Source organism: Pavona decussata, unplaced genomic scaffold (genome assembly GCF_977016875.1).
Source record: "Pavona decussata unplaced genomic scaffold, jaPavDecu1.1 SCAFFOLD_155, whole genome shotgun sequence".
Taxonomy (NCBI): domain Eukaryota; kingdom Metazoa; phylum Cnidaria; class Anthozoa; order Scleractinia; family Agariciidae; genus Pavona; species Pavona decussata.
The window spans coordinates 826704-887651 of record NW_028145567.1 but is presented as its reverse complement, the minus strand read 5'-3'; the positions used below and the strand labels follow the sequence as shown (position 1 = coordinate 887651).

The 60948-nt window shown below is 38.4% G+C and overlaps 2 protein-coding genes across 5 annotated transcripts in view; both read right to left on the bottom strand.

The window, feature by feature from the left end:
• Positions 1 to 793: 793 nt before the first annotated feature.
• LOC146465748 (matrix metalloproteinase-21-like) lies at positions 794 to 34089 on the bottom strand. 4 transcript variants are annotated; one of them, XM_085128209.1, is made up of 5 exons: positions 33810 to 33979; positions 8093 to 8291; positions 7425 to 7944; positions 1780 to 2079; positions 794 to 1395 (listed from the first exon to the last, which is right to left on the bottom strand). In XM_085128209.1, the coding sequence occupies exons 2-5, from the start codon at positions 8204 to 8206 to the stop codon at positions 794 to 796; spliced, it is 1536 nt and encodes a 511-aa protein (XP_084984335.1). In that variant the 5' UTR covers positions 8207 to 8291; positions 33810 to 33979. The 4 variants fall into 4 exon arrangements, with proteins under 4 accessions (XP_084984335.1, XP_084984337.1, XP_084984333.1 ...); XM_085128211.1 differs by lacking the exons at positions 7425 to 7944; positions 8093 to 8291 and adding exons at positions 25696 to 26200; positions 26968 to 27166 and having other exon boundaries at positions 33810 to 33974; XM_085128207.1 differs by lacking the exons at positions 7425 to 7944; positions 8093 to 8291 and adding exons at positions 25696 to 26221; positions 26968 to 27166 and having other exon boundaries at positions 33810 to 33959.
• A 20604-nt stretch (positions 34090 to 54693) lies between these two features.
• Positions 54694 to 60948, bottom strand: part of LOC146465747 (uncharacterized) — a 15308-nt gene continuing 9053 nt past the window's right edge. Inside the window, exons 8-12 of the mRNA XM_085128166.1 lie at positions 60633 to 60707; positions 59288 to 59377; positions 58703 to 58765; positions 57481 to 57549; positions 54694 to 57112 (exon numbers count right to left, since the gene is read on the bottom strand). Of these exons, the coding sequence (XP_084984292.1) occupies positions 55133 to 57112; positions 57481 to 57549; positions 58703 to 58765; positions 59288 to 59377; positions 60633 to 60707 (2277 nt within the window). The 3' untranslated portion in view covers positions 54694 to 55132. The remainder of the gene's footprint in view (positions 57113 to 57480; positions 57550 to 58702; positions 58766 to 59287; positions 59378 to 60632; positions 60708 to 60948) is intronic.

The window sequence follows — 60948 nt, the reverse complement described above, 5'->3', positions numbered from 1 at the left end:
CTACACGTTTTTTCGCATAGAAAATAGAGTCCAGCCTGTATTAAGGTAGGAATCTACCTCAAAGTGGTCACCCTCGGGGAATGCCCATACAGGTTGCACAGAATACACTTCAAATACACAAAAACGCGATTTTTTAACATTTGATTACTTAGTGTATAGTTTACTGTGTACACTAAGTTGTGTGTACAGTTGCTTACTTGCTTAAGAAACTGCAGCGATCAGTAAAATGGAATGACAAAGGAGAACATGGCATAGAAACGGAGTAATAAAGTACAGGTGGTCGTTACAAATGCAATTACCTGTACCTATGTTGAGTGGTTTTCTTTTACAAAGTGAGTCTTAAAAACAGGTCAAGACAGCATAAACAGCTCGTATGCACTAAGCAAAAGTCAAAATTAAAAGAATTAAGGAAAGTGATTCTCAGAACTTTGACAACTCACTGTATAATAGAGGGTGACCGCTTGAAATGGTGCCGCTTAATACAGCTTCGACTGTACAACCAAAATTGAACTACACTGACTAAGCTTGAATTAGTACTGAGACGCATTTGCGCCGCAGCCTCAAACAGGTGAGCCTGAGTGTTAAGTGGCTAGTTTAGAAGTTAACTAGAAGGAATCCGTAAGCAATAGTAAGTGATAAATATAAGCAGACTTAGCCAGTGCCAAGCAAAGGTATTATGAGTAACAAAGTCCAGACTAAAACGAGTAACGGATAGATCAAGTAGTAATGAGGTGAGTCATCTTAATTAATACTTACAATTATCATCTTTTTATGTATCCAGATAATTTCACCTCTAAACATTACAAATATTCTTCCAGTGATCGCGGATAAGATAAGGGCCCATTGCTTGATTAGTGGTGTCGTTCCACGCCCAGTAATATTCATTTTTAAAGAAGTACGTATTACCGTCATAATACCACCGGAATGCACTGTCGATGTTGTTAGGTATACCAGGCCAAACGTCTTTGATTTGTTTAGGGTATCCAGAGGCAACTTGGTCATTAATGTTATCGTACTTGTACACCTCGCTCCCTTTAAAGAAGTAACTGTTGTAATCACTCCAGGAAAACCCAGCATCAATTCCATCGGCTGGTAATCCGAACCATCCTTGCGAAATGTTTTTAGGGTAACCGGAATCAACTTTGCCGTCAAAATCGTTGTATCTGTAGTACTGATGTCCTTTGAAAAAATAGACTTTCCAGTTGTGAGCCCAGAGAAATATTTCGTCGATGTCGTCTGGAACACCTTGCCAATTTGAGGATATCTGCTTTGGGTAGCCACGGTCGCTTTCACCACCATAATCGTTGAGGCGCCAGAAATTGGATGCGTCAAAAATGTAAGTTCTACCATCCTTCATCCATGATTCGATGGCAGTCACTGTTGGAGTACACTTACCTTCAAAGAGAATAAAAGAACCCATTGAGCAAACATGATAAACGGACAGTAGCAAAGAGGAATGAAACGGAAAGTTCAAGAAAGGAAACGAAACGTAAAACAGAGAAGAGCATGAGAGAAGGGTAGAGAAAAGAAAAAAACAATATTTAAGAAAGGAAACGGAAACGATAGAAAAGAAAGGAAAGGAAAAGGACAGGAAAAAAGAGCATCGAACAAAAGCAAGTGAGGAAGAAGAAAAGAAAAACAAGGAATTAAAAGAGAAAAGCGCCCAACAGCCAGCAATACAGCCAGCTCTGTAATAATAATAATTGCATTTACATTTTCTGATCGTCAAGGTGAAGTAGTAAAATGGAAAAAAATAAGTAAGGATGAAAAATAGCATACCATAAATATCTTGGATTCCCTTGACATCATCATCACTCAGAATGACTTTGTTGTTTTGGCTGCTGTAAAATGCATCCATGATGGAGCCTGATACTTTAGAGTGCATGAGTCCCAGACTATGCCCTATCTCGTGTACTGCTACCGGCAACAACTGCTTGTCACTGTTACTGCTAACAGAAGAGGTAGTCCACGGTTCGTCGTCATCAAAGTGAATATCCCCTGTTAGGGCTGCGTTTGGGTAGAAAGCGTGGGCAAGAACCCTACCTGCGCCATCAAAGTCCTCGGAATCGCCATGATCCCCTAGTGGAGGAAATTGACAGTTTGGTTGGCTGTTGGCCAGTAATACTAAAAACAGTAATGAATGCACTATGGCACGTACACTAACTGCTGGCTACCGGGGGGACTGGTCCTCGCGTCATGGCGTCAGGACGCCATTGAATACGCTCCGGTAGAAATATGGATTTCTACACCTAATACTCAACACAACCGCTAACCGCTGTTCTTGCTCAGACTACTCGTGGCTTGGTCATTTGTTCACGAGTGCTGGAGTACTACGTTAAACGGTAAGAATGCAAAAAAGTTTATTGTGGCGAGAACATTTGACAAGCAGCAGGTGATTTTCTCGTCATGAGTGCCTGCTTCGTTTGCAGGTTGTGACAATCAGAATGATACCGTGGGTATTTTATCCTGCTGAAAATTTCAGCAACAGAATTTATACCAAAGAAAGTTAAAGTTACTCCGACTGCATCCATTACTTAAGCTTTACTTGTACCAAGTTGTGGGTAACGTTGAATTTTTTGTACACTACGTTTGCCTCATTTGTCCGTTCGTATTTTCCTTTGCTCAAAACCAGTTTAAAGTTTGTCTTGATGGAAAAAGAAAAACTGCGTCAGAGATCAGTGTCAGAGAGCCAGATGGTCATTAAAGGTAAATAATCGGATATTGGGAAACAAAACGAAACACTATATTCTATAATAGGATGCTTTCTTTAGCACTTTGCTCGGGCAACATGAGGATTTGAGTTGAGCCGTACTTATACAGGATAATACCGTCGGCAAAAGGCCAGATTGTCACCTTAGCTTAGACGTCCCTAGAAAACACGATGATTATGACGTTACGGTTAGATAGACCACGTGCAACTTACCATCATTAAAAGGAATAAAAAAGAGGAAAAAGGATTATACAACCTAAGTCGCGAAGCTTGAAATAAAATTCTAAACATTCCCAAACATTGTTGCTTTTTCATATGAAGAAAACCAAATCGAATTGTCGGTGGCAGAATGCCATTATTCTCTACAATTTCTTTCAGATTACTTTACTGAGATGTCCGGTAAGGCGTGGATTTTGGTGGCGTCATAGACAGCGTCCAACCGCATGCACTTATGAATTCATCACTATTGAAATAGCAAATGGTTTTGTATGAATTGATCTTGGCCAAGGCTTTCAAAATCCAACTGTTTGTGGCTCACAAAGAACAATCCTGAATTTTAGCCAGCATTAATTAAAACGTAAGCAATTACGTATCATTAAGATTAGCTGATTTTATTTCCCGTGAAACGTGAATGTAATAAATTATTCTTCGTAATCCGTGACCTGAAGGTTTTGCGTGACCTGTGAAGAGCTTGAAAACGAAATTTTCATTTCTGTGATCCGTGATTTGCTATTTTTTCTGTTCGTAAATCGTGCAAGAGACCCCCCCTGTACGACCCTCTATAAGCTTGTTTTGTTCACAACAGCTTTGACCCAGGACCCCCCCTGTACGACCCTCTATTAAGCTTGTTTTGTTCACAACAGCTTTGACCCAGGAACACAAACTAAGTGGGAAGGAATAACTGACTTAAAAGAAAAAAGATCAAACTCCATGGGCCGGAGCTGTGAGATTGCAAACAACATCTTCGCCTTCAATGATCATTTTTTGGATACGGAATGAACTTAGTTAGACAGAATGAGACAAAAGCCAAGAAGCAAACAAATGAGACATTAGCTAACCCACAAAATCCTCCTCAGCGGTTTCCACAATAATATTGGCTCCATCTCAGTAATCAAAGTTGTCGCCAAACTGTACCCACATCCTTCCCACAAAAGAAGAAATCGTAACTGATACACCAAATGCGTCTGGCTTATTGATAGCCTTTATAATTAATTAATTGATTGATTAATCAATTAATCAATTAATTATTATTTATTTTTTTTTAAATCTTCTCTCACAAAAACTGGTCAACTTTTTAGCCGTAAGAGATGTTCGATTGGCCTGGCCAGCTTAGCTATTTAGTATAATTAGGCGCTCTGGTTGCTTTAAAAAATGTGTTTCTATGATTGCAGGAACATGGTACATTTTCTTAGTCAAATAGAGAATATTGTCATGTACTTTAGTCCGAACTTCAAAAAAAAAACGTGTACAAGTTTGGAAGAACTCAATTTTTTAATACACCAATAGTTTGATACAGACGGGTGGGTACAAAAACAAATAACATAGGAAATACGATGATCACGTTCTATCGAAGTTATTGAAGATCAAATCAACCCGCTTCTCTGTCGCAACTCCACAAAATTCAAAATTCTGGAACCAAGCTGGGGAGGCCAGAGTGGCGGGGCCTGGGCTGGGAAAATGTGAGAGAAAAAAAGTGGAGGAGAGCGAACCTCTCTCCAGTTCCCCTTTTTTCTCTCACTTGTTCTCCCCCTTCCCGGTTACGCCTGCTACGCAGACTAACCTAATGAAGGGATTGTGACCCCCCTTCGAGAAAGAGCTACAGTACTTTAGATATCATAGGTCGCTCCTTCAGGAGTACAGTCAACTCCCTTTAATGCGGAGACTTTCGAGACAGCGAGTTTGTGTCCTTAATAGCGAGAGTCTGTCATAGAGGGAACTTATTTCAGTTAAACGTCTGAATCTATTTTTGCCGGGGATTTAGCTGCTGCCCGTATTATCGGGGTGTCTGTAATAGCGAGGTGTCCGCAAGGCGAGAGTTTACTGTATTATGTTAGCTTTCTCGACGGTTCGCTTACATCCGTCTTTGCAACTGGTTGGGGTGAAAAAAAAAAGATATCTCACTTTCAAGAATAAATTGCATTGTCAAAATCGCTAGATTTTCTTCGGATTCCTTTTCTTTTGGCAAGCTTTTGGTCATCGTTATCTAAAGTGAACAGTCTCGTAAGTGGACACCTCTCTAAGGCGGACACCGTCAGGTAAGATGGCCCGGGCCGAAAAATTCAATCGCTGGTCTGTAACTCAAGTGTCTTAGGGTGTTGTTTTGAGAAAACCATGACAACGTTTGCTGCCCCCTTTTTCTTAAATATCGGAAAACTACCGAAGTAATTTTCATGACGGTAAGTTTCCATTGAACTAAAAAGTTAACAGGAAATACTTCTATTTTAGGCAGGCTCTTCTTGGGATAGACTGATCGTGAGAGAATGCAAGCGATGACGCCATTGCAACACTCAATCCGTAGAACTTACACCTTCTTATTCTCGCTTATAGAATTGCTGCCAACTGTCTGGTGTTCCGTCCGGTGACCTGCGAATACTGCTCATTAACTTTTCCGGTTTGTCAAACGTAGGTGCCAAGCAATTGTCCGCAACCCGACTAATAACGTTGATAATTCTCAGAAAAAAAGGAAGGCAGGGCTATTCCGGAATTTATACACGAACACCGTCCGGCTCAGTAGAATTGCAAAATGAACAGTATTTGTTTTCTGGGTTCTACTCGTTTACGACATGAACGAATTATAATTAAGTGTTAGTGGTACAGAGAAAACAAAACAAAACAACACAAAAGAGAGAATAGAATAAGGTCCGGAATGAGGACAGTTACCCAAAAGAGCCAGATTTTCGCTTTTCGAGTTTGAGGGTTTTTTTTTTTTTTTTTTTTGGGGGGGGGGGGAAGGGGGGGGGGGGGAATAAGTCGATTGCGTTCTTTTGGTAAGTGATTTTTCGTGCATTCTCTCTCTCATATATCCTTTCTTTTAAAATAAATCCGAAAGAATGCCCTCGTTACTAGTACCTTACTTTGGTAACGATATCGTTTCTTGTCGAACACTCTAGCCGGAAAAAGGTTTTCATGTGATCGAATGAGTCTATCCGGTGTGGTGTGAGCCGGGCGTGAACACAATGACCACCAAGAATAAAGTATTGTCAAACTTTCTCAGCCAAACTTTGTTCCAAAAAAAAAAACTTGGGCTGAAAGTTTGATCTGCATTCACTTTCCGCGGAAAAAAGAGACGAATTGAATACAACCGGTTAGAGCACACAGGCGAATTTGGTCGTTCTGTGGGTGTGGAAGAACACTTGGGTACATACCCTACGGCCATAGACACAAAATGACTGCCCAGGGTTCTTAATTAAGAGACCACGTAAGGGATGCGTGCCACTGATTTGCCACATGAGATTTGTTTTCTAGAATCAACTGGAAATTCTTTATGATAGACTGTCAAAGTAACAGAAAACCGACGAAAGAACGGAATGTGGAATACGTAGTTCGAATTTCAAATCTGCAGAATAGAAATGAAAACCCGGAGGGGGGGCGGGTACTCCCGAAAATTTTCGATAGGGGTGTACCGCGAAGGTTCTCGAACCCTAACGTCCCCTATTTAAGGGTAAAGGAAGGGAAAACGGATACCCTTTTTAAGGACCGAACCCGAAAAATGACAACCTATTCAAGGGACCAAAACAACGGCTGATGTGCACGGATAAACACAAATCTCTATGAAAATCGCTTCTCTAATACTTCAGCGGACACTTTAGTTTTAAAAAGCCATTTCTTTTTCGTAAAACGTGGCGCTTACAAGCTTCAATTTAACTGATACAATTTAGGTACCCTATCTAAGGACTAATCCAGGAACGCGTTGCTCAATGAAGAAAAAATGATACCCTATTTAAGGACTGACTGAGAACCTCAAAAACCATACACTTATCTCGCGGCACGTACCTATATAGCCCATATATGGGAGTACCCCCCCCCCCCCCCCGGAATAAAAAGCGGCTAAACGAGGGATTGTGCAAAGTGCAGATTTCATAAAATTTAATAGAAATATTACAGAGGAAATTGGGATCAGTGACCTGGTCTGCGATGCTCGTAAATCGCTTTTTTATGTAACTGGTTTCTAATAGGCTCGTCAGCAGTGGCGTGAGCAGAAAATACAATCTGTGGAAACGATTTACATTTGTGAATAACCTCTTCCGGAACTTCTTACATTTCAAAACAAAACTGGTAATCTGGTTGATGTGAAATATTGTAAATAGTAGTCTGATACAAACGGAAACAGTAAAAGAGCAAACTGCAAAACTTGCAACAAGTAAAATAGAGATCAAAATAAAAATGAACCATTTTTCTGTTCATTAAAGGTGTTGATAGCAAGTGCTAATGCATTTCATGTGTGATCATTGAATGCCGAAAAAACCTCTGATCTGCGCGTCATCATAGAATTCGCGTTTTTTTCCTGAATGAGTTTTTTTCGTGAATTTCTAAGCCTTGCATAAAATTGATTCATATAGTTAACAGTGGCGGCAAACGGCACGTAATTTCAAATTAAAATGATTTTCTCTACATGTGGTCTAATCAACTATAAACAAGAATGTAGATAAATAAGAGAGTTTGACAAAGAACAGAAACTACAACCAAGTATCTATAAATTCTCACTCTTTCATACCTTTAGCAAACTTCACGGTAATGTCAACGCTGGCTGGTGGATCGACCCAACTGAACTGCAGTGGACTCACTTCAGCCCAAAGCCTGAATGCTTTTGTTAAAGTAGTTTTAGCTACATTCTGCGATAACTTAGTGCTCCAGCAATCAATATTCCATGTGATGTTGTTATGGTGCCACTGAGACCCTTGTTTTACATAGCGACGTCGACGCACTTTTGCACGTTCAAGTTTGTTGAATTTCGCGGCAGCTTTTCGCCGGATAAGGCCGCCAAGGCGACCCACCGTCCTTTGCGTGATTTCGACAGCCGGCAGTTTGCTCGTATGTGAAACGTGGTCAACCTTGGAGGGAAAGAAAAACTCTCTGCGGAACTGGCCAGTTCGTTTATGTCTCTTAATAACTCCTATTCTGTCGATCTTGGATTGAAGTTCCTTTTCCACCACTGGCAGAAGCTTACTAAGCATTCCTTGTCTTGAAGATATGTCCTCTTGTGGTTTTTGAAGCTGAGAAATACGTGGATATTTCTGAAAACAAATTCGAATTGAAACGCAGTGGATTAGACAGTATTTTGACACAACGTCAGTTGATCATGACCCATATGTTATTCTCTTTTACGATCACTACTATGACCCAGCTTAAGTTATTACTACCGAAGCTCAACACGATACTTACGGCAGATTGCTTCAGTCCAATGATTGCCGTTTGTCTGGAGGCGGCGGGCCTCGCATCAGATCCGCTAAACAGCGTCGTCAGTATAAATATCGTTTGATAAAGTTCTAACTCCATGTTCCAGTGTTTTTGCCTGGTTCACTATACTTCGTGCTTTCCAGGGTCGTTGGTTTGTACTATTGGCATCGTAGTTTCTGCAAGTCTGATGAATGAATGGACTATCGTAAATACTAATAGTGTTTTATTTTGATCGGTTCCAGTTACAGAATTATGCAATGTGATCATCTGATTGGTGTTTCAGACGCGGAACAGGAAATAGAAGTTGTGTTGGCGGGAAATTCTATACTCGTGGGCCGAAGTACGCAAGGAGACCCAGCGTGCAATAAAAAAACAAAAATAGTAAATATATCACGTGCGGCCGTTGCGTAGAGAGACTTCGTTGGAGATTGAACTTGCGCTCACTTAGATCTGAACGAAATGTGTTTTATTTGGGACCATTTTGTTTGGACCACCCACGGTCACTGGGAATGCGCTGACCACTAGGCTCTTCTCCTTTTTCTCTCTCTCTTTCTCTATTTCGCCGGTTTTCTCGGAGATCCACCTTACAGTGCGCGGTAGAGCTTTCAGTTGATAAGAATTAAGGTAATGTAGCACTGACGGGAAATAACATTAATCGAAACTTTAAAACACGTTCTTCAAACCTGGTACTCGTTTATTGGTATAAGGGTTGATGTTTCAACATCTGATCAAGTATTACGATTATTATAGAAGACCGTGACCGGCCATCTCTTTTCCTTGTCGTAACAACATGAAGGAAACTTTAACCAAAAGACCTGGTCCTAAAATTTTTCACCCTTTTGTGGCTTAAACGAGTTATTATGCTCATTTTCTAAACCAGTGGCGAGATTCGCCCTCTCCCTCCTTCTCAAACTGCGGGACAGCTCATGTTTCGTTTTTTACCCGCCAAAATTATTTACAAGTCAGGTTGTCTGTTGGTACGGTTTACGATGTCCCCAAATTAGAGGCCACCAAGGTGTTCATCCTGATTAGGTGCTCAATTTACAGATCAATGGCTCTTTAACACGCGATCACACTGCGGTTATAAAAACAGCTTCACGTTTTCAACAATTCAACTTATTGCTTTAGCAAACGATCACCTTTCCATCCATTTTCCTTTCTGCCCTGTACAAGTTTCGTACTATCAGGTGCGGCCTGACACAAGAACAAAGTTGTAAGTGAAATATATACTAGAAGATTCCGTCGTATGAAAAGTAGTTGACCAAAGACTGGATACCTTTCTAGTTCAAAGCAAATGGTTAAAAGATTTTACAAATTTTCGACATGATTGCGGCATCCTTCTTTGTCATTTGAAATAAGATAAGTGAGCTTTTGATCAGTTAAAGGAAACGGTATAATTTCAACCGGAAATGTTTGATACATGATCGTAATTGAAAACGTCGCATTGAATATTTCAAGGTGAAATCACAACGAAGTAGCGGAAAACATCTATCAACAGAAATTAGCTCATTAGCTTAAGTGCCCACCACGTTCTTCGTTTGTCTCAGGTCTAATTAAAAAATTCCACCTCCGCCGGCTAAAACTTCTTACGAAATACCATCTGTTAAAGACTCCGTCATCTTCATTCCAACAGAAAACGATAGGGTCCGTTAGGAACTTTGAGTTTGCACTGCGTTTAAATTTTGTGCTCGTGTTCAAAGTTTCACAGTTCTTGAGTCAAGTTCATAATTAACGGCATCCCTTTCAGTAAGAATGTGTAACTACGATTCATTGGAATATCCATGAAATAGTTGTTTGACTGATTTACCCAAAGTTCAACAATCTTTTGTTTCTTAAATATACAAACCATTTTCAACAAAGTCTTATTTATATAGGTGGCACATCAAGTACATCCGGCCCGTTATCTTAGCAGGAAACCGGGCTCCCTTTAGTACGATCAGCAAGCTCTTTCCCAAAATATTGTTTATCGGATATTATTCAAAACTGGGTGGGAAGAAGTTAAATCTTGGTGAAATTAAGTTTCTCGTACAAAAGAAACAGAAGACATGCATCATATAGCAGGGAATGCGGAGCCCGAACGCCTCAAGTCCAGTCATTTCCTGACTGATTGACCTTACTGATAAGTCTCTAACTAGCTGTCGTTTCGGTTCAATTAATAACTTGAAATTACGAAAGGAATGATTAAAATGGGACATAAAAATTTTGCCTCCCCCTTGAATTCGTTAAGTGTATCCCAAAATATATATATAATGCCCATCGAATGTTACTTTTTAATGAAATTACCATTGTAACATGATTCCCGTTATGACAAACTCTTTGGACTATGAAAAGTAACAGTTTAATGTGTGTCATAATCAAATCCGGATCTTCACATTGGTCTTACGTCTTGTAGCAAGGAAATGACGAGGTCAAAGTGAGCAATCAATAACAACAATTTTCTACTCGTGCAAATTACGTAGAAGCAGTTTAAGGCCCCGCTCACACTAACCAAATAAATTGAAAAACGTACAAATATTTTCTTTTCCCACTTATGCTTTTCTTACCATTTTGCTGTCCACACTAAAACGCTTCATCGCCTACAGAAGCGCCAATTACACGAGAGCATGCGCATATTACTGATGTTACGTCGGCGTTTTTCGAAAACCTCGGTTTTCTCTGTCCAAAGGTCGCATTCTAAGCTTTTCTTTACTCTACTTGTAAATGGGCTAAATGGCATTCCTGAGGGATCTCCGGGATAGTGTTTCTGAATTCTTGACGTAATATTTCACGACTTGTCACTGTCCTTAACGAAATTAACCTGAGATGAAACTATGTGGGCCTGATTTATCTCTGTCTATGCCCTGATACATGCACCTGTTCATTTGAAAGAGTGCGACTTTGGTTTGTAAAAGAAAGGACGTGATGCAAAGTTTGTTGTGAAAAATGATAAGGTATGAAGGAAATTATGCCTATCATGTTAAAATAGACAAAACATTACTGGTGGTTTCGTTAACGGAAATTGAAACAAGTATGTTTTAACAACATTTTGAAATCTTTTTTCCAAATTCCCACACGCGTCGCTGCTTTGACCTAATAGTTTCCTGTGACAGTTTCTCTGTAATGATGAATAAATCAACAGTAGCAAATTGCTGCGAGAGTACAGCAGTTCTGTAGTAAGTTTACGTGATCGCCTATGATATGCACGTGTTGTTCATAAAAGAGCTCAGCTGAACAACGACTTACGATTCCACTAGATTCAAGGGCAGTGCGCCTCGCGGCAAAAGTCAGTTTACTGTGCGGTGGCATGATATCACATAAAGTAAATAGTGTGTGTATTCACCCTCGATTTTAACGAGGGTTATATCTTATCCATACGAGATTCAGTACTTAACGGAGCAACAATGTTAAACTTGTGTTTTGCACTGATTTTTAAGGATAACACAATGCGCAACAGGGCATTAAGCATTAGGTACCAGTTAAAAAGACGTTCAATCTTTGTATCCGTAACCTGTGACTCGATGAAGATTTTTTCTGTAATAAAACAATTACGTTTGCCAGTTCTTCCCTTTGCAAAAGCACGCCAACATGACAAAGCACGTATCACTCGATATATACAGATATATCACCTTTTTTTTTTTTTCATACTTGAACTTTTAGCTTCGCACTTATAATTACTGCATTTCCGTGTTATATATCTTCTGACATGTCGCTTGGTTAGTGGAATGTCAGAGTAAGAAACGTGAACGTCAGGTCATTATACCATTGCAATCTTTAGATGTACCTACAGTTTTCTGGAAGGGCCATTGCAACTCATTGTAACTTGTAGAAAGCCTTTGCTATGACGTAACTTTGCGGTTAAAGAAAGGCCATAACTGGCATAATTCTCTAGGAATCGACCGAACTATTTGGCCACACACACAGGTAGAAATTGTATAGCCTTGGTAAATAATCGGACTAAAGTGATTTTGTTTTGACATCGCTGGTCACAAGGATAAAAATTCCAAGCGGGGTTGCAGTTGTTATGCTTACCACAAGTTAACAAGTAAGACTTCCGAGTAGCGAATAGCGTGCACGCGACAGTATTCTCGGACACTGTGTTTACAAACACACTGAAATTCTACAACTTGCGTCACTCCTCAGAAACCAATGCTCAGAGTCGCAAGTATTTCTCTTTGAGTTTTATTAGGAGCCTAAAGTGATGAAAGATCATCGGATAGCATGCGAGTCGCATGGTAAATCATGAAAAAGGGCGGCGACGGGGTGATGATACGGTTCCGCTAGGCCTAGGTTTACGGAGTCTTGATATGGTTAGCGAACCTACTAAGTGAACATTATCTTTATCTTTCGTGCTTCACCAAGCTCTTTAGCGGGTTGCTGGTTTCTCAGTCTTGCAGTTGTAGAATACTAGCCTACCAATTTTTTTTTTCAACATCAACTGAAAATAAAACAAGTGCGCCGGGTCAAATGGATTCACTTGTTGTAGATACAGGTGGTTTTGAATGTTTTACATATCAGTCATCAACTGGAAACGACTGGCGGGAAGTTTCCGTGATGCTATTCGCACTATTTCGCAAGTACCTACGACTAATTCGCTTACGGAAAAAGTAATTTCCCCAAGCATGCAGATAATAGATACCGATCGCGAGTGACATTCCCATTATCACCTCCAAAGCTTAATACTGCACGTTTACCCGAAGGCGTTTATTCCAAACTTCAAACATACGAAGCATATATAAAGGTACAATATTGTTACAATCCGCAGTCGATGTTGGTTTTTGTTTTGTTAACGCTATTTCAGGAGTTTTTCATTTGCAACTTTGAAATTAAAGCCATACCGACGTCTCACGTGTCAGTCCGAACCAGCATAAGTCAGTTCATTTAAGAGTCTCTCATATGCTACAATTGCATGCTTACTGGCCACAAAATTTAAAAATTGAAAGTACCTAAACCGAAGTAAACACGCGACATCTATTTTTCTCTGATTGCACTGACCTTTTTGAGGTACTTGGATAAATATTTGAAATACATATGAGGACCCGTCTATGAACGGCTGGCTTGAATTTTAAGTTACTTGCAGTTTAACCTTTTTCGTTTATCTACCGTACGCAAAGCCATTCTAGTCGTACTTAATTGAAAAGTTAGCAAAACGAGAGGATTTTTCAAGTAAGTTGATCCCGCATCCCGCCAGTGAAATCTATGTTGCACCGTCCGGCTACTTACATAATAAAAACAATGAAAGGTCAAACTGGCGACTGTATTCACACCAGACAGAAACACAGTTTTGGTTAAAGAAAGGAACGCGTCAAATTTACAAACCATCTTCAACGAAAAGCCCCCGTTACTAAATGTTTTCATGGGCCCAATAGATTTGAGGACTTTTATTTAAAGGAAGAATGCCACTGTCAAATAAAAGTGTCAACTTGCTGTTGTCTTACTGTTTTGTTTTTAATAACAGCCCCATCACCAGTCTTGACAAACCTACGATCGTCTATGTTCTAAAATGAGAACTGAAACAAATTATTCACCCATAAAAAATTTGATCGAGGGACAAAAATTGCCAAAAAAATTATTCCACCAAAATAAAGTTTAGTGTTAAATCTTAAATTTCGGGAAAATAAAACTTAAGCTTACAGAGCTCTTTCTCCAGGAAAATGGAAAATAAAATGCAAAGGAAGAAATTACAAAGGCGTCGTAATCTCCTAAATGACCGACCACCCCGAGAAATTTTCCAGTCAATTCGGCTTTATCAGCTCAGCTGAACTTGAGGAGAAATCAGCCACGATCAAACCTAACTATACACTGGTAAGGGTCTGGGTTTTACAGTGCGACGCGACTTACCGTGGCCACCCAACAAACATTTTTTCAAGCTAGCCATAAAATACAAAACGACATATTTCAATAATTCGTTGTTGCGTCACTTGCCTGGTGGACTTTGCAAGGAGGCGTGACCGTTGATCAAATTCACGTATCCTGATTAGCTAATATGTAAAAAAGGTTTGTTGGGTGGCCACGGTAAGGCGCGTCGCACTGTAAAATTATCTTGTGACGAATGTTGGATATTTCCAGTGTATTTTCTCCGCCAGCACTTTATCGACTTTGAGAACGTGAACGGTCAAGATGGCTGAATATTGGCCTCATTCGGGTTTTTTTTTTTTTTTTTTTTTTTTTTTTGGCGTTTTCTGGATTGATATTTATTATATAGCTTTACCTTCAAGTCAAACGGGTACAAAAACAAAACATGAAACTGTTCTGCTCTGACAAAAATTCTCCACAGCCGTCTGTATGGGGCAAGCCTTTATTTTCAGTACATTTCTGGCTTAGCATGTCATAGACGTGAAAACTGCAAAGAACCGCGAACGATAATGCTGCCAGTTGACGTAGCATGTAATCATGGAAAACTGAAAACCCAAAATTATATATCTTAAGGATCTACTTTTACAACGGTTTAAAGGAAGTAAACAATTACTAAGTACGCAAAATTTAGATTTTCGCAAGCGTGGGAAGATATTAGGGACGGGGACGGCACAAAATTAGGACCCTTAAAAGCGGACCGGCCCTTCTGGACCCCCAAACAGGACCCCCTTCTGGACTCCTTTCTGGAATTTCAGTGATTTTCGGCAGACCCTTGCGTGAAAACAATTTCTCTCAACAAAACATCGCAACACAAATTGAATACTCCTATGTTAAAGCTGCAATTTAAAGCAAACATAATTTTCCTAGCGTGACATGAAGCGAAGATATGAGAGAATCAGTATGAGAAAAACGTTATTTTTGAATGAAAACTTGCATAAACTAGCAGTACTTAAGTCTCAATTTTGTTCAGATCTCAAGCACACAGCTGCCTTCTAACAATATTAACAGACCTATAATCTTAGGACTTCAAGTATGAGAAATATGCCCTCAAGATCATGCGAGTTTCGAGTTCAGTAATACTTCATTCACAAATTAGTCACTATTAGAAGAACCTGACTTGCAGTTATTGCAAACTGGGAGAACTAATCAATTTTAGCATTCGACTTGCGACAACAGCGTTTTACTAAATTAATCTCTATAAGATCTAACACTACGGCCGAGCAACTCACCGATTCAACATCACATTAACAATAGCTAAAACCAGGAGCTTATGACCCTGCTAAAACAAAATTTCACTACACCAAGATGTTTTCAGATTCCTTTCCTTTTCTTTATGCAAATGTTGTGAGTTTTTCTAACATTTTAGTGAGCGTTTTCCCCGGAGCAACAAGAAAATCGAAGAAAAGATCGCATTGTCAGTTCGTGGATTAAACGTTTCGCCCGGCGAGCGAACCGGCAACGGGTAATCCCGAGCGGCAAGATAAAAGCTCTATCTTGTCCACTCGGGTAGCCAATCACAGCGTAGAATTTGATTCATCTTACCCGCTCGAGGCGCCAGCCATGCAATAAGGGGTAATATAATCCCCTGTGGAGGCATGTGTTGAAATGGGAAATGGAATTTCGTGATCAGAACCTAATAAGAAAATTTCTTACAGAATATAAAAGAAAACAACATACAAACAGACAAGAAGCTACTAAGAAGTTTGGACAGCTGAAGAAAGTGAGAAAATCTAAATTAACAAATTTTAAACCAATAAAACGCTAAAAAGGAAACTGGGAATGAAAAGGCTAATAAAAATTATTCTTTCGGGAAATTTCTGTAAATTAAAACAGTGGCGCGTTCGAATTTTTTTAAATGAACTTCTGGCCCGAGACCATTTGAGTTTTCGTTGCTTTTCTGAAATCCAAGCGGCTAGACTTACCTCAGTTAACTAAAAAAGCTTAAAATGGTCGTTGATCGTTACATCTTTCGAAACTTTAAAAAAACTGAAAAAATATTTCGCATACTGTGAACTGAAAATATTATGCTTGTAGAACCTACCTTTCACGGATAAAAGCCGAGGGTCACGTCGTGACTTTTGACAAACCGACGGTGCACGATTATTCCGGCAAATACTTTGTTACAAATCGAAACTATCTGAAAGCTTTACCGAGTATAAGACTACTTTTAATTCGCAAGCTTTCATTAAGGTTTCCAACTTTTCGCTTCTTCTGAATAGGGGTCTGAATAGTTACTGAAAGTTTTGCGAGGGCGGTATTCACCGCCGGGGGATCAAAGTCGGTCTGTATCAATGCTATATCAAAACACTTAAAGCAAATCAAGTGAAACCCTGACATCCGGCAAATAACGCATTTTTTAAGCTAAAACGTTTGTCAAGCGAAGAATCGATTGTAACACAGAGTAGATGTTAATTTTGAGTACTTTCATTCTTGTGATACAAAGAAGATTTAATTTTAGTTTCTATCGCCGGGTTGAGGGGATTTGATTCACTAATTGAAGTAAAAAGAAATACTGTATTCTCTTATTCTAACTTCACCGTGAAATTTCCATTTGCCTAAAACAAACGTTAGCAAAAAATTCAAATCCCGCTCCATCCCTCCGCTTACAATAAACATTTAAATTCAGTTGAGTATCACTCTTTTGAAAAAACATATAACGGAGTTTTCACGGGAGAATGTATAGTGGGCGGGGTAAGGAGTGAAAGAATGGGGGCGATGTTTTTAAAATGAAACCTACCCATCCGATAGATAGAAAATGAAAACATCTCGATCAAATAGTGTTAAATGAGTAGGAAATAGAAAACACTCCTTTTCCAAACTGGATTGCCTCTTGTTGTCAGCATGTCAGCTGTCGTGACGTTCAGCTATTAAACTCAATACGTTGTCTACGCACTCTTGAAACAATCCAACCAAAGCCGAGATATCTAATAAATCGCTAGTCGACCTGGGTGCTGTGCTTTCAAATCCAGCTCACAAACATGGTTCAGAATCAGTGCTAAGGTAAAAGTTTACGTGTTCTTATATGCAAGTTATTCTTTAGAAGTACATTACTCAGTCTGGTATTACACTTTACTGATCAGTAAGATTAAGGATTAATTAGATCCCTGATGAGCCATCGGAGGTGTAAAGTTGAAACAAAACTAAGTATCACGCCAATTTTCACTCACCTGCAAATGGGACTCCTGAAAGCGTTTTCGTGCAGAGAGAAAACAATGCAACGCTTTTTGCAACAATTACCTCCGGTTTGTTCACCCACTTGGAGAATGCGTGAAATTGAATTGAATGCGGTTAGAATGTTCACAAGAAGTGCTAACAGATTAAAAAATGTTAGGTGAATGCGAAAATTATATTAGCTGTCCCAAAGCAGAGCTAATATTTGTGAAACTTGTTACACTCAACCAATCACAGTTCACCCTGCACGATAAGGCATATTGAGCCTGTTCCAAAACGCTTTGGTAGTATTACCAGTCTGGGCTTAAGTAAACTCTGTACGATGAATTATAACGGAAGCGGCATTAATCCCCATTTTGTCGATTCGTTCAGAAATCGGGCACGTTTGCAATGCTGATGTTGGACCGTTTCCATGCTTGTCGATTTTTCGGGAGTATATTGAACAACATTCCATTCGCACTTTAACTCTTGACTCGTAAAAGCTCCTAACTTTGAAAGGGAATAAAAAATGACACCTTCAATTTGCAAAATATTTTGATAAACAAACAGCACTACAACCAAGTAATGCTGAGGTACACGGGTTTAAATGATCCAGTAACTTTTACAGGGTGTCATACCAAACCTTTAATTGAAATCACATGAAACAAGATTTAACTTGAATGAAAGTTAATTTTCTTGTAACTTATTTTGCCATTGACCTGAATCCCGGCGGTCGTGACCGCAAATTTAGAAATGACGCACAACTTGCAATTTATCTTCAACCAATTTATGAAGTCAATACGGTTTTTATTATCTCGAATCGAAATTTTGACCACAATCCCGGCCGATATTTATTGAGGCAGGAAACACCTCCATTCATCCTACGCATCTCGATGTTGCCGCCAAAAAGTGGTGCGGTTAGTTTGCTCAATCCCCAGCAAAGATGAAAGAAAGATCACTTTAATGACAATCACTTGTATTGTCGTGCCGAATTGTTGCCTCGGTCGGGAGGGTGGGGTTTAATGCATATCACGGTATGTTAAGGGTTTTCAAATTCAGCTGTAACAGAGTGTGCGATTTTACTTTTTTATTTATTTATTTGTTTTTTTGGTCTCGAACAGGGAATAACAATAAATAAATAAATAAATAAATAAATAAATAAGATTTTTAAGTGTCGAAGTATTTAAAGCTCTAGCGCTAATTGAGGACACTATAAATGAGTGAAATAAAGATACAAACTGAAGATAACCTTTGTTAAAATTCCCAACTAGTGGGAGGCAAACCAGTTAGCTATTTACAAAGCGTGGCCTTGGATTTGAAAACGGGGCTACCGTGAAACAAATCCAAGTGGTTAGAGCGGGACTTGAACCCAGGTCCTCCGGATTACAAGTCCGGCGCGCTAACCACAAGGCCATGCGGCCTCTCTATTCTTTTTATTTTTTTGGTCAAAGTTAATCTTTAACTCACAGGTAGATCTTTATATTAGAAGTATTTTAAACGTCTCATCGAGCGTTGGCAGAACAAAACACTGGTTGCCACTTCACTCGGACAGTTGCATGCAATGTCAAAAAGACGCATTCTGATGATGGAGACTGATGAAAAGTAACAATTTTTGTCTATAACAGGACCCCACTTTCCTACCCCGGCAACCATTCCCGCATGGCTACCACGTGTATCGGTAAAAAATACTGTACGATACTGATACATTGAACTCTGCTTCAAATCCGCATGTGTCTAAAGTGAGCAAAACTGCCGCCGCAAATCGAGAAAATATGGCATGCGTCAAGATTAAAAGAACATATTCAGTAATCATAGCCAACCCGTTGACACTCACATATTCAAAATTATTATTATTATTCAACGCATTGTAACACTGCCCAAATGTGATCATGGCACATTGAATATTCCTCGTCCGTAGTCAACAGATATCGTGCGTATATCGTGTATCAGGAAGAAAAATGAAAAAATAAAGATCATCTCCAAATCGGCCTACGGCCTCGTCGACTAAGAATCAGGCGATATTCCGTGCGATTTCACAGAATAAATGTTGAATATAAGTTTATGATGCTTGTAAATACCTTATAATATACCTTGTAATATACCTTAATTCTACTTAATAAAGACAAAACGTAGCAATAACAAAATATGCTCGTTAAAAACTCTCCTTGAAAAAAGTAACGCCCCAAAAAAATCCTTCCTCCGAAACGGAAACTTTTTTGATATTCAACGTTTCGTAACTAAGTATCTAACGAGTTTTTTTTTAACCAGGAAGCGAGGAAAAGAAATAACTTTGAGAAGACTGGAATGTTGACGAGACACCAAAAATTGTGCGCGTATGTGTTTCATTTCCCGATACTGCAGCGATGCGCAGGAACGTGTACTAATACCAGGGGTCAATATATGGCGTGCAACTGGTGCCAAATTAATGGGGTTTTTTTAGCGAGAGGATTGGGTTGGGGGCAAATCCTCTCGCGCAGACCTAATAGACAGCTTGCTCGCAGGCTATTCTTTAAAGACCCATTTAAGGCCCATTTACAAAACAGAAAAATTTTGGCACGGTTCGGGTAAAAAAGTACACATACCAAAAAAGTAGGTTCGGCTTGGGTAGATGCTGCAGTGTAAACCACTCTACCGTACCAAAATTCATCCATGTCGAACCAAACTTTCACCTGTGCTCGGACCTTCTCGAAAGGTAGTCTGAGCACGGGTAAAAATGGTACGCGTACGACGGAGAAAATGGGCAGGGTAAACGATCATGGCTCGGGCAGAACCACCTCTTTTATCACGAGCCTTCGCCTCTTTTGGTCAGCAACAATTGGTCGAGTATGCGCTGAATCTAGAACCAATATGGCGACCGCTTGCAAGAGTTCTTGCAAGACGAATCGGGCAGGAACTCTCCGAGAAAATCGCGTGGGATGGCGTAGAAACACGACCGTGTCAAGCAAATGTTTTTGATTATGCAGGAGGAAACGATATTCTACGCAATGGATAACGATAAGACGCCAAAAAGAAAAACGGGCAGCTTGCACAAACGTCCAAGTGAAGCTGCATAACAAAGGTAAGATCCGACTTGAAGAAAAAAAGTTCTCTGCTCTTTTACGTAATTTTGACACCTCTCCGGTGAAAATGTGCGGCCTTGACAACACTCAAAAAAACATTCTGAACAGCGAAACTGTTCATTTAGTTATGTACATTCTTTTATTTTTTTTTTTTCACATCTCATTTTATTCTAATGTATTTTCACAGTTTCATTTCTATATATATAACATTACAAATCTTGTAATAATTTGCATTTGATAATGGTGACATGTCGTCGCCGAAACGTCATGTTTTTATATCGCTACTGTTTGTTCTAAAATGTTTTACAAAATCTTTCGTTATCAAAAATACATCTCCCTTTTTGTCAAAGCGAGATGAAACTTTGGTTAATTTTCAATGGTCGTCGGGCATTAGCGCTAATCGGATTTCGAACAACCGGGCCCCGGCGATTGACATAATCACCCCCATCCTCATTATCAGTGTGTTTCAGTCATGAGTCATTGAAAAGAGAGCTTGGTTATATATCGTGTGACTGTCAAAAACCACACACTGAGTAAAGGGGAGCGAAAACTTAAGCCGTGGCAGGCAACGTTTTCTGTAAGGGAGATAGTGATCTACGCAAGCAATTCGCGTTTTCGTTAACTAGGTTTGTTCAAGATTGTATTCTAAAATACCCTGTAAGAAGTGATACTAAAAGAGACGAGACAGTTTTGAGTTGACGGCGGCGTTTTCCTGCGTCTTGAAACGGCTACATGTTTTTATTTCGAGCTCTAATTGTTTTCATTTTAAGTTTTATTTTATTTTTTGAAGAGGGGGCGGCCGGTTCAGTAGAATTGTGCGTATGATTATTTTGGCGCACTTTTAGCAGTCAGAGTCATGCAATAAAAACCGCTCAAATTCTCCCTATACACCGTACCTCATTTTAGAACTATTGCTTCAATATCAGCAGCGTGCAAGTATCGAGTTATGGTTGCATACGGGAGGTTCATATATAAGCACGAAAGAGGTGTAAGAGTTGCTCAAGGCGCAGCCGAGAGCACTGACTCTAGCTTCTTGAGTGCTTAACAATCCCAAGTGCATCCATAACTCAATAGTTGCACAGCTGTGGCGTTTACCATTTCTTTTATAACATATATATAATATGGAAATTTTCTTAATTAAGATACTGGTGTTATCCACGCGTCTAAATCAGCCTGCAAGTAGAGTTATGAACTAACCTCTATCTACTTAAAATTCCTCCAAAATGGTCAACGCACTAAAGAATCACTGATAAACGTATTCAAATCTCGTTTATTTTCCTTGCGACGATTAATTTCAATAATATTGACAGATTTTTCGGGAATAAGCTCTCAAATGAGCAGATGATTTAATGTCCAAGTCAGTGAACTATTTGAGACAGAGTACGAGCTAAAAGACTCTAATAAATCTTGATAGAATCAAAGGAGCTAGAAGCCAAGCTGTAAGCACGCTCACGTCAGCATGCAACCCACGGGCAAATGGATGACGCGTATCAGCGAACCAGAGCGCGTGCTTTACTGATGCTGTGTTATAATTTACAATTATTCCACGAGCGTGCTTTGGATATGAGATAGCGCCTCGTTGGCTATAATCATCTCATATCCAACAAACGCGAGCTCGAGTGTAATAATTTTTTTATAAAAGAAAAAACAATCAAGAAATATTGCTAGATCTTGCTAATTTCGCTTTGCAAGAACAACCAGACGACAATTTTAATGGCCGTTATTTCTCCGGAATGGTATAATGACTCATATACCATGGCCGCTAAGCCAATTAAGTCCCGGGAATTACATCATGCAATGATCCAGTCTTTTAAATAATAAATAAACATCCTCTCCAATTCCAAACATATGATTTTTTTAGTAATGTTTTATACTCAAAGTTTACGTTTTGTGATTTTCGCGCGGATTCTACGTTCGTCGGCTATAAATAAAGTTTACGATACAACTTTTTAATTAACAAATGAATGGCTGAGAGGCATTTACTGTACAGTATATGTAGTAAATAAATTATATTGAAATTATACATGTTAGCATTTTTCCACTGAAAGTCTCGGTTAGTTTGTGTAACTTCACGAACTTAAAGGTTAAGCAACAAGTGCACAATAGATGCAATAGTGTTAAATACTTCGACACTTAAATAGATTCATTATTCAGTATTATTATCATTATTATTATTATTATTATTATTGTTATTATTATTATTATTATTATTATTATTATTATTATTATTATTATTATTATTATTGATTTTGGGCATGGTTTGTAGAGCACAGTAGAGTGTGAACATGAGCTGCTTGAAGCCGATATCCAGCCAAGTGTTATTCAGTAACTACTTCGGCTTTTTTTATACGTAACCAAAAAACACCAAACTAAACTCAAAGAATACTGCACCTCACTGAGTGAGTGAGACGAACATAGTTAGGTCCGTTGATGTGTCTGCGCCGTAGCGTGACATAGGTAGGCCTGGGGGCTCAGTGAAGCACACTTCTTTTTTACGTTGAATTTATTTTAAAGGGAGAGATAAGGTGCCAAGCGAAGTACGGACTGAAAAGAGCAAGTGGTGGATGGTTAAGCGACTAGACATTTTATATATTTTAGAATTGTCATAATTTTATATATAAAGGTACGTTCACATCTAAATATTACAAATATTCTTCCAGGTATCGCGGATAAGAAAAGGGCCCTCTGCCTGTCTGGTTGTGTTGTTCCACGTCCAGTAATACAAATCTTTAAAGAAGTACGTCTTACCATCATGCAACCACCGGAATACACTGTCGATGTTGTAAGGTATACCAGGCCAATCGTCTGTGATTTGTTTAGGGTATCCAGAGGCAACTTGGTCATTAATGTTATCGTACTTGTACACCTTGCTCCCTTTAAAGAAGTAACTGGTATAAACACTCAAGGTAAATCCAGCATCAATTCCATCAGCTGGTAATCCACGCCATCCTTGCGAAACGTTTTGAGGATAATTGGGGTCAGTTTGGTTATTAAAATTGTTGTATCTGTAGTACTGATGTCCTTTGAAAAAATAGACATTCCAGTTACGACCCCAGAGAAACATTTCGTCGATGTTGTCTGGAACACCTTGCCATTTTGAGGATATCTGCTTTGGGTAGCCACGATGGCTACTCTTCCCGTCGTCGAGACGCCAGAAATTGGCTGCATTAAAAATGTAAGTGTTTTGATCACCCGTCCATAATTCGATGGCAGTCACTTTTGGGGTACACTTACCTTCAAAGAGAATAAAACATTCATTGAGCAAACATGTGAAACTATCGGTACCAAACAGAAAACGGGAAAAAGAAACGAAAAGAAAAGAAAGGGAAAGCTAGTAAGAGATGAAATGGACAGGAAAAGAAACAAAGGGATATGAAAGGAAAGGAAAGGAAAGAATAAGAGCATAAAAGAAAAAAAACAAACGAAACAGGAAGGAGAGGAAACGAAGGAGAAGTAAAGGAAAGGAGAGAAGAGAAGAGAAGGTGTTCATCTTGAAACAATATCACCAGTAGCAAGCAGTACCGTATGCTAAAAAATGGCAACATCTAGCAAAACGACAACCTCAGAAACTAATTGGAGTTTAATACTTGTACTTACGTCTTTTTTTTTTTCTTTTTGGTGAGAAGTCCTATAAGGCAAAGTAGGTAAGAATAAAAATAGCATACCATAAATATCTTGGATTCCTTTGACATCATCATCACTCAGAATGACTCTGTCGTTTTGGTTGCTGTAAAATGCATTCATGATGGAGCCTGCTACTTGAGAGTGCCTGAGTCCTAGACTATGCCCTATCTCGTGTACTGCTACCGGCAACAACTGCTTGTAACTGTTACCGCTAACAGAAGAGGTAGTCCACGGTTCGTCGTCATCAAAGTGAATATCCCCTGATAGGCTTGCGTTTGGGAAGAAAGCGTGGGCAAGAACCCTTCCTACGCCGTCAAAGTCCTCGGTATCGCCATGATCTCCTAGTGGTAGATTAATGTTTGGTTGGCTTTTGGCTCCTTACTCAGATATAGTGCTAAATTTATTAGGTTTTAAAGTGTTGTAAACATTTCATACCCAAACCCCATATAGAAGAAAGTTCTAACCCAACAAATAAATAGAGTGTACTCTGTTATTAATACAGTGCATTAAATTAGCGGTTGCCGAGTTCTTTTTGCACTGAATTCTTAGTCTGAGTTACCTGTCGATAAATTTCGACTTTACTATGCTAAACACTAGGAGTGCGTCTAGGAGTCTTAAGGTGCGTTCGATTGACCCTATTCCGGAATAGGAATACATACAGCGATGACAAGAAATCTCTCATAAATGGTTTTATGAGTTACTGGAGTACGAGACGGCTCTTAAATTCTCATGTGTCAGCGATAATTTGCAGAATTGGCCTCCCAAATTTCTTAAAAAGAGAATTTTAACAGTTATTCCGCATATTCTTATTCCGGAATGACGTCAATCGAACGTAACCTTAGAATCAATGCTTTTGTATTTCTTCTTTTTCTTTTTTCTTCCTTTCCTTGAGCGCGCCTTGAACTGAGCTCGATAGCTACCTGCGGGTTCTCAAGTCGTTGAATGTAATTTTATTATTTATTCAATAAAGTTGTTGTTGTCGTAAACTTTCTTTCTTGTGTTGAATCAATTCTTCATTGTGTCCTAGACTTCTAACAGTTTTTTCGTTTTCTTTTCAGTTCTCGGGTATCTGAGTAATACGTTAAACACCATATCGTACACCTTACTGCGGTGAGAACATTTCACTTTGCTACACACCATGCCGGTAATTTTCTCGTCCTTAAATTTCCTCAGAGAAAAGATTGCCTGCTTGTTTTCGACGTTGTCACAATCAATATTATGCCAGGCATTTTGTCCTGTTGGAAACTGTGAACTTAATAAGATCTTCGAAACCGAGCATTATATCAAGAAGCTTTGTCCAACTACGTGGATTGATTAAGTACTATATAAGTGTTGCAGGTGTGGGCTCACATTAAATCTTTCGAACACTACTTGTGCTTTCGTTTGTGTGTTTGTCTTTCCATTTTATCGTGAATTCAGTAAACATAAACAGATTTTTCCAAAGAAGCATTTAGTCCTCGTATTGATGACCACTGACCAGTGCATAGGATCTTGTCGACGGAAATCTGGCCAGAAACCAACAAAGTACGTGTCATTTTTGACGTCATCTGTGCACGGGAAATTCCTTAGCAAACACATGTTTAAACTAGCACTTCCTACGGTGGAAGCCTGAGCAAAAATGTCACGGATTTTTTCGCTTTTCGGTTCAGTAAAGGTGTTGATAGCAAAGTGCTTATAAGCGGTATTTGTGTAGTCATTGGATAAAGACAAGACATAAAGGTCTCGATGCCATCTCACTGTATAAAAATAACATTGACTTTTCGCCTGTTTTCCCTGAATGAGACAAAGGTTTGCATAAAATTAATTCAAAAAGCTGAAAGACGAAAGTGACTTTCTCTACACCAAGTGTAATCAGCTATAAACAAGGATGTTACAGATGAGAGATTTTTGCAAAAAAAAAGGCAGCTATTCCTTCTTTCATACCTGTAGCAAACTTCACGGTAATGTCAACGCTGGCTGGTGGATCTAACCAACGGAACTGCAGTGGACTCACTTCTGCCCAGAGCCGAAATGCTTCTGTTAAAGTATTTTTAGCTTCATCGTGTGTTAACTGGGTGCTCCAGCCACTGGATGGAATATTCCATGTGATGTTGTCATGAAACCACCGAGACCCTTGTTTTACATAGCGACGTCGACGTACTTTTGCACGCAAAAGTTTGTTGAATTTCGCGGCAGCTTTTCGCCGGGTGAGGCCACCAAGGCGACCTACCGTCTTTTGCGTGATTTCGACAGTCGGCAGTTTCCTCCTTTGCGAAACGTGGTCAACCTTGGAAGGAAAGAAAAACTCTCTGCGGAACTGTCCAGTTCGTTGATGTCTCTTAATAACTCCTAATCTGTTGATCTTAGACTGAAATTCCTTTTCCACTGCTAGCAGAAGCTGAGTAAGCATTCCTTGTCTTGAAGATGTGTACTGTTGGGGTTTCTGAATCTGGGTACTACGTGTGTATTCCTGAAAAAATCCAATAGAACGCAGTGGATTAGGTAGTATTTGGACATAACGTCTGTTGATCATGATCCATATGTCATTCTCTTTTCCGAAATGCTCAAAGTAGATAAGCTTTGTGCCCTCAGATTTATTACAGTAATGAAATCTTGTGATTGCAATTCATTGTATTATTAACATGAAGGATCATCGTCTATAACTAGTGAATAAGGAGGTTTTGAATATGGTCTGTATTCTCCAGAACTAAGTCTTGCAAAATTCACGATCTCGTCATTGGGTTTCGAGCACAGCCCAGGGTGTGAAAAGTTCGACTCAGAAAATTTTAAGAAAGATAAATTTCTCCGATCTTATTTCATATTTGTTACCTAATGCTAATAAAATTAAATTTAGAAATACAGCTGACTATAAAAATAAGCGAAAAAACGGAACGACGTTTCGGTGTCATCATGGCACCATTATCAAGTAAAGAATGTAACAGAAAAGATCATTTATACAGAAAGTAAAGAAATAAATGTATAAATAAACCGTCTATTTGCCACATTGCAGAATCAAGGTGTGAAATTAAATAAATTAAATTAAGGCTAAAAGTAATTGTCCGCTTAGTTTCATAGACAACTGTTACCTAATGGCCAAAAGAAATTGATGGAAGAATAATCAGCGAAATCTAATTCTAGATGAAAATTGAATATCAGGATCTTAAAGAGAGTTGCTCTTAAGTTCAATATTTACTGCAAGCTCAACACGATACTTACAACAGATTGGTCCAGTCCAATGATTGCCGTTTGTCTAGAGGCGGCGGGCCTCGCATCAGATCCGCTAAACAGCATCGTCAACATAATTACCGTTTGCCAAATTTCAAACTCCATGTTCCAGTGTGTTTGCCTGGTTCACTATACTTTGCGCTTTCTAGGGTCGTTGGTTTGTAACATTGGCATCGTAGCTTCTGCAAGTCTAATGAATGCACGAACTATGGTAAATACTAATAGTGTTTTATTTTGATCGGTTCCAGTTACAACATTATGCAATGTGATCATCTGATTGGTGTTTCAGACGCTGGGCTATGGGGAACAGGAAATAGAAGTTGCGTTGGCGGGAAATTCTATCCTCATGGGCCGAAGTACGGTGGGAAACCCAGCGTGCAAGGAATCGACAAAAATAGTAAATATATCACTGCGGCCGTTGAGTAGAGAGACTTCGTTGGAATGAACGGACTATCGTAAATACTAATAGTGTTTTGTTTTGATGGGTTTCAGTTATAGTTTTGTTAACTTTGCCGTGTTCTCCGAACGGATTGGTTTTTCAAGTCAGACTATGAATCGCCCGGAAGGAGGAAATGGACACGCCTTGTGTTGGCAGGAGCTCAGTTGAGAGTAACATGCTCTTGCACCTTACGACGCCTTAATCCAGTGTGCAACAAAACAAAAGTGGTAACGTAGGCGTGTGGAGGCCGTTGAGTTAAGTTAGCCTGCGAGAACAGACGCGTTTTGTGGCTTAGTTTTACCCACGGCGAGTCAAAAACCCGCAGAAGGCGGAAAAGGCGTTTTCTCTCCGGCGAAGGCCAGCACCGTCGAATAGTACGGAGCTTAAGCAACGACGACGGCGACGGCAACGACAACGCCGCAAAACAATAGGTTTAATGAGCAAAAACCATCGCTCTGCACGTGCGTTTTACATTTTTATATATTTCTTTGCCGTCCTCTGCAAAACAACAACGTGAAATGACCACATTTAAGGATTTGTGGAGAACGTGAACGGACGACAGTGAATTTTTCATTTTCTTTCTTAACTTGTACGCCACTCCTACCAATTTGGTTCCTGGAAAGTTCGCCACTTTTGTAAAAGTTGAGCGAGTTGAAGTACATCGCGAAGTAACACAAATGAAATAAAGATATATTTTCGGGTGACGTTTTCGTTGCCGTTGCCGTCGTCGTTGCTCAAACTCGCTACCGAGAGAGACGTCCCTGAAAATTGAACTCGCGCTCTCTCAGTTCTCTGTTGAATTGTAATACTTTTGATTACGTGGCAGAAATTATATTCGTGACATCACCCAAAAAACATTCCAATACGAAGCCTACCAAAAGATTCATTCCGGAGCTTTCCTTTTCTCCAATTGTACATACGCTATTATAACATAGCGCGCGTGCATCCTAATCTAATTCCTATTGGCGTCATCATGGTACATTTTCTCAACATACACACGGCCGTGCGTCCATCCGATGACGTGTGCAAGTCAGATGGGGGAAGCATGCGCGCACTATGTTATAAAAAACGTTTTAGAAGGAGACAACACCATTAAAAAATGTATATTTATAAGAGCTTGTAGAAGTTTAATGAAACGTTAAGATTAAACCGATGTGAGAAACCACTTTCACCTTTTTTTTGTACAGAGAATTTTGTAATTAATCAGGAACAAAACATGTTTTCGAGGAATCATTTACTTTGTTTTCACTATGTTATAAAAGAATTGGTTCATGCTTTTAGCAGTGCGTATATCGAGTTATTGACGCACTTGAGGTGTTTGGAGAGCACTCAAGAAGCTAGAGTTCCTCTCGGCTAAGCCTCGAGCAACTCTTACGCTTTTCTCGTGCTCTCCAAACTTCCCGAGTGCATCCATAACTTGATATACGCACGCTAAGCATGAACCAATTCTTAAATTTAAGAGCGTTTTGAGGGTTCAGATAGTGTTAACTTTTTGTTTCAATGTTTGACTATTGACCGTCCTATCTATCTTTATCTCTCATGCATGATACTGATGCACCTGTTAGTTAAGAACAGTGCGACTTCGATAAATTTTGTCTAAAAAGGAAAAGTACGTGATGCAAAGAATGTTTTGAAAACTGATAAGGTATAAAGGAAATGATAGAATATCCCAGAAATTTGTTCCTATCATGTTAAAACAGACAAAACATCACGTTTCAACGGAAATTGAAAGAAATAAGTTGTAACAACATTTAAAGCTGTTTTTAAATATTCGCAAAATTCCCACACACGTCGCTGCTTCGATGCGTTATAGTTTGCTCAGCTGTGACAATTTCACTGTAGTGATAAATAAATGAACAGTAGTTAACATCATTGCGGGAGTAAATAGAACAGTGGCGTAGCAGCTTTACAAGATTGCCTTGGCGTCTGTTGTTATAAAAGTATTGTTAAAAGAGCTCAATTGGACAACGAATCAATATTCTGAGATCTAAGGGAAGTACATCTCACAAAAGGTTGTGTGGATAGAATTTAACGAGATTGATCATGAATCTAATATAATTTCTACGAATAACAACTTTTAAATTTCCGCAAAGCGTAATAGGGCGTTAAGCATTAGTTACCAGTTATAAAGACGTTCCATCTTACTACCCATACCTTGTGACTGAGTGAAGATGATTCCCTTGCTAACGGGTGCTAACAAAACACGGAGGATCACGCGATAGATACAGATATATCACCCTTTTTAAAATTCTTGAACTTCTAGCTTCTCACACAATTACCGCATTTCCTTATTTGCGTCAGGTTGTTTCGGTATATTTGACAATCGCAGTGTCATACGCGCATGTATTGACATTTCTTGAGTACCTTAAGCAGTCGAATGCAGAAAATAGGAGGCCCCATAGTGGTTAACCACAGTTTAGCAGCACCTGCGTCTCACTTGCAATTACTAACGAACGTACTTGTCTAAGCGCCCAAAATGGGCAAAGTGTGGGTTCAAACTAAAGGAATTGTCATTTTGTCAGTTAAAGTTAAGCTTGGTTACAGTTTCCATGGCAACATGACTTATTATGAATCAGCATTTAGACTGAGTATTGTTTATCTGTAGAAAATTTGGTCATCATTTGTCTGGTACAAACTGTACAATGAATTTACGTGCTAAAATTGGCTCCATCACTTTTTAAGAGAGGGATCTTTGGTAATTCCTTGTTTAGCGTTTCTTACGTTTCTTAAACCGTCTTAAGAGGCTGTTTCTGAAATTTTCTTCTGCTAAATTTCATGAAATTAAAGTGACTGGTTCTCGAGAAAATTCTACATTTCCTTAAAGGTGATGTTACACGAGACAACTTTTAACGACGATTTTTAAAGCAACATAGCGCGCGGACAACTTTTAACGCAACAGTTTATTGCGGCAATGCGTTGCGTAAACCCTTGTGCCAAAGACAAAACACTCAGTGTTTTGGGTCACTGCACGTGATGGTGAAGTTTTCTGGAAGGATAATTTGCACAACTTTTTGTGGCGAAAGGTTTAATAATAATAATAATAATAATAATAATAATAAAAATGGTTTATTAATAAATATCATCGCGTCTATAAGACTAGTTACGAGATATTTACAAGAATAACTTAATGACAGAAATGTTTTTTACAATAACTCGAATTTTTTACAGCTGATGGGACTGATAAAGTTAGCCTAAATGTATTACGTGTATAAATTTCTAGAAACCCTAAGTATAAACGGAAAAATATCTACAAAGATTGAAAAACCACAGTTGGAAAAAAAGATACCCCATAGCGATAATTCTCTCTCAGTTTAGGAGGAGAACTATTTCCGCTATTTGGCCCAAATGGTGCTCATCGTGCCAAGGGATTGGAAACTCTATAGCCCTTGTCAGTAATCAGACCAAACTGAGAACCGCACAGGGTACGTCGTTATTTTGTTTTGACATGACTGGCCACAAGGATAAAGTTGTGGTTGTTACGGCTTACCACACTTCCGAACAGCAAAATAGCAGTGCACGCGACCGCAGTATTCTCGGAAGCTGTGTTTACAAACACACTGAAATCGTACGACCTGCGTCACTCCTCAGAGACCGATCAGTGCTAAGAGTCGCAAGTATTTCTCTTTGAGTTTTAAGGAATCTAAAGTGGTGAAAGATCATGGGATAGTTTTAGTAAAAAGTTTGTAGGGTAAGCATGCGAGTTGCGTGATAAATGGTGCAAGAGAGCGGTGAAGGAGTTATGACATGTAATATCGTGTCTTTAAGTTTACGGAGGGCTCATATAGCTAGTGAACCCACTTAGGGGGGCAATCACATGAGGCGGGCTGGCCCGGTTAGTTGAGACTTTGGCACGTCTTTAAAGGGTTCTATTACATGAGCTGGGCAACTGTGTGATTTTGGCGTGAAATTTAAACGCAAAAAATGGGCGAGAATTATATCAAATGTTTTGAAAACTAAAATGCTATCTCCTCTTTTAAAATTTATAGCTTTGGAACTTAGGCCATATTTCCAACAACTTAACATCAATTTATTGTAAGAGTGAACGTTCCCTCTCAATTATTGAAACCGACTCACCAATGACAGCCCGTATACAAAGGGAACATGTCCCGCTTCCCGCTAAAACTGCTTTGATTACGTGTCTCACCCTTCATATCTTATCAGCTTAAATCCCGCAACTCGAGTTGATCCCGCATCCCGCTAGTGAAACCTATGTTGGACCCTCCTACTTACAGGAAACTATTGAAACAATGTCACACTGAAAGTTCAAACTTGTGATAGTATTCACGCTCGACTTAGAAACAGAGAACCACAGTTTCGGTAAAATTTACAAACCGCCCGGAAGCCTATTTACTAAACGTTTTGATTGCAATGGATTACTGGGCTTTAATTTAAAGGAAAAAATAACTGGGTATTTCAAAACAGCCGCATCATCAGTTCACACCGGTCACGGTTTATCAAGAAATAAAGCAGAATCACCTAAACAAATGTGTACAATTGTAAGAAAAAGAGACGAAAAATTTGAGGTAGATAGGCAAACAGGCCGCTCTGGGAGACAGCTGTGAGCTGTTTTTTAAACGAGTAGGAGACAAACAGTGGATATAAGAGAAATTATTGCTGCATTTGAAAACATAGAAGAAAAACGCTGTAGTGAAGTTTGGACAGCTCAAGAAATAGAGAAAGTCTAAATTTACTGATTTTAGACCAATAAAAACCGGCGCTAAAAAAGAGAAACAATAAAAAAGCCAAAAACCATAAATGTCCTGAACCAAGAATTTCCATAAGTTACAGCGACTAACTGTGTTTCACAGAAACAGTTTTTAACGAAGCAAGAGGGATCTTAACTGATTAGTGATTGGTACAAGGGTACCCAGATAGAAACGCCTTGTCTATTTTCCCTTATCTTTATGTTTGAATTTATTTCGGAACATTTCCGTGAACTAAAACAGTGATGTGTTCGATTTTTTTTAGCTGAACTTTAATGACGCGCGAAGCATTTTAGGGAATGGAGTCTTAATTCAGTATGAATTTGCGAGCTTCCGTTCCTAGCTAGACCACTTATTATTGGGAGGCTACAGGGAACGTTCTGAACCAATAATTTCCATAAGTTACAGCGACTAATTTTGTTTCACAGAAACAATTTTTAACGAAGCAAGAGGGATCTTAACTGATCAGTGATTTGGTACAAGGGTACCCAGATAGAAACGCCTTCTCTATTTTCCCTTATCTTTATGTTTGATTTTATTTTGGAACATTTCCGTGAACTAAAACAGTGATGCGTTCGATTTTTTTTAGCTGAACTTTAATGACGCGCGAAGCATTTTAGGGAGTGGAGTCTTAATTTATGAATTTGCGAGCTTCCGTTCTTAGCTAGACCACTTATTATACTGAAAGGGCGTTATCTTTGCATCTTTTGAAACTAAACTTACTGAGAAATGAGTGAAAACTGAAAATACCACGCTAATAGAACTTACCTTTCACGGGCTAAAGGACAATTAGCTATTAGGGACGTTGCTTTTAACAAAACTACCGTGTGACAATATCAGGACGTTTTACCGAAAACAAAGGCTACAAGTTTTTTATTCGCAATTTCAAGCTACATTAAGGTCTCCAACTTTTGATTTTGTTGTCAACGGAGGCCTTTTTGGCCACTGAATACTTATTGAAAGTTTCGCGGAGGCGGTATTCGCAGTGGCAAATGAAGGCTCGGAATTGATTGTAATGCAGAGAGGGAAATGTTTGATTACTCTCATTCTTGTGATACCAAGATTTAATTTCTTTCACCATGATCAGTCGTTTTGATTTACTGATTAAAGTATTTTCTTCTCTTACTTCCGTTTTTCCAGAACAAAGGTATTAGTTCTTGTGAAAAATATTTAATCAGTGGGCTTTTTACTTGAGATTTGAGTCATGGTGTGGAGTGGGCGGGGTAAAAAGTAAAGGGATGGGAGTGATGTTTTTAAAAGGAAACCTATCCTTCCGATAGCTAGAAAAAGAAAACATCTTAATCAAAATTCCCTACTCAATAAGAAATGAATAGGTAATAGAAAACACTCTTTTCCAAACTGGATTGCCCTTGTTGTCAGCATGTCAGCTGTCGTGACGTCTCTGCTATTAACCTCAATACGTTATCTACGCACTCTTGAAACAATCCAACCAAATTGAGCCGAGATGTCTAATAAATCGCTAGTCGACCTGGGTGCTGTGCTTTCAAAACATGGCTCAAGATCAGTGCTAAGGTAAAAGTTTTCGTGTTCTTATATGCAAGTTATTCTTTAGAAGTACATTTTAAGATCTGGTATTACACTTCACTGATCGGTAGGACTTAATTAGAACCGATGAGTCATCGGTGGCGTAAAGTTGAAAGAAACTAAGCATCACGCCAATTTTCACTCACCTGCAAATGGGAATCCTGAAAGCGTTTTCGTGCAGAGAGAAAAGAAAGCCTTTTTGCAACAGTTACCTCGAGTTTGTCCACCCACTTGGAGAATGCGTGAAATTGAATTGAATGCGGTTAGTATGTTCACAATAATTACTACAGATTAAAAATGTAAACTGAATGCGAGAATTATATTAGCTGTCCCAAAGCAGAGCTAATATTCGTGAAATTTGTTACACTCAACCAATCACAGTTCACCCCGAACGATATTAGGGGATATTGAACCTGTTACAAACTTTTTCGTAACTAAACTCTGCACGATGAAAGTATAGTGAAAATGTAGCAGATGCGTCTTTAATCTTTGCTTTGTCGATTCGTTTGGAAATCAGACATGTTTGGTATGATAGTAGTGTCGATTTTTCGGTAGTATATTGAACAACATTCCATTCGCGTTTCTAACTCTTGACTCTTAAGAGCGCCTCACTTTGCAAGTGAAAATTCGGACACATTCAATTTGCAAAATATTTTGAAAAACAAACAGCACTACAATTCAGTTACGTTGCCAAGGACGCGGATTTAAATGGTTCAATGGCTTTAAGGGTCATACGAAAACTTTTAAACACACGGAATGAAACAAGATTTGATTTGACGTAAGTTGAAAGTTAACTTTCCTTGTAACTAATTTTGGCCTTGACCTGAGTCACTGTCGTGACCGCAAATTTAGGAATGACGCACAACTTGCAATTTATCTTCAATCAATTTTATGAAGTCAATACGGGTTTTATTATCTCAAATCGACATTTTTGACCACAATCTCGGCCGATATTCATTGAGCTATACAGGCAGGAAACACCTCCATTCATCCTACGCATCTCAATGTCGCCGCCACAAAGTGGTCCCGGTTAGTTTGCTCAATCTCCAGAAAAGTTGACAGGAGAAAGGATTTGCAAAGTACTTGTATGACGTTTTTCGACAAAAATTATTTTTTGTGCTAAATTGTTAGCTCGGCCGGATGGGTTGTTCGGTGGGAGGGCGCTCCTTATTTGAAACTAACGAGTACTTATCCCTGAATAGAGTTTGTTCATCATTTTCGTGGTCTTCTGCCTTGAACAGCGGGTATGCAATTTCACTTATTTATGTTTTTTTTTTATCCAAGATATCTTAAAATTGCAGGCAGAACTTCAGTCCGTCTTACTCATCGATCTTCGACTTGATTACAAATTGAGGCATTCTGAATGGAGATGGAAAATAAATAAACGATTTTTTGCTAAAACAGGACCCCACTTTCCTACCCAATCATGCCTTTCTTGATGACCGCATGCTTACCACGTGTGTTGGCGGGCAAAAAATATGTAATAAATAATATATAAAGAAATCAAAACGCAGCGGTCAACCCAGGAAGTTTGGCATACACTCTTTTTTATATGTAAGAATGTATTTTATTAGAATATCAAGGCTGAGATAAACTGTCTTATCTCCATCGCTATATCGCTAAGGCTGAAATTTGTGAAATTTTAAGAATATTTTAAGAATAAACCCGAGGCTGAGATTTTGAAAAGAATATAATTTTGTGCGTTAAAAAAATTGTAAATACAATACAATTGTGTTTTCAACTAAACTGTATAAAATTCTTCCTTTCTCTAAGCGGCAAAACTTGCCCATAAAACGAAAAAACTTACACTAGCCAAATGTTCGATGCTAATGACTTTTTGACGATGGTCAGTAGAGCACAAAAGACATGAACTAAACCGCAAAAAGTATACCCCAATACATTCTAAAACGGAAATGTCAAACGCTATAATCTAAGAATACTCACAAGAATATTTTCAGCCTAACATCGGCAGAAAAATAGGTCGGAAAAACAATATTCTTATACAAAGAAGGAATGTACGTCACTTGAGATCAATAAACGCACTTTTATACTCAAGAGTAAACGTATCTACTACGATTCAATGACCTGTGATCTTTCTAATCGAAACATTAAGTTCCGACCGCAAGGCATGGAGGAGAAAACCATATTACACTACAATGGAAATACATACATTCCACGATCGCGTGTTGGGTATGAGATGGTAGAAAGATAAAGAGTTAAAACGCCACTGGAATAACTGTTTTATTAATAGTAACCACGACATGTCGTTAAATCGTCTTAATTAATATTTTCTTTTCTTGCTGACGTGTGCACTTTTCACACTGGGAGGCATGGTCTAATAATAGAAATATATTAGGCATTTTACTACAATACTTTCGTTAATCGTTAAGACAAAATTTGCCCGGTTACCGCATATCCCCAGAAACTAGTTTACTGTTTGAGCTCACAAAGCCCTTCTTCAACTGAAAAGACAGCACAGTACATTGTATATTGTTATTACTGGTGGGCACATTGACGAACAAATTATTCGCTTCTAAGATGAATTGTTAAATATTCGTAAAGATAATTTATGCAGAACTATAAGGGATACGAGAGACTTTACAAACTTGACTAGCGCAAGACTTTCACATGCACAGAATGGGTTTCTTTGGCGGGTTTTCAACTGTTTACAATGTAATGACCTTGTGCTCTATTGTTCAGTGCAGACAAGAGAGGATGGTGCAGATGGTGGCGAAATCGGCAAAAACTGTTGCAGCCTTGGAACAGTGGTCGGGCCCGCCAGCTTCCATCTCGGTCCACGGGGCGCCCGACCATAAAACGTCGACATAGGACCCGTGCATTACCTCTAGGGTGTGAAAACTGTTCCTGACTGCTTGTCTGAGCATGAGTAGACTAATTACAAAAATCCAGTATCGACCCAAGACTTTTCTTACGTGCGAGTTCTCAGTATCACTATTTTATGCCCGCGAGTGGTGGGCAAGCTCATATTTCTGGCAATAACTCATTTTTCTGTCGTCAATTAAAAAAATAAAATGTTTAAACAGAAAGAGGATAATAGCTAAGTTAAAATAACGAGATAAAAAAGATAAATCATTGTGCTCGTTTAGGAGGAGATAGCCATTTAATTATCGACTAGGCTCAGCATATCAGGAGAGCAGACTATGTTTTCAACGCGCGCGCGCTAATGACGCAAGAAATTACGCGCAGTAAGAATGTGCAATGCAATACAATGGAATCACCTGATTTGTTTGTTTGCTTTGCTTAGGGATGAGCGTTTTTACTCCGGGGCTGACTGTTTTACGAAGTGCCTCGACGATTTTTTTCTCTTCACATGTAATGTATAGCTTCAGAAAATGTCCACAGCTACTCCTCTCCCCACCCCCCATGGAAGGGATTTCTTCTAAGATCTCCCAACCAATTTGATTATTTAACAATTAGACGGCGAGCTCGAGGTTTCTATCGGCTGATAGTTGGCGAGGGGCGAAGCCCCGAGCCAACTATCAAAGGCGATAGAAACCGAGAGGGAGCCGTCTAATTGTTTTAGCATACCTCAGTGATCGATCTATGAAGCAAAAAAATCTTTTTATTTCATAAATTTTGATATATTTATGCAATGATGCATGCTAAATCGTGCGCGCTCTAACAAACTGCCGTCTATCGATCGATAGACGGCACCTGTGTAGCCAATCAGATTGCGCGTTACGCGATAGTCGGTCACTGAGGTATGCTAAATCTATATAGATACTTGCGCGTTATAAATTTTTAAATTATAATTATTATATATATACCCCCGATAGCAATTAAAAGTTAGCTTCGTACATTTCTTTACTTTTTCTGGCTGTTGAGACCCCCAGAAGATCAGATAGATTTTGTTTTGTCAGATAATAGTTCAACAATATATGGATTTTTATTTTGCGAAACAAATTTGAAAAGGGAATTTTTTTAAGGCTTCTTAAAAAAAAAAAAAAAAAGAAAGAAAGAAAGAAAGAAAGAAAAACGATTTGACTGTGCGGAAAATACTACGCTATAAATCCCACAGCCGATGCATTTTTACGTTTGAACAACAAGATAAAAAATGTCAAGTTTATTCATTACAACATGGGCGTGGAATTCCGCGCCAAATATGCCTTTTTCTATCGACCAGCGATTGGTTCCAGCTTCTAATCCATATTCATGACCGAAAGTGCAGAATTCTTGTCAAACCGAGCAACGACTTGGCGAGTGTGGACACGTGAAGGTGACCTCCGTCGTTGAAGCTTTACCGATACGCAAGGATCATCAAAGACTTTAAAGAAATGAATATTCGCTTCACTAAGACGCTAATGGTAAGTGTCTAATTTCGTTAAATGTTTTCAGTGCGTAAAAAAGTCCGAAGTTAAGCGTTAGCGCGTCCTGGAGTTTGGTTTTATTGACGTACTGACGTTGTAGTTCACTCTTCGTGCTGTGATATTAGAACAATTCAACAGCACCTTGTAAGAAGAGCTAAACAGACATATAGCGTTTCAAGTTAACAATAAATAAACTGAATTTAAGGTCTTCTCTGTGGTAAGAACCTATTCTTCCAAATTCTCCGAAGCGGCCACGTGTCGCGAACTTTGTCGGCTGTTTTGCATTGCAAAACTACAAATTAATTTTATATTATTGATCATGTCTTTTTGCGTCGAAAACCTCACTCAGACAATTAGGGACAATTTCACTGTCCGCATTTGTTGGGTTTCTTTACCAACTTTCCCTGCATGTGTGGTAATGTTTATTATGCTGTACAAGGTGGTTCTAAGTTTTGACTCTGGATGAAATTCTAAAGGGTGACTATTCAAATGAAAGCTACTAGCAGTACTTTCCTGTGGTGCAGTTTATCATGCTGTGCAAGGCGGTTCTAGCTTTTAAGTCAGTGGATGAAATCCTAAAGTGTGACTATTCAAATGAAAGCTACCGAGCAGTACTTTCCTGTGGTACCGTTTATTATAGGTGGATTGAATTGCCGCCATGTTGAAAATTTGCTCAGATAGTTTGCATAAAAATGGAAGTTAACTCCCAAAGGAGAAAAATCTTATTGTCCCATACCACCAACTTGGCCGCCATGACGTCACATGCAATCAACCTATACTGCACAAGATGGTTCCTACTTTTGAGTCTTTGAATGAATGTGTGACCATTCAAGTGAAAGCTACTGAGCAGTACTTTCTTTTGGTACGTTTTGTTTTTCGTTGCTCTACCAAATGAAACGTGGGGGTTGGGGGATCGCGAGGGGGGAAGCTTTAGAGCTGTCAAAGTGTTTAACAAAGCATATGCATTGGTTTTGTTTTGGCATATTTGTTGAATTCATGTGTTGTGCTTGTTTTATTTTTAGAAAGGACATTTTCCACGAGAAAAAAGACAGGACAGGAGGAGCAAAAGAATCAGAAAAGAGGAAAAAGCATAGACAAAAGCGGACAAAGATAAGATTTTATTTTTGTGTAAAAATGATACCTTTAAAAGATGGTGGCGGTGTCCCATCTAATCTTCAATTGACCAGCATTTTTAAATTGGTGATCCGTTTATTAAAATATCTTATGTTTAAACTTTGCAACTATCTAACCATTTTTGTGAGTGGGCAGGTCCGGGGGAATTAAGGTGATATTTTCAGTTAGATATTCTGACGCTCTAATATACGGTCACTTAATCTTGAAAACACTGTCGATGCAGCAGAATTTCTTTCAATCCTTCTGAAATACACAAGCCATCTCTTTAAGGCATCATTCTGCATAGCGGTTAAGGTATTTTTAGCGTTAACTCTGAGCGATCATTTCATAAGGCCACATTTTTCAGTTCGCGATTTCATCTGATTTGTTTTATATATACGGTTTCCTGAAATTTAACCTGAAACTTCAGTTTAACCTTTTTTAATCAAAGTAAAATTGGGATATATCAAAAATGTCAAGATCGGCGATCGCTCAGTGTTGCGCTTTTTAGAAATCGGTTAAATTATTTTTCAGTTATATGCTGTTGCCAAGGTGGAACTGCAAGTTGTATATTAAATATAGAAAATGAAATTATAACCCCGGCAAAAAGGACAGCTCGATCAAAACTGAAAAGTTGTTTCTTTTTTTTTTTTTCTTTAATGAAATCTAAAACATACTTCAAGGCTAAGTCAAAACTATCAATTAAAGCAAGTGACACACTCAGACACCAACCCACGGCCTGAAGGATATTTAGAGATGGGACTAGCAACTACATTTTCTTTCTTCGCTATAAGATGATTCGATGGAATTGAAAACATCCGAAAGAAAGGTTTGTTTTAGTAGGTCAAAATAAATTCACCTGTTGTTTACAGAAGTCTTGGAAACTATAGCTTATTTGGTTTGAGAAATGGAAACGTTGTTGATGGGCTTAACCTTTTGACTGAATTTAAAAGGAAAGGAAAGTTTAAAATTCAAAATTCTTCAGTTTTGGTTCTCTCTCCGTCTTGGTTAATTTGACATGAAATTACCTGATTATCTATAAAAGTCTTTCAAACTTAATATCATTTGGACTGTGAATGGAAATCTTGTTGATGGCCTTAAGAAAATGGACGCTTAGTTTCAAAATAAATTCTTCAGTTTTGGATCTCTCCTCGTTTTGGTAAATTCCATTTGAAATTGCCTGATTATCTACAAAAATATTCAAAATTCTATATCATTTAATCTGTGAAATAGAAACCTAAAGTTTGTTGATTACTTTGATTTTTTGACTGATTTAAGAAGAAACTGAAAGCTTCAAATTTCAAAATAAACTCTCCAGTTTTGGCCAGTTCGCGGCGGGAATAAAAATTAAAATAAGGCATCTGCAGTTCCACCTTTGTTTACTGTTGTCAAGGGAACACAAGGCTTTAAAGAGGATCCCCATGGAAACCTGTATTACTAATTGAATTGTTAAAGTCTTGCGTTAAAAATTGGACTTATATCAAACAACGAGTTCCTAGGTCGAAAATTTTATCAATTACTGAAGACGAAAAATTATGGAGGATCCTTATGTTCCCTTTACATGCTGTAGTATGTATGATAAATTAAGCGTCTGGTTGGAGTAATGCTCACTAAACATCTCGGGAACATCTTTCGCACCCGTGAAATTAGAGATATGGACCGCAACAGATTGAACGATTTTCACACCATTTTATTTCTGGCAGAGAAAAATAAAATTGCAGTTTTGGTGTTAAGTTCCACGTAAATACCTTCGGAAACAGTTTTTTGTTAAAGATTAAAATCATTACAGGAAGGCATACCAAGAGTGCTTCAAGGAGTAGGTCATTCATTTACCACCACAAACGAACAAACTAAAAGCTTCAGAGGACAGACAACTTTCTTTTAGAACTTTCCACGCCAAGAAAGAAAGGCTTTCGCCATTTTGATAAAAAAAATTGTGATTTAAACAATAGAGGTAACACAAAAAGGGTGAATTTTGAACAAATTTATTGCGCTTACAGCAAAGGCACAAAATTAAAATTCTTTTTTAAATATTCCACAGAGTATTTTACTCTCTTGTTGCTTTGTATTTGAATTTTCAAATTTTGCTGTGAAAAAAAAAATTGAATGGATTATGCGTTCAACTGAGTTATTTACAAAATTCAAATTCATTTTGAAATATTCCACGGGACATTACAACTGCATCGTATTTTAATTCAAACTTTGCTGTGAAAAAAAAAAAAGAATTGATTACCTTCAGAAACGTTGTGGATGCTGTTCACACTTATGTCACGTTCAAAACTGTTATGGAAATCTTAAATAAAATCGAAATTGTGAAAATAAAAACAATGTATCCAGTTTTCATTTCAGTTGTATCGAGTGCGGTTTGTTTGATTTCTTTGAATAAATTATTTTCAGCGCTCTATACCAAAACTAGGCCACAGTTTTTTATTCTTTTGCTATGAAAACAACCAGAACAACTAATTATTCTCCAGAGATGGTATTCGGTAATTATTTTGAAATTTTTACGAGAATATGGCAAGTTATCTTTTGCATCCTATTAGGCGAAATAAATTTCCAGCGGTCGGCTTCAAATGTTCCGTAAACTAGGACAAATTCAAGTTTGATTGATTTGAAAGTTCTGGGAGCATAAAGTTGGTGGAATTTCAAATTAAGGTTTTCGTCTCATCGGAAATCTTGAAGCAGAAGAAATCTAAAATGATATATAATTGAAAAACAGTTCTTTCTGAAAATCAAAAATTTACTTCAGAACTTTCGCTGAGGGAAACTTGGTGGAACAATCTGTACTGTCTTTTGTGGTCTTGCTGACTATAAAAATCGAACAAATAAAATCAATGGCACAAGATACACTATTTCTTACTCTTACTCTTTATTTCTTACTCTTACTTATATTTCTTACTCATACTGGTGGGAAAATTTAGCAGTGGGGCCCATTAGTTTGGCATTTGAGTTTCTTCATTTCCTATTATTTCAACCAGACGTTAGTTTTTTTGTATTTAAGATTTACGTTTAAGAACTTGTTCAACTGAATCAGTGTTGTACGAGTGAAAGCACGTATGTTTAACTCGACCTAAAAACCAAAATATTATCTGCTATCAAAGATGTAAAGAAATTGAGCTGATATCTTCAAATATATTTCCAAAAATGAACAAACCAACTGTGACCTTAGTTTATATATAGGGATAGATGTATGATAGATTATTTGGAACTGGAACGTAAATGAAGAGAAATTATCTTCATTTTTTTTATAATTCCTGGAGAGTAAAAGTATTAACTATCAACAAAGACTTAGATTGAAATTGTCTTGATATTTTCCAAAATATATTGTCTTAAGCGTAAGAGCAAACAGATCAAATATCATTGTAGATATTGTATTGACATTCTCCAAAATGTTTAATCAAAAGAAGTGGAAAATGGATTGACCAGATAAATTATTTTTGAATTTGAAAACATGGATTAGGCATGAGAACTTGAGAAATACATTCAAGGAGCGCCAATTTTGATGTTTCAAACGAAATCCTTAAAGTACGAAAAGAGTTTAAACTAACAAGAAAACGTATTCCAAAATGAAACTGTGGCTGGGAACAAATTATCGACAAAGTACAATGAATTTGAAAAAAATGTAATATTTCGAAACATCATGAACTTCCAACTTGATTATTTTGACCATAAAGATGCTTTCACTCGTTAAATTCGACCTTTCTCCTGCAACACTGTAAGCTGTTAGTCTTTGCTGACTTCACTTGCTAGTTGAACAAGTTCTTTTAAAGCGACATGGCAAGCTAAATGGTTTTGCAGCTGTTGTAAATTAGTTTAAGTTTGGGAAACAAAAACATTGTGCGATATTCTATTGGTTTTGTTATCAAAATTTTCGTGATGATCCAATTTTTTTCTGCTGCCAAACTGTTTAACAGCTTACTATGTCGCTTTTTAAGTGTACACCACTTCGCAAATGAAACTTTACTTCAGAAATTTTTTTTTCTAAAATTGAAGACTAAAAATTGGCAACAAGAAAACGTTAAGTCTGACAACTTTCACAAACATTTTCTTTGGGAAGTGATGCACGATTTTTTTGGCGGGTTTAAATTTGTAGGAGTACTCTTTAAATTTTTTTATAAAATATTTTCAAAGGGTGCTTCGTTAAATTTTTTGCCAAAATTGTTGCCAGGGGAAACGCTGTGCAAATTATGTCAAATTTTCCCGCCAAAAGACTTAGTATATATAGGAAGAAAACATTCTGTCACACATTTAGTTAGTTAAGAGATTTTTACTTAATTAATTAATTAATTATTCAAAAAAGAATTCATTGTTAACAGAAATAGAAAGAAAGTAAAGAACACACAATGCAACTGAAACAACTGTTTTCATCTTTATTGTCTTGTATTATTAACTAATAAAAATGAATACTTGACAACTAAAATAGATATTAATTACCTTAAAAAATTTTAAAAAAACGGCGCATGCGTATTTTGGGCGCCCGAATATTTTCAAACAGAGCATGTAACTAGTTGGAATGATTAATTTTTTTTATTAAAAAAAAAAAAAAACCGGCGCATGCGTATTTAGAGCGCCCGTATTTTTTCTAAGTTTTTTGGCGGGAAAAATTGAGTAATTTGAACGGCGGTTGTCATAGCAAAAACTAAGTTAAAACAAAATGAAAAACACAATCAAAACTGCAAGGCTAGTACAAAATTCTTATAGATTTGCCAATAAAACAAATTGTGACAAAATTTGTTAAATAATCTTTGAATAGAATGATTATTTCTTGAAACTTGTTACAGGAGGTTCTCTGATGAAAAAAACCCCAAGTTTTCAAAACGATAATAGGCTAAATATACTCGGAGTTTTTGTTTTGGCTTGTCCTCAAACTTTGCTTTCGACAATTTGTCACGTTACAACAAGGATTACGACTTTTGCTTACAAAATGAAAATTTTGAAAACGCGCTAAAAAACCTTTTCAGCTGTAGTAGCCATGTTGAACATTTAAAATTGTCTACGAGTTTAGCAATTTGCCGTGATACAGTTGTAAGCAAATGATTACCTTGTAAATTGTCGCTAGCTTGCTGATACAGTGCAAAACAGATATAATTGGCGAACAATATGAAAACATTTCTAAGTAACGTTAACTCAAAGAAAACATTTCAAACCGCAAGGTTCAAGTAGAAATCACAAATTATTACAAAATAATTCCATGAAACGTTTTCAAGGACAACCAGGGCTCATTTATCAATCGGAAGGCAATAGCAAAAGCTTGAAATTTGCCTTGAAATTTACCTTTGTTATTGCTTAAACCAAGAAAGGTTAAAGAATTGAAAAATGTGAATTTGTAAGAAGAGGGAGAGAAAGAAAGCAGAAATTTAATGATCACAGCTTGTATTGTATTTCAAGTGGATGTTTACGCTAACGCAAGCAAACACGCGAAATTCTATAAATTCGGTGAAATTCCTTGAATCGTTTGTTTTAAGGCAACCGCCGTTTGCTACAATCAACCTAAAACTGCTTAAATTTCAAATTGAGAACTTTCTGGTTTTTAGTAGGTAAAATTTTAAAGTAGTACGGAAAAAATTCAAATATGTAAATCTACTGATGTCGAAAGTTGTTCAAACACGAACCCCGCACGATAAAAAGGAACCTTGGCCTGGCCGTCATTTCATTGTAGACACTGAGCTGTGATCATTGCAGAGTCTGTGCGGCAAGATACAATAGAATATTGACAGAATAAATTTAAAATTGGTATGCGTATTTACCTCGTGAATAAAGCTTGATATTTGCTCATTTGTTTTTGCTGCTCGTTTGCAATGTATTTTGTTCAAAATAATCTGTTAACAGCTTAGAATATTTTTTCAAGGCACGTTTGGCTTTATTTTTTGAAATACCGACTCCTGGTCCCTGTTTTGAAAAGTATGCAAAATCTGACTATAAAGGCGAGCGAAGAAAATTGAAATTAATTTACTTCTAGAATTTAACCAAGTGTGAACAGAAAAATGGCCTTCCACTTTTACTGACAAAGCATGCTTCAATTTTTGAATTCTCAAGTAGTGAAAACTAACATTTAATCTAATTATAACAGATTTACACTTTAACGAACTCGTGACTGAACACTTAGCATTCATATCTCTGAACTTCAAAGTTTTCCTGAAAACTGAACACGCAGATTAAAAAAGAAAAAAGTGTCCTGGCTTTTTTAATGGAGGATCGTGTGTAGACCGATTTGCAAAATTTACTGAAAACGAGTGAAGAAATAATATCTATATTAAGATAAACTGGAAATGACATCATTTTCACTTCAAAATTGAGTACCTCGACCTTGCATCTCTTGCCAAATGGCTACTGATTTTACAAAACCTCTCTCGATAATAAGATTTTTCGTTCTCAAAATAGACCAGTCGTCCTTAAATTTCCCTAGAAAAATTTTTTGACCCTGAACTAAATACCTGATGAAAAATAAAAGACAGCGCTGAAAAACGTGAAAACTGCATTGTAGCGTACACCATTTTCACTGAAAAATTGTTGTTTCTTACGTCCAATTTTCAATTTGTTAGTCACATTCGAATAACAGAATTTAATACAAGCTTGCGTGGAAAGAACTGGCTAAATTCGCAGTCAAATGAGCTCAACAGAGCCACATAGACAACAATGAGCACTACTCTTTACAGTGAGAAAAATAAAGCCTAAAAGTCAAACAGAGCACATTCGCGATTCTTATCTGCTTGCAACTTAAATTGCCCTCAACGTAACTTTAAAAAGCTGACGAAAGATAAACGTTTAAACTGCAAACAGACTCGTGAATGTCCTGTCGATTTTGCTTAGTCGCATTGTTTAACCCCGTTCAGCCTGTTTCTATTTTTTTGTTCAGTTCCTGAACCTGAGGGGTGGAGGGTAGATGGGGTGGGAGGCACTTTGTATCGGCCCTCTTCGTTACTTCAACGGAACATGAACACTATGACGATGAAACTTTGAGGGTAAATAGTATTTCCAAAACTGTTTCCTTAAGTGCTCGAAAAATAAGACATTAAGGTCATATGACGTGGAAATTGATTCTTCACGATTATTACTTGAATGGATACTCCAAAACGAGGTTTGACACCTCATGATTCTCATGCTAGCTGAGCTAGCGGATGAAAATGGGAATTTTTAACTTATTTCAGAGAGTTAGCCATGACAAAAAAATGACAGCTAACTGTTCAAATCAGTGCTTAGGCCTAAATAGTGTAGATTAGTGCTTAAACCCCCAAACCGGATCTTCCCTGCCTAAATGGAACATTTTGTACCCCCCCCCCCCCCCCATCCTCCTCAAACTAGGCTGAATAGGATTAATACTGTATGCATGGAAACTGACCAGGCTAATCATGTCTGATCCCTAATCTTGTAACGGACACCTAACAACATTGAAATATATTAGAAGAAGACTCGCGTATGGCCCATCTCCCTAACATATCGAACGCCGGCGATTTTTGAACATCACCTGAAAATCAATTTGATAAAATGACAAACTGATAAACAGGCAAATGTAACGAAAACAGGAGTGCAGAGCATCTTGATTCCCAATATGACCTTACAAAAGTAAAAAGAACTAGAAAATCCTTAGATTTATGAAAGCTATACTAAGGCCAACATAACAAGCTGATCACAACAGCTCGTAGGAGCAATAGGAAAATTTAACATTTGTACTGAAACCCGATTCATCCTTAACCAAAAAACGAACGAAAAGTTGAATGAAAATTTCCAAACACCTAGTAGCTAGAGCCGGCAGGCATGAAATAATTTTTATGCGGAAAGTTACGATTTTTTTTAAGTAAACATGTTTCGGATGAAACTTCCTACATCTTCAGTACAAGTTATCGTTGAATAATCAGTCACATGATGACGTTTCTCGATCAATTGCGTTGTGAAAACGTGGAAAAAACGAAACTTTACAACAGCCATGGCCTCGGGCAACCAGTAAATTTACTGAGAAATCATGGTTTTTGAACTTCACTCTCTATAGCTAACTGGGCAGAAAAGGACCAGAATATCCCTAAAGATCCAGTTTCAAACTTACTAAACGTCTAAGATTAACAGACAAAATCAAAATGAAACAGGGATGATTCGCAGATTTCCTGCACTGGGTTTCAACCGAGATCCGTGTGATCAAGCCTCGAATTTACACTGGTGACGACATTTTGCCCAACGCTTTAAGAACGTAAACACAATTTCAAATTTTAACTAAAAACAAACTGACATATCATCATCATCATTCTTTGGTCGCAATCAAGATAGAACTAACAACAACGCGCCCGGAATATTTGTTGTTCATTTGACGAATGGCATATTATAGTAATTTAACGAAAAAACGTGTCTCAATGCCTTTAGTGAAAACTGAAATTTTAGTAGAAAACAACAAATTGAGAATCAGTTAGAATTGATCCTAAGCGTCAATTTTTTTGTTATAGGTTGACCACATTTTAATTGGGAACAAAACCGCGAATGGTAGCCTACAAATAGTTTTGGCGAGAAATCGTGATGTTCAACTCCACGGTCTAACAATATGAAAACGGACTAAGAAAAATAACTTTTCAGAGAAATAACTTCAAACGCCAGAGCTTGTTGTCGAGCCAGAAACAGCTTTTCACTTTAAAAAAAAAAACGCTTGTTCGCCTTAAAATCCTTATTGAAAAATGACAAAAGGACGAGATTTAAACTTTAAACAGGAGTCGGAGAATACTGTAGACCGATTTCAAAGATCTAAGTCGTTTTTGCAACTTTCCAACAGAATACATTAAGCTGGACAAATGACTCTCTGATGTTTGCCGAATGGTAAGAAAACACTCGTTGTCCTTAGAATCCTTACTGAAAACTAAGACATTTGGGAGACCTAACGAAACTTTAGCTGACTGTAAGACGTTTGAAATCTTAGTTCCGTCGAATCAAGCTTCATCCTAACAAACCACTCAAAAAACATTCAGCAAAACCAGTCTAACTGAATACGCACAGATGTTGTATAAACCATATATTTTTACTGACATATTGTTTTCCATCATCAGTTGAAGATCTGACAAATTACTTGAAACGGTATATGTCTTGTACAAATTATAAATACCATTTTCACAGAGAATGCATTTCTCGAAGCTTCTCGACGGTATGGCGCATGACTAAATCTGCACTAAGAAACAATTTTTAGCCTTAAAATACTGAAAATAAGACAGCATTTCTCTATTTCAGTACATAAAAAATATAAAACAAAAAACCATCAAGAAGTAGCAAAAACAAGGTTGGGCTGAATTTACCGTATTCAGATAAATTGCGATCAACGGAACGGCCTCTAGATTTCTCGTTTTGGGTAAATTTGGGAATTTTTCAACATCAAAATATCCAATAAAAATAGACAATCAGCCCAATAATTTCTATGCATGATCACTTCTTGTTCCTCAAACCTGTTAAATCGTTTATCATTGTAAAAATCATTGTAGAAAATGGTAAACAAACAGTAAACAAAACGCCTTATAGTTTTATCAGGAAATCCTAAGGTGACCGTTCAAATGACAAATGGTGCTGTTTATTGTACCGTTTAGTTCGAACTTTTTGGCTACGCAGTTTCCACTTTCATTATGATAATCTTTCTCCGAAAAATTATATACCATACTGTTTTTTTTTTTATATCTGTGATTGCACTGTATCTTGAAAAGAAGGAATTTGTCATAATTGTTCGGCTGCTAAAAAAAAAAACGAAACTGAAGCATAGACTACCGCATTTACTCACGCGTGTACCCTAAGCTGCATTCGCACCCCAAATATGACCCGCTGTCCCCGCGTTTTAACCGCGGTTTATACACGTTTTTTTTACGGGGGGCTCTCCTGTTCTTGTTGTAAACGTTCGCCCATGAAAATCCCTTCCTTTCGACTAGCTGCCCCTGGGTCTCCGAGGATGGCTTGTATTCGTGTATAAGCTGCATTCTTAGCTTTTAAAAAACCTTGTACTGTATGTACATGTAGTTTTTGTTCAAATTCGTATGGCGTAATCGCGTGAGTGAAAAACGATAATCCTTCTTGCGATTCTTAAAGTAAAATTATTTCTCTACCTCTACTTGCATTGCTTGCTTAGTTTTAAAGGTGATCATCTCTGATGCTTGCTTGAATCTCACGTCCGTAATTTCCTTGGATCCTTTATAGAAAGAAAACAAAAATATATCGATCACTAAATGTAATACGACAAAGACAACATTGCAATAAAAAGCTAAATTGTTTTGAGATGTGTTAAGTTGGCAATTTATTTAAGAGTGTCTCAGTTTTAACCGCCCTGTCTACGTTTTGGTTATTTCATGTTGTTAGGTTCAAAAAATCTGGTTATTGTGCTAAAACGAACGGGACAATGGCAAATCCTTTCTGCTCCTTCTTGCCTTTTTGTCTAAGGTCGTGTTCACTTGACCACATTCCGGATTAAACGTAATAACCTCTTTGTTTCTCTCGTTCTAGTAAATTTTGTTAGGTCAATCTACAAACGTCTGCTTGCGCACAATATTGAAACCCCATTTTGTATCTCGGTAATTCCAAATTAACCTCAGTTATGAACGATTTTTAGCAATCATTGTATGTATTCTTATCATGGAATTGAGCACTTAGAGCCAATCCGAACGCATACTAAGCTAAGGTTGCGTTCAATTAATCCTCAGTATTCCGGAATAAGAATAAGCGGAGTAGCTGTTAGATTTTTCTTTTTAAATAAATTTGGGAAGACAGTTTTGCAAACTTTCGCTAATAAAATATAAATTAGACGCCATTTTGTTTCCCAGTAGCTCCAAAAACCTCTTATGAAGGATTTCTAGAAATCATTGGCAATGTACTGTATGTATTCCTATTCCGGAATAGGGCAATCGAACGCACGATAAATGATTTTGCTTAAATACCCCAACAATGACTCACCAAAGAGTAGTTAAAGATTTATCTGTCATAAATATAACCAACTTACCTCTTTAGACAGTAATTTTTAGGTTTACGCCTCTTTCATGACTTGTCTTCTCATCCTCGTCTGAAATTTACCTGGAGAGAAAGAGTTAAAATAGAGGATAAGCGACTGGAAATGAAGTTAAGGAACAGTTTTGTTCGATTTCAGATAACCGTTTGCTGGCCTTATATACCTGGGTACAGACAATGTGGAGAAAAGTTTTCTTGCGCAAGGAACGAACACGACAATACAGATAACGCCCGCAGGGACCGTAAAGCCATCAAAGGAAAAGTTATATTGTCAAAGTATTGCTTACAAAAAGCCGTTGGTTCATTAACAATACTCAAGGTTCATCTTGACTCAGAAAAACTTAAGAGACCTTAAGGTCAAAAGCCTCTGCACACGTTAAGTATAAGATCGGGTCTATGAAAAAGGGTATACCTAAATATTATCCCATAATGTAACACTCCTCTAACGTGCTTAATGAAGTCTCACCTCTTTAACTTTAATGGTCAGGCTTGTTCATTCCTTATCCGAGACTTGCCTTCAAAACGCACTGGAGATAATTAAATAACAGTTAGGTTAGGATCAGTGCTGGGTAACTGCCTTTTAAATTTAGATACAGATTTGAGTGAAACGTCAGAGAAGATGGGAAAACTTCAAATATGATCAGTAACTCCCCCTTCGGCAATGGCAAAAACAATAATAATAATAATAATAATAATAATAATAATAATAATAATAATGATAATAATAACGACGACGACGACGACGATGATGATGATGATGATGATGATGATGATGATGATGATGATAATGATGATGATGATGATGATGATGATGATGATGATGACGACGATATTTAAGCGGGGAGCCCATTTCATTTAAGTACTCTTCAGTGGGTCTTACAACAGATATGCAGACAACTAACAACAATGAAGATCCTAAAAAAACTCACCTTCGTTTCATGGTCGTTGCGTTCAAGTTCTGTTAAATCTTCAATCCATTACATTTATTGTTTCCAGCCTTAAAATCGAAGACACCTTTTATTCGTTAAATAATTCGATGCACTACCGGTAGTTCTCGAATTTGTTATCGAGAGAAGCGGTACTCAATGCTGCAATAAAATATATAGCCCACCACAAACGTCTTAATCGGCAAGAAATCAGTGAACAACGCTACTGTAGTAGGGACAAACTATAGTCTCGTAATGTGATTCTGGCTGATTAAGTTATGGATCCTTTAAAACCCAATAAACATGCAGTATAGGACTTTCTTGTGGTACTCTTTAACATTCTACAAAATGTGGTTTTGTTACAGTTTAAATAATACTTTCATTCACTTTACTGATGAGTAAATACGCAAAATTTAAATAGTTCCGAGCTCTAGATGCTTCACTGCTGAATCTAGTCGAACATCAACTTGCATCACAATTAAGTTCTATAAATTTTAAGCTAGGAAAATAGAATGATGGAAGTTACCTGGAAACTCGCTGGAAAAGGACGAGGTTGTTTTCGAAATTAAATTTCAAAGTTGACGAGGATTCCTCAGCGACCACGACCCAGCCTCCACGTGCTCAGTATTTTATAGTTTCTTCGATGTACGACGAAGATTTTATCTTAATGTATTTTTCTGGGTGTCTCTCTGCCACCACATGGGACATCATCAGGGATTTAGCACGGAAAAACTCTGAAGAAAAAGCAGGAAACTCCCTTTACGGAGCAAGATTTTGTTCTTCACATTAACGGTCACCGGATTAAGTCGAAGCAGTGAGAGATACATTTTAGCATATAATTTGCAATTCAGATCAAAATCCAATAATTCTCACAAAAGGAAAAATTTTGTGTACCTCACGAAGGCAGTTGAATAATAATCCTTGGGTTAACAACAGTTCAACGTTTAAAAAGTCAAGTAAATGATCTCCTTGCTGACACAAGGAAGCATTGTTGCGAACATATAATGATCACAAAATTATTCCCGTTGCCTTTTACGCTTTTTTTTAGAAAAATAAAAACCTGCGAGTTTGAATGGGTAAATTCCTCTTCAGACAGGTACCAGGCTCGTTCCCGGGAAGTGACGGGAGGGGGGGGGGGGGGAGGGGGGATAGGGTTAGACCTTAAAAAGATTTTTCCGGATACGTGCGCTCGCGGTAAAATACCACCCGAATGGCGCGAATTACAATATAACGTCATAAAATCTCTCGCCATTGATTGGCTGGAAAGGAACATTTTTGTCATGCTCAACGAGGTTCCTTTGGCCCACATGAAGTCATTTACCTTTTCACTTACATTTACCTCCCGCGAAATAATAGTTTTCGTGAAAATATTCTCAAACTTTCTGTGATTTTTCACTACAATGCATTATTTCAAAAAATGTAATAAAAAAGATAGGTCACTGTTCCACTCAATTTACCCCATAATCGCTTGCAATATTCGCTTTCAAAAATGAGTTTATTTCATCAGTTATTGACACGTCTGATGGTAACAGAAGATACATAGATAAAGCAGAACTTCGTTAAAAGGAAGAGTATAAAGGCGCGACCAGCCTAATAATTGTGCATTTTTTTATTTGAAGGGGAAGCATTTGTCCAATCTCCGTGAAACTTGGCAGTTTGTCATCAGTATCCTTGGGAATTTTCCAAAATTTATTACATCACATTTTAGTCACATGACCTGAAGACGACTTTTAAAGGTTATAATCTCTACTCAAAAATGAGGTACAGAAAGCTACATAACATTATACCAATCTTGTTACTTATTTGATGACCCCTTGCAAGGGCTGAAAATAGATTAATGTCAAGGTAAATGAGGTCTACCACATTAAGACGGAATTACGTGGGCACAGTTGTACTAAACATTTCAATGACAAATACTTCCAAAATTTTGACGTCAAGTTGTGACGTCATCAACCAAGGAACGTCATGTGACACTTAAGAAGACATCCGTTTGATCAAGGAAGTCAGACAGTTTATTGAGCGAATTTCCTTTGATCCTTGTAAATTCTATTATCAACAGAGAATAGAAGTTCCTTCAAATCTTTGCTGGGGGGTCTAAATAGCCAAGCCTTAGTTACTCGAGTTATAAATAGAATGTATGAAGCATATCTCGACAGGGAAGCACAATATGAAGCAGTATCGACCTAAAACGTTTCTTGCGTGCGAATTCTCAGTATCACTATTTTGTCCTCGGGTGGTGGGCAAGCTCGTATTTCTGCCAATAACTCATTTTTATGTCGTCAATTTTTTCTAAAAAAAAAAAAAGTAAACGTAAAGAGGATAATAGCTTTTAAAATAACGTGATAAAAAAGATAGTTGATGGTGCTCGTTTTGGAGAAAGTAATCATTTAGAAATTGGCTGGGCTTGGCATCCAGGAAAACACACCATGTATGAAATTATGCACAATGAGAATGCGCAAGGCAATTCAATGAAAACACCTTAATACACACTTCCTATTTTCAAACATTTTGCATAAAAAACATTGACCGGTATTCAAATAAAATAATATGTCTTAGGTCCAATATCAAAACCTTTTTACAGACTATTGACACTGTTAGGTGCTGTCGCCCCCCAGTCTCATGCCCCGAGTTCCCAGGCTCTTTGGCCAGCGGTTGGTCGCCAGGAGAGACTCCGGGGTACTGGAATTCTATTACCGCAGGATTTCTGCAGTAAAACAATGCAAGCCGTTACGGAGAAGCCAATCAAATTAAATAAAATTCCAGTTCCCCAGACTCTCTCCTGGCGACCAACCGCTGGCCAAAGAGCCTGAAGACCTGAGTACAAGATTGGTCGCCCCTCTTCCCCCCCACCCCCGTTCCTGTACTTAAGCCGATATCATTAGCTGCGTAATTAAAGACCAAACCGCCAAAACAATTTTGCAGTCTTGTAACTTTTCGAAGGAAATGACAATAATTTCTATCGATTTACCTTTAAAATATGTGGAGAACATTTCAGCATTTTGGAAAGTAATGTTGAATAAGCATGTATCAATTTTTTTTTCAAATCCTGATGAGGCTATCAAGAAGTTCACGATACTTAATGGCAAAAATACTGGCCCCTTTAGAATAAACGGCGTTCAAAAGGATGTTTTTGCTCGAGTTCGACTTTCAATTGAAAACGGAACAAACTTCTATTGCGTCCACACCGTGACTATCTTTTATCTGTTCACACGAAAAATATGCTAACGAGAACCTTTGCCTTAACATTTCATAGAGAGGTCATACCAGGTGACATAATAGACCTTTTATTTAGCTTATAGTTGTCGTCGTTTTTTTTAACAAATCACAAAATGACTAGTCCACAGAAACAGCCAGACATCAAGATGTGGACATAGAACCAGTTTAAAGAGTAAATAATAAGCAGGGGACCGCAAACGAAAATGCTGCAAGTATACCCAGGATCTGTAAAAGATCTAATCAGCCACAAATATAAATGACTCAAATTTCTGCAAGGCTGAATTTGGTAGACCACTCGGCTCGCGCTGGGTTCTCCTTTTTGCAGTGCTACACCGTGCTGATGAGAGCCAACCAGCTCGAAACAGCTGTCCACGGTTGCCGCATTCTTTTGATTCTCGGTTTAACCGAGTGGTCTCTATCATGTCGCTGTCGTGTTAGGTTTTCTACGCAGTCCGATCAGCCTTGCAGAAATTTGAGTTTAAAGAGCACGCATACTGTTTTTTTTTTTTCTCTCTTTTTATTCAAGTACCCTTAATTATATTTTCTACAGTTTACGGTACAAAAACCACAACAAAGTTCGCCATTTTTGGTGTTGAAATATTGCCTCAAGCGCTTTCTCTCAAACGTGCGGGCAAGACAGCTTTCCTAACACCACGAAGATATCATAAGCTATTTACTGAAGGCGATAGGACTGTCTATAAGCAAATATCTAACAGATTGGCTTCAAGTCAGATACTCCGCTCAATAAGAAATCCAGCTGTTCCCATATTGGCCGACATACACCTTGGTTGATGATAGGTTGGCAATAGCAGGACAATCGACTACACCCAACAAATTCATGGATCATCGGCTGGGTATCAAACGAGAATCACTCGATACTTGGCTGTGTATCTATAGTACGCTGCCTTCATCAAAAACACTAACTTTAATTCCAAATCAAGATGAAGGCGCTTCTCTATCAGAGGAACTTCCAGGCTCAGTCTTCACAACTGCCGGTTCATTCAGTTTCACTGGTGCGACCACAGGCTCTTGCTTTAAGACCGTGGCCTGTGCTGTGTTTACCTTTTCTTTCACCTGTTGAGCGCTGCTTACACTCGAGTTTATAGGAACAGTAGTGCTCATGGTTTGTGGCTCCATCCGTCTGTCAACAGAACCAGTCAACACTGTCGTTGCCTTGCCTACCGTAGACACTTGCGGAGATGGCTCCACCTTTACTCCTGCAACTGTTGACGCGGACACAACATTGGTGGGAGGAGCCCTTATTTGGGAGGCCTGTGAACTAACCACAGGGTAACCACTCGTTTTGCCGGCCACAAACGCAGATGCGGATTGACTGCTAGCGACAGGAGTTCCAGAAGATATGACCCTAGTAATCTGAGTTGTCCTTGCTCTAGCAACTGTGACCGCACCAGGAAAATTTGATAGTGATTGAGACTGCGGGTTGGTGACCCTGTTTGCTGACTGGTTGGTTATTCGATTCACTGGCGCAGAGACCATTTGGCCAGGAATGGTCCGAACTGTTTGACTAGGAAGTGTGGTTGCTCGCGAGCTCTGAACAAGGGTCACTCTGCCACTAGGCTGTGATGTTGTGGTGTTACTTGGAAGTTTTCCTGCCAACGCAGCAAGGCTTACAGGTAGTGAGGTGACCACATTCCCCTGCACAGTGGAGCCTTTTTGAGTCATCGCTGCCTGAGACCCACCGGAAGACGGTCGAACAGGATGACTGAGTACGACCTGAGATTGGCCAGTCAACGCACTAGTGCCACTGGATACAGTCTGCAGAGTGGCGCCACTTACCAGCTTGTACGATCCTTTAAGACCAGCGGACGATAGCGCTTGAGACACCACCAGCTTATTACCTTCCTTGGTCAGGACACTGATGCTCGATGGCTGAGTCATTTCGCCCATTCGAGTAAATGTCGGTCTACCGGAGGTCAGAACCGCCGACGACACGGGAAATTTCCCGAGGGTGGAACCCGCAGCTAGAGATGCGTTAGATGGTGGAATGGTACCCGGCGGAAAAGACGGTGCTTGCGTTGTTACGGCGGTTCCTTTGAGACTTACTACGGAAGTAAACGAGGAAGTGGGCGACTGCGATAGAGGCGCTTGTCTAACAGGAGCGGATACGATGGTCCTAACGGGGAGCTGAGTGCCTGAAGGCACAACACCACCCTGGGCGGATAAAGCGGCACTGACAGTACTCAGGGACACGGGAGCGTGACGCTGGCTCTGTGGTTTGATGATATATTGTACGGTTTGTCCTCCCGCGGTACTCGACGACATGACAGACGGAGAGCTGCCGCGCGGGATGGTGATAAACGTCTGCGTGACCCTTGTCCCCGGGTCAGAACTCTTGGGAGTCAGTGAGATAAAGGCTTGTCCTCTGCCGGCAGACGCCAGAGCAGCTGCAGAGGCATTCTGTAGAGGCACCTGGCGAGCAACAGTAGCACCATGCAGAGGAAAACCAGACAGGGTACCAGGATGCACGGGAATCGCTTGGCTGCTCACCACGCTTGTTGGCACGGCTCCAGTCACGTGAATTATACTTGGGGGTGGGTTGGCAGGCTTTGATTTCGACTTGGAAGTTCTTGGTCTCTTAGCTGGGCTGGGCTGGCTGAGGGAACGCATGCTGCTTATTGCTCCCATGGTGTTGCCTAGAGGGAGCTTGAGCATTGCTTTCCCTTGATCAAGAACGGAAGCCTTTTGAGGGGTGGATTTCTTCGCCGATGACTGTGATGCAAGAGCTTGTTTACCCACCGAGCGCTCCATTTCGGAGCTCAGGTCACGTGATACAGACCGCTTCCTTTTCTTTTTTCGAACATCAACTTCGTCGATGTCCGACGAGTCGTTCCTGTTGTGAACACTGTTAGTGCTCATGCACGTCAAAACATTGCCTAAAAAGTCTCCAATTTCATCCTGAAAACAACAAAACAATAAAGTACCACAATTAAGGACTCGTTTGCTGAAAAAAAAAAAAAAAAAAAAGGATTCTGTGGCTACAGGGGTTACGTGTAACTACTTGTGATTTTACTTTGGGACCAACTTTAATTAAAGCAACCCCCAGCTCCTTTCCATAACGATAAAATTTAACACTGACTTAGGTTTCTTATTGTAACAAAATAAAAGCATGTGCGGATTTTAAGGTTTAAAAAATTGCCTATTTCTCACGGACGAAAGAAAAATACGAAATATGCGCACGCTCGCATCGTTCACACTTTGCACGGGACGTTTACTCAATCGAATGAATACACGTTACACTATCAAGCTACAAACTAAGTACATACCATGATCAATCGATCAACCATGCTCTGTGTTAGACCTTCTTGTTTCTTTTTAGCACGCGTCAACCGTAACTGGAAAGAAGAAAAAAAACATCCTTTCTTATTCGACTACAACCTTTCCTATCGTTTGCAAGGTCATTGTTTTGTCCTTATGACAGAAATCTGTTCACATGCTCAGTTGTTGATTGCGCTGCAAATCTGAGCTGTTATGTTTGTGTCTAGCCACTTAGCCCAAACCTTTGTCAACGAAGTATTAGAAAAATAAATAATGTTCAATGGAATCTCCTTAAAGGAACTACAGCATGTCAACTATTTTCCTAACATTTTGAAGCCAATGCAAACCTAAACATAATCGTGGGTTTTGTTAAAAATTACTATGGTAGTGCACTGTCGGTAGCCATTTATAAGTGCCTTTTGGGTACGGACGTTCAGGATAGCAAAAAGTGGTCAACGTTTCCAACCCCTAACATTGAGTCATGTAAAAATTGCTTAAAACTTATCAAGACTTGTTCTTCTCTCAATAACTCACGATGAAGGGTACATATATTGACAAAACACCATCAACATCCCCATGTATTTTGCACGGAGTAGATCTTAGTGAGGACTACTGGAATCCAAAAAGAAAATTTGGGGTAACCCTGTTTTAGTTACTCACTGAAGCTTTATTATCTTTGAAAAATGCGTGGGTACCACCAATTTTCTTTCTAGATCCCAACATCCCTTACTAAGATCTGCTTTTCCCGCGTAGTCATAAACTGCAGGGTTTTCAAAAAACGACCCGATCCAATTCACCGGATACTTTCATTGCATTCGCCGGGTATTTTTTCACCTCCGAATTACGAGTTCATGCCAATGATGTAGCTGTTTATGAACGTGGATATTTTGGCCCTGATTTTAATCATTGACAAAGCTTGTGTCTTTTCAGACTTTTTCCACTGCTTTCTTTCGGTTGTTTGATGTTTCAGCGGCTTAAAACGTGACCCGACAACAACATCAACAACAACAACAACAACAATCTTTATTTGTGCCTAGAAATTATACAGTGTTACATAAATTCAAGAAAGAAAAATTACTAAGGAAGAGGGCACAGCCACTTAGAAATAGCAAGCTAATCGAGCTAAGTGGCTGACCCGGAAAACCCACTCTTGCTCTTCTCATCTTTCGTAACAATTATAATTCTCTTGCATGCACCTATTATTGTATTATTCTGTATTCAGTCACTTACCTGTTCATCTGCTCCTCCCACAACTAACAGACTTGTATCTGTTTTCATCTTCTCACGCATTTCCTGCCACAAACAATCGCATGCAATTAAAAAGAGAATACAAACACAAAACATAATGTCATTTAGAAGAATTAGTTTCCTTGCTAGCAGGATGCAAAAAAATGAAAGGAAACTGATACGAGCCAGACTGCTACAACTTTCAAATTAGTCTCTGTTACTGGACTATTGCTTCTTTTTTCACAAAGGCAAATAAGAAAAATATCCTCAGAAAACATCTTGGCCACCACAAGTAAGTGATATCACTACAAGATTTTCTCCACATAATGGTTATCTCATTGTGATTTCAGACTAGTACAAGATGTCTAAAACTAGTCCAAGGATAACAGTTACACTAATTTTGTAACCCATATATACAATCATAGACTGCAAGCAGTCCCTTTCTGGTCAGTCGAGAGGGTGTGCTGCGAGACTGGAGCGAGGAGAAATAAACGAGAAGACCGAAGCCCCCCTCCGCTTATTTGCTCCAGTTTTTTCGCATTCAGGTATCCAGAAAGGGACTGCTTGCAGTTTATTACAATCATTTACCTCAACATCTTCCTGTGATGTCAGGGTGGAATGTGAACCAATAATAAACAAAGTGGGTGTTTTCAGCTCCAGAAGAGGATCTTCCACTCCCTGCAAGGAAACAGATGATCAATATCTTTTTTCTCTTTGTACTATCAATACAATGTCACAGAGGAAACTGAAAAGAAGATTGAAAATCATCAACAAATGGATTATTGCCTTGATGCACCACCAAATTTTTGAGACAGGACAAGAGAAACGAGAATTAACAGAACTGATGCACTCTCACATGAGTGAATAAAAATCAAACAACACCCTCTCCTTGATGCTAATGTTTTGATTCGTAGGTATCGGCTTTTACCGTGTACTTCCTAGGACATTCTCAAACTCATTTATAATTCATCAAGAGAAAACAAAGAAAATCACTACCGTGACCGTGGTTTGGATATGTGATCCTAATTACCATAAAATTTTGCCAACTTAAGCCTTGAATTTCTCCAAGAATTATTGATCATTTGAGAAGTCACATCAAACACTCGAAAGTGTGTTTCATCAGATATCCAAACACCTCGAAGTCGTTTAAAGAAACTCGGCTGCGCCTCGTTTTTTCAACCTACTTCTCAGTGTTTGGATATCTGATGAAACACTCCTCCTCGTGTTTGATATATTACATACAGTGTTCTGCATTTCCATCTTCAATAAAATTGGTTATACTTTTGGTCAGTTTATTGTATTCACCACAATTTGGACTTCATCTTTCTAACTACTTTTCAGGGAGAGGGGTTTATCTAAGGCATTCAAAAAATGATTGAATCATGAAAACAAAGTGTGTTCTTCAAGGGAGGTTTGCTTATTGAGGGACAACACTTAATTAAGAAAAATTTTTTAATCATGAAATAAATTACAGTATAAATTAATGTTAAATTTTTGAGCAACTTACCAGTATTCAGTAAAACACATTTTAGCAATGAAAAAAAAAACCTTTATATTGGCTATTCAATCGGCAATGCAAGGAATCAAGTCTTACTCCCTGTAATCCCCATACATAAATGTTGTTAGCTACACTCTGATAACAACTGTACAGTTACAGAGGTGTTTTCTCACACGCATGGGGTAGGATTGGAACCACCCAAAGGTCAAGTGTCACTGGCCCAAGTGCGGGTCACATTAGGGACACCGACACTTTATTTTGGACTGGAAACCACAGAAGAAAAACCTCTGACACCAAAGCCACTGTTTTATTTTATTATAATTTAATATGTACGACAATTTTTCTACTAAATGTATTAGCAATGTACTACAGTGAAAAAATCAATAAAATACAAAAAAAAAGCTACTGTACAGTGGTAAAATAAAGAGAACTAACCACTCTGACTCCACTAAGACCAGTGATAGGAAAACCAAGACACACGACAGCACAGACTGATTCCATCAATGCAACCTACAGGGAACATTGCCAACAATGAAATTAAAGTTGCTACATTATGTTCCCAGGGGGAGGTATTTAGTATATCATCGACAGGAAGGTACAAGTGGGGCCAGATTCTTAGACCCAGAAAAGGCCTATGGCGCTAAAACTGGACCCCCCCCCCCCCAAAAAAAAAAAAACAACAACAACAAAAAAATCAATAAATTGCCAAAATATTTCTTTGTGAATATCAAGCGCTTTATGGCGAGTGTGA

Bases quoted from the DNA above. Each gene is read 5' to 3' on its own strand.
- LOC146465748 (XM_085128207.1), bottom strand. From the start codon at position 27,081: ATGGAGTTTGAAATTTGGCAAACGGTAATTATGTTGACGATGCTGTTT. The intron at 26,222-26,967 runs GTAAGTATCGTG...GGATTTTTTCAG, and splicing joins TTGGACTGGACCAATCTGTT to GAATACACACGTAGTACCCA. The intron at 2,080-25,695 runs GTATGAAAGAAG...TTCCTCCACTAG, and splicing joins TACCGTGAAGTTTGCTACAG to GGGATCATGGCGATTCCGAG.